This window comes from Prunus persica, chromosome G7 (genome assembly GCF_000346465.2).
Source record: "Prunus persica cultivar Lovell chromosome G7, Prunus_persica_NCBIv2, whole genome shotgun sequence".
In the NCBI taxonomy this organism is placed as follows: Eukaryota; Viridiplantae; Streptophyta; class Magnoliopsida; order Rosales; family Rosaceae; genus Prunus; species Prunus persica.
The window spans coordinates 11,166,179-11,236,878 of NC_034015.1; the positions used below are offsets into that span (position 1 = coordinate 11,166,179).

General features: G+C 35.9%; 10 protein-coding genes across 16 annotated transcripts; 3 read left to right on the plus strand and 7 right to left on the minus strand.

The window, feature by feature from the left end:
* On the plus strand, positions 3,931–6,450 carry LOC18771507. The gene is made up of 3 exons (XM_007203857.2): positions 3,931–4,117; positions 4,338–4,451; positions 4,548–6,450. The coding sequence occupies exons 2-3, from the start codon at positions 4,430–4,432 to the stop codon at positions 6,278–6,280; spliced, it is 1,755 nt and encodes a 584-aa protein (XP_007203919.2). The 5' UTR covers positions 3,931–4,117; positions 4,338–4,429; the 3' UTR covers positions 6,281–6,450.
* LOC18770947 (protein IRX15-LIKE) lies at positions 17,413–18,060 on the plus strand. The gene has a single exon (XM_007204245.2). It carries the CDS (start codon positions 17,485–17,487, stop codon positions 18,058–18,060), a length of 576 nt encoding a protein of 191 aa, XP_007204307.1. The 5' UTR covers positions 17,413–17,484.
* On the plus strand, positions 20,563–24,614 carry LOC18771323. Its single transcript, XM_007203746.2, has 3 exons — positions 20,563–20,895; positions 21,480–21,596; positions 21,692–24,614. The coding sequence occupies exons 2-3, from the start codon at positions 21,572–21,574 to the stop codon at positions 23,428–23,430; spliced, it is 1,764 nt and encodes a 587-aa protein (XP_007203808.1). The 5' UTR covers positions 20,563–20,895; positions 21,480–21,571; the 3' UTR covers positions 23,431–24,614.
* LOC18770838 lies at positions 25,257–29,734 on the minus strand. Of its 6 annotated transcripts, none has more exons than XR_002272525.1 (5): positions 29,123–29,734; positions 28,944–29,019; positions 27,085–28,118; positions 26,195–26,974; positions 25,257–26,102 (listed from the first exon to the last, which is right to left on the minus strand). XR_002272525.1 is itself a non-coding variant. In XM_020568468.1 (2 exons), the coding sequence occupies exon 2, from the start codon at positions 28,073–28,075 to the stop codon at positions 27,662–27,664; it is 414 nt and encodes a 137-aa protein (XP_020424057.1). In that variant the 5' UTR covers positions 28,076–28,118; positions 29,123–29,717; the 3' UTR covers positions 27,365–27,661. The 6 variants fall into 6 exon arrangements, 1 of the variants encoding a protein (XP_020424057.1); XR_002272527.1 differs by having other exon boundaries at positions 25,257–25,695; positions 26,904–26,974; positions 29,123–29,729; XR_002272526.1 differs by having other exon boundaries at positions 26,904–26,974; positions 29,123–29,729.
* On the minus strand, positions 32,762–35,566 carry LOC18769775 (transcription termination factor MTEF18, mitochondrial). The gene has a single exon (XM_007203041.2). The coding sequence runs from the start codon at positions 34,587–34,589 to the stop codon at positions 32,790–32,792; it is 1,800 nt and encodes a 599-aa protein (XP_007203103.2). The 5' UTR covers positions 34,590–35,566; the 3' UTR covers positions 32,762–32,789.
* LOC18770136 (transcription termination factor MTEF18, mitochondrial) lies at positions 36,303–39,543 on the minus strand. The gene is made up of 2 exons (XM_007204368.2): positions 38,932–39,543; positions 36,303–38,849 (listed from the first exon to the last, which is right to left on the minus strand). The coding sequence occupies exon 2, from the start codon at positions 38,829–38,831 to the stop codon at positions 37,059–37,061; it is 1,773 nt and encodes a 590-aa protein (XP_007204430.2). The 5' UTR covers positions 38,832–38,849; positions 38,932–39,543; the 3' UTR covers positions 36,303–37,058.
* On the minus strand, positions 45,374–47,616 carry LOC109950490 (transcription termination factor MTEF18, mitochondrial-like). Its single transcript, XM_020569515.1, has one exon. The coding sequence runs from the start codon at positions 47,160–47,162 to the stop codon at positions 45,396–45,398; it is 1,767 nt and encodes a 588-aa protein (XP_020425104.1). The 5' UTR covers positions 47,163–47,616; the 3' UTR covers positions 45,374–45,395.
* On the minus strand, positions 48,153–53,403 carry LOC18771442 (UBP1-associated protein 2C). The gene is made up of 7 exons (XM_020569422.1): positions 52,975–53,403; positions 52,611–52,731; positions 52,285–52,428; positions 50,034–50,230; positions 49,841–49,916; positions 48,558–48,847; positions 48,153–48,449 (listed from the first exon to the last, which is right to left on the minus strand). The coding sequence occupies exons 1-6, from the start codon at positions 53,109–53,111 to the stop codon at positions 48,581–48,583; spliced, it is 942 nt and encodes a 313-aa protein (XP_020425011.1). The 5' UTR covers positions 53,112–53,403; the 3' UTR covers positions 48,153–48,449; positions 48,558–48,580.
* Positions 58,414–59,486, minus strand: LOC18771307 (myb family transcription factor PHL5). The gene is made up of 3 exons (XM_007202986.2): positions 59,378–59,486; positions 59,165–59,234; positions 58,414–58,883 (listed from the first exon to the last, which is right to left on the minus strand). Exons 1-3 carry the CDS (start codon positions 59,383–59,385, stop codon positions 58,671–58,673), a joined length of 291 nt encoding a protein of 96 aa, XP_007203048.2. The 5' UTR covers positions 59,386–59,486; the 3' UTR covers positions 58,414–58,670.
* LOC18770081 (myb family transcription factor PHL5) lies at positions 64,156–66,912 on the minus strand. 2 transcript variants are annotated; one of them, XM_020567720.1, is made up of 7 exons: positions 66,100–66,912; positions 65,768–65,987; positions 65,606–65,682; positions 65,457–65,496; positions 65,181–65,235; positions 64,946–65,051; positions 64,156–64,729 (listed from the first exon to the last, which is right to left on the minus strand). In XM_020567720.1, the coding sequence occupies exons 1-7, from the start codon at positions 66,688–66,690 to the stop codon at positions 64,517–64,519; spliced, it is 1,302 nt and encodes a 433-aa protein (XP_020423309.1). In that variant the 5' UTR covers positions 66,691–66,912; the 3' UTR covers positions 64,156–64,516. The 2 variants fall into 2 exon arrangements, with proteins under 2 accessions (XP_020423309.1, XP_020423310.1); XM_020567721.1 differs by having other exon boundaries at positions 64,946–65,015; positions 66,100–66,909.

Here is a 70,700-nt window from a genome sequence, read left to right on the forward strand (position 1 = left end):
GAGCCATTGATGCAGTAGAAGAAAACTGAGAAGACTGCCTACATATGCCAAGGTTAATTTGCTTAAAAGGAAATACAGCTTCATCATGAAGAACATGCCTTGAGATTACACATTTTGCAGTAATTTGATTGTAGCAAATAACTCCTTTGTAACCAAGTGAATATCCCAAGAACATGCATTGAGTGGTTTGCAATTGTAACTTATGCACATTATAATGTCTTAGATACGGATATACCGCAGTACCAAATATTCTCAAAGAAGCAAGATCAGGATGATGACCAAATAAACGAAAATAAGGAGACTAATTATGTAAAACAGAGCTTGGCATTCGATTTATAAGATACACAGTATGAGCAGTAGAATGAAACCAAAATTGACCTGGCAAGGCTGCTGTAGTTAACAGGGTAATGGTTGTTTCAATAATATGCCTATTCTTTCGCTCTGCCAGTCCATTTTGCTGAGGAGTATACGGGCAAGACAAACGACTCATAATTCCCTTGGAAGCCAAAAAATCTGTAAAAACCTTGCTAAGAAACTCACCACCATCGTCACTCTGAAAACACTTAATAGCAACACTGAATTGATTTTGTGTCAAAGCATGAAACTATAGGAATTTGGAGAAAACTTCTGATTTATTGAAAAGGGGATAAACCCACAAATATCCAGTACATTCATCAAGGAAGGAAACAAAATATCTGTAACCCTCAACAGATTTGTAATGGGAAGGACCCCATATGTCACTATGAACGATATGAAAAGGAATTTTAGACCTACTATGTCTAACAGGAAATGGAAGCCGATGCATCTTCCCTTGAAGACAAGCTGAACACAAGGGATTCAAATTGGAAGAATCATTTGCACATTGCAAACCAGACGCTTTAAGCATTGATTGCACCACTTCGTTCGTTGGATGGCCAAGTATGTGATGCCAAATGGACGACTTAACATGTTCACCAAGCAAAGCCACTTTCTTGGATAGGCAATGAGAGGATACAGCAGAGGGAATATGATACAACCCGTTGTTACTCCGGCCTTTTAGAAGGATTGTCTTGGTGACTCGATCCTGTATCACAAAACCAGAAGCATCAAAGCTGATAACACAATTATTATCTTTGCACAGTTGATGCACATACAAGATATTAGCAGATAACTGTGGAACGTGAAATACTGATGGCATTTTAAGAGAAGTAGAAGCACAGGCAATGGCAGTAGTACCTATGTGTTTAATTTTCAAACATTCTCCATTACCAACAATCACTTGCTCTGTAGATTCACAAGGAGCAACATGAGTTAAGGAGGAAATATCAGACACCATGTGATGAGAAGCCCCACTATCTGCAATCCAGACTTGATCAGGCATATAGGAAGTTTGGGCAGTCATAGCAGAAAGGTTAGAAGGAGGAGCTTGACCCTGATAGACATAGTTGGATCTATGGAAACAATCCAAGGCTCCATGACCCTTCTTACCACAGATTTGACATTCAATAACCTGAGATCCATGCCTAGAAGAGCTTGCCTCACAGCGAAAAATAACAATTAGCAACCGTGTGACCCCTTTTGCTGCATATCTGACATTCAGGAACAACTGCAAATTTCTGAGAAAAATTGGAACCAAATCGATTTCCTGAGAAAGATGAAGGAGAGGCTCTGCTTTGAAATCTGCCTCTCCCAGAGCCAGAATGATTAGTGAAACCAGAAAAACCTTCACGCTGACTATTGGCAATACCGTGATGCTGATGATCGTTAAAACGACTAAAACCACCATTGTTACCAAGAACAGGTCTTGAACCAGAATTGCGATCCAATGAAGGCATAACAGAATGATCATAGGACCCCATATAGGCAACTGGTAAAGAAGATGGAGTAGGCAATAAACCCATACCAGAATTAGAAGGGCCCATAGCATTCACAGAAGCATATGACGAAGACGACGGAGTGACGAACATCGCAGAGTGAGGAACCAATCGAGCTTCTGTGGTTTGCTCTACAGCCAGCAATGAGCGCGAAAATCCTTCAAAGAAATTGGAGAATCCCGTGCAATCAAAACCATCTTGATCATGTCATATTCTTGAGGGAGGCCATTAAGAGTAGCAATCATAAAGTCATCGTCAGACACCTTAACCCCAGCTTGAACTAATTGGTCACGGACCATTTTCAGACTCAAGAGAAAGCGCTCGATCGAATCTCCACCCTTCTGGGCCGTCTGTAATTCAATCTTCAAATGATTGATTCGTGCCCTAGAAATCGACGCATAACGATTGGAAAGACTTAACCAGGCGTCACGAGCAGTCTTGGTGCCAATAACATACTCAATGGCCTCATCAGAGAGAGTGGCAATGAGCAAACTGAGTAAAGCCTTATCAGTGAGAATCCATTCCTTGTAAGCAGCAGTAACTTCAGATGTAACACCCTCCTCATCAACAATAGCAAAGCGAGGAGGAGCAACTTCAGTTCCGTCAAAATGCCCAAATAGATCATAGCCCTGAAGAACGGATTCCAATTGAAAACTCCACTTGAGAAAATTATCGTCCCTGAGACGAAGAGTAATCATCCCAAGCAAACCGTCAATTTTGACTGAAGAGAAAGAAGAAGAAGTCGCCATTGATGAACAGAAATTAGAGAAAAGACAGAAAAGAGGAAGGAACAATAGAGACAGAGCAAGAGAAAAGCACAGCGAGGAGACAATTCAGAAAAATCAGAAGCGGATCGAAAGTGTCAAGCCACAATGGGCTCTGATACCATCTTAACAAGAAGAAGAGGATGAGATTTAGGGATTCCAAGAGAAGAAGGAAGAGAGAAAGCAAGAAGGAAGAGAGCCTTGTAAACCTGTATTTCTGATTAGATTGTAAATGAAAATGGTAAAAGCACAGCTTTAGTACAGTGCACATCTCCTAATATTACACTAACAAACTTAACAAATACAAATCTCTCACTAACAGACTTAACAGAGAGTACGTGAGCTGCACATGATGACTTAACAATTTCTTAACTAAAACACATGGTTAACAGTTACCTCCTCTTTAATAATATATTGACACTATTCTCTTTAAAAATTAATATATCCACCTACAAACAAAATGTGTACAAACGGTACCACTTTCTTTAACTCATGGTTCTATATAATGTTTTAATATATTAATATAGCATATATTTTATGTAATTAATAATATTAAAGAGTCAAAAGGCCCAGTGGCCCACAGGTTTAGTATTTATAAATATATTTATGCAAGTTTTTGGCCCTGGTTCAGTCAACTCCTTATCCCTCCCAAGGAAAGAACTTGGCTATTGGATTTTTGTCAAATTTAAACTATCTTGACCTCAATTCTTCTTCTTTTGGGTATCTCTCCTCATTCGAAATACATTCCAAAATTTTGAATTGGCTTTCTCATCTCTCTTCCCTAAGATACCTCACTCTCCATGGAGTGAATCTTAGCAGCACATGATTTATAAACTTAGCTTTCCAATCTTAGTAGTGATATTTTTGAATGGTTGGGATTTGTGTTTTCAAGTATTTTGGTGCAAGAGGTGAATATGGCTGTTTTATTTGAAGGAAAATAGTTTCCTCCTTTTAAGGAAATGTGGGCGTCATATTTTCTAGTTTCTAAATATTTTTGCTTGAGAGGGTGAGAGGGGAGTAATACATTGGGTTGTCTCAAGATTGTCTCTTACGTGAATCGAACTGGATACACTTTTCCTTTTGATCAATTTTTCCACCATTGTGTCACCCAATGAGCATTTTATAAATTTTTATAGCTAAATACTTATATATATATATATATATATATAATTTTAAATAATATTTTCTGTTTCAAGGTCACGTTAACTATGGCCAACTAAGCCCCTTTGCCGTTTGACTGTTGACTCATTTATATCAATATCATTATAAACGATTGCAAACATTGTCCGCTTGACAGAAGAATTTCAAGATTTTTATTTTATTTGCAAATTTATTTAATTTCTACCTCCTAGTTTTGAGTGATAGCTTTTGGCGTCAATACATCCACTTCTACTCTCTCTCTCACTCTCTCACACTTTTAGCTCTGAAGGCAAGGCTCGACTTAGAGAGCATCAATCGCTCACCGGGCAGAATTCACAGTTGATCTTTAATTATAGTAAGGTACGTTACGCATTGAAACACTAGCCTCCAGAATCAAATTGCCCATTTGGCTATCTATTTTTTGAATCAAAATAAAATATTATTAAAAAAAATCAAAATGGATCCTTAAGATTTCATTTCATATTCTTGACGGACTTGGAATTGACAAAAGGGCTTTTGATAAAATAAATCAAAAATCTATTCGGAGCTTATCTCAGAATTTGGTGGCTTTTTTTGGCAGAGAATTTGGTGGCTTTGCTAAGAATTATTTGGGGATCTGCCAATTTGGTGGTGCGGCTAGCAGTTGGGCCGAAGGTGCGGAGGCTTGGCAGAATGGGTGTGCGTCAATATCGAAGTAATATATATTCTGAATACCAATACTAATATATATTCTGGTTAGGTCAATGGCTGTCAAAATTTATCATAACAAGTTTAAATTTGTTGATGACAGGGATATTGATTTTTCAGAAGCAACACTTGAATCACTCGCATCTCTTGACGGAAGTGCAGAGGAAACATGATGGTCCCCCGGTTATCTGCGATGGGTGCGGTGACCCCGTGCTTGGGCCTAGCTACACTTGCAACATTTGCAAGCAACATGATGGGAGTGGCTTCAATCTCCATAAATCATGCGCCGAGCTACCGAGTGAGATCCACCACCCGATCCACCGCGAGCACGGACTTACTCTTGACATTGACGGGGAAAAGAGTTGCAGTGCATGTCATAAAGGTTGCCGTTTCAGTTACAGTTGTTTTCATTGTAAGTTCAACGTTGACCTCCAATGTGCTTCCAAGTGGCGCAACATTCGTGACTGCGACCACAAATTCACCCAACTTAGGAGCCCAGCGCAATTACCTTGTGAAGCCTGCGGCAAAGAGAGTTTTAGTACTGGTACTGCCGATAGATATAGCACCGCCTTGTACCTCTGCAGCATCTGCCAGCTCCTGGTCCATAAAGATTGTTCTTGGTTACCAAACCGCGTCAAAACGGCCCAGCACCGACACCTCCTAAAGCTCACCTGGTGGTTTGAAGATACTTTCCCGAAAATCCAAAATTTCTGTGACCTCTGTCATGAACACATGGGCAAAAGCCGCGCAGTTTATTATTGTCTACATGAACGTTGCAGTTATGTCGTCCATAATATGTGCGCAACAAAACATGGTCAGGCGGTTCAAGATAGTGATGATGATGATGATGATGATGATGATAGAATAATCAACAACCAAATTGAGCTGCAAATCAATCACTTCAGCCATCCACATATCTTAGCCCTCATCAATAGTGATCGTCAAGATAATGGTGATGATGATGATAGAATAATCACTTGTAATGGCTGCATGCGACCCATCACCAAAATTGATGCCTTTTATAGCTGTACAGAACAAGAGTCGTCGTGCTCTTTCTTTCTACATACAGCTTGTGCACAGTTACCTAAAATGATTCGTGTCCCATTTTTCCTTGACCAGTTTGAACTCCATCCAAGGGCTCATTCGATTAGTGGGGTGTTCCACTGTGTCATGTGCAGGACATTTGGCCAAGGCTTCGTATATTCTGAAGCACGTGGTTATTATAATTTTGACCTTCACTGCACTATTCTATGGAAGCAGAAGGCTCTTAAACATGAGGCTCATGTTCACACCCTCCGTCTCAACATAACAACTGAAAACACTTATATATGTAGGGGTTGCGGCACTTCTGGAAATTGGTTTTGGTTCAGTTGTAGGAGATGCGACTTCCATCTCTGTTTTTCATGTGTTAAATTACCCCCGACAGCAAGGCACAGGTACGACAATCATCCTCTCAAGCTCACCTATGACAGTGTTAAAAACGAATTAGATGAATATTATTGTGAAATATGCGAAGGCAAACGAGATCCCAAACTCTGGTTCTACTCCTGCTCGGATTGTGACTTTGATTGTCATCCTCATTGCATTCTCGGGAGGTATCCGCAAGTCAAGTTAGGAGATAGTTACAAGCATCCGGCTCACCCACACCTTGTCACCCTTGTTGACAAGAGAAGGAGTGAAATTCCTTTCCATAAGAGAGAGCGGATCCTTCCTTGTGACAAGTGTAGTAAACCGTGCGAAGGATTGGTGTTTGAATGTTCTGAGTGTAATATAAATCTTCACAGAGAATGTGACGAGGATGACGATGACGAAGATGACAGACAAATATTACACTAGAAAAGTGGAAGTGTTAATGTCTGATTTTTCAAATTAATTGATTCTAGTTTCATATTTTGTACTTAACAGTCTTAGTGTTTAAACTAAGATATAAAATTGTTAGTTACCGATATATATGTAGGAGTTTATTGTATGCGAATTATTCCTAAACCAATTGAGCACTTAAACCACACCTTAACTCAGAAAGACAATTAAACAAAATAATGATTAGAGATAAGACCTACTTGAATTTGCGATAATCTGTTGGATAGAGAATGGTTATGGTAAGATGAAAGATGCTTCAAGCTGTGTATGAATACACTACCTTTCAGACTTTATTTGCCCTCACTGCTTGTGTGCAAGGAGATTAAGCAAATAAGTCATGTGGATACAATGAAGCCCAGCTTTAAACTATATGTTGTCAATGTTTTTCACAACCAAAGACAACCCCAAACACACTCAAGAATGTGACAAGGATATTCAAGAATATCTAGAGGCTAATGTGCAGATTATAGTCTCTAGAAGGTTTTACTTTGTAAAATATGATGGAGAAGAGTAATGATGGCAATAGGATTGAATGTAAGTAAGTTTTGCAGAGAATTCTTCTCTATTTATATAGTTATATGTGTCCTTTCTGAATTCGTGTAACTCTTAATTCAGAAACTATGTTTCTCTTGGATTGCACCTCTTAATCAAGATGTACCACTTAAATGAGAACTCATCTCTTCATGTAAGAATGTGTCTTTACGTTTGAATTGTGTATATGAAGTGTTTTATAATGTTCATATATGTAATTCAAACACTTAGGCGCCAAGAGCTACATCTAAACACTCAAAAGCTACTTCAAAATTGCACCCCAAACACGCTACGATCGGTTGTTTTTTCTTTGGGCCACTGGTTGTTTTATACAGAGACGAAGTCTGTAGCTTCGTGCCAAAATCGACCGGTCGCTTTTCACAGCTTCTTAATATTTTTGAGAAATCTTCAACAAGCCCCTTTGTCGTTTATAACGATTGCAAACATTGTTCACTTCTACTCTCTCTCTCTCATTATAAATGAGAAGAATTTCAAGTTTTTAATTTTATTTGCAAATTTATTTAATTTCTAGGTCCTAGTTTTGAGTGATAGCTTCTAGTGTCAAAACAGCCACTTCTACTCTCTCTCTATCTCTCTCTCTCTCGCTCTCACTTTGAGCTCTGAAGGCAGGCAGGGCTCGACTTTAGAGAGCATCAATCGCTCACCGTGAAGAATTCATAGTTGATCTTTAATTATAATAAGGTTCGTTACGCGTAGATATTTTATATTGTAAGGTTAAATAATAACAATCAGTAATGCATATTTATTTTTTAATGAGTAATCCTTTTTTCTTTTTTTTAAAAAATATTTTTTATTTTATTTTATTGAAAGAGTAATCTGACCATATTTTACTGAAGTGACCAGATTATGTGGGAGTTTAAAATTTGAAGGCGGACTTGTGTAATTCTCTTCCAAGAAGAAAATTTGATACTTTGTTGAAACGTTGTATCTTCGGGTCATGAAACATATAAGCAACCTCCTCCTCCATTGTTCCAAAATCCAAATGCCCCATTTTTCCCTCCAGAATCCAATTGCCCATTTGGCTATCTATTTTATGAATTAAAATAAAGAGTACTGCTAAATGAACCTTAAAATTAACTAAGTACACTCTACTACCAAAGTATTTATTGAATTACTAATTTACCCTAATATAAAATGACTAAAAAGAATATATTGAATTGTGAAACAAATAATTTTAATAAGTACACTATATTCAACCTTCCCTGTCTAAATGCTCAAAAATGAATCTTAAAATCAAGGGAAGATGATATGATATTTATTGAGCTTTTACAAAATCGCCCTCATCAATCCTCTCCTCTCCTCTCTAGCCACATTAAGGAATGGTTTTTTTTTTCTGTTGCTTTTCGTTTTTACAACTAATATTCAATCTTGCAGGAAGGATGCTTACTTATCTAGGATGCCTGTTTCTATTATAAACTCATGGTGTAAAGTTATAAACCCAGGGCACTGAGAATTGAGGCCGAGTGTCGCCCTTGGCTGTACTCCTTCATTTATAATGGATCTGGTAGATACAGTAATAGAAGCCGCACCACTAGCAACAACCATGTCAACCCCAAAGACTGGCTTAGAAGAAGTTGATCCCGACCCTGCGAGATATGCCATCAAAATTTTCTTAGAAGAAGGATTGGTGATTGAATGTTCTGAGTGTAATATAAATTTCCACAGAAAATGTGATAATGACGAAGATGACGAGGATGGATGAGGACAGTGACGACGACAATGAAAATAACGACGACAACGACGACTAATATTACACTGGAAAAGTGCAAATTTTAATGTCTAATTTTTCAAATGAATTTATTCTGGTTTCATATTTTGTACTTACAGTATAAGTTTTTAAACAGGGATATAAAATAAAATTGTTAGTTACCGATATATGGTCATGTGCAAGTTAAATATCGCAAACTTCCTACAAAACTGTTGAAAATAGTAGGGTTCTCCTTTTCAGCTCCATCTTCATATTTGGACAAGTTCACTCCACGTTCCAGAGGTGTGGATAGAAATGACGAAATTCTAACTTCTAAAGGTGATAGTCCAGGTAAGAAGTAACTATGTTCCATACAGATCAAAGGCACAACTATGTTCACTTGGCTTTGCATAAGATCAAACCCAAACTGAACACAACGTAGGATCCTGATTACATTGGACGAAAGCGAAACTGGTCCGATAAGTTCGACTATGCAAAAGCTTTAGGCTCTCTTTGAGGTTCTGCTTTCTAGAGCCTGTGCATGGAAATTGTTTGAGTTGACTGTTTGGAAACTTCTCAGAGTCAAGACAAAGAAGAAAGAAGAATAAGAAAAAGAAAGTGCCCTGTGACTGTTCAAATTTATTATAATTATGTTAGATATAAGAGAGAGAGAGAGAGAGAGAGAGAGAGAGAGAGAGAGAGAGAGAGAGAGAGAGAGCATTCTTCCTTGTCAGTTGTGTGGTAAACCTTGAGAAGGATTGATGTTTGGATGTTCCATAAGATATAACATACTAAACATGAAAAATCACAAGTGATGTGTATCATAGCATCCATAGAGAGTTATTCTTTTTGGAACTTTTTTTTTCTGTCTTTAATTTATCCGACTTTTGCAAACATTTCTATTCACTCTTAGGTATGTCATATACCATCCTTGGAATCCTGATTAGATGCTTCTCAACCAATGAATTATTGCATTTATATAATTGATTCACCAAAGATAAGTATGCAATGGAAGGTATGTAGTTTGCTTTGGCTCTAGGATTTGATGATGTAATATTGGACATGGATGCCAAGGAGGTGAACATAAGCTCTTTCTTCTGGTGACAAAAGTTAATTATGAAGCGGACGGTGCGCTCGTGAAAGAACTGAGGTCGGCATTTTCGTTCTTTTAGGTTTGACTGTCCTTGGGAATACCTCCAATAGAATAGAGTAACTCATTCTCTTGCGTAGTTTGCGTTAAGTTGCACAAATTATATAACATGGATTTGATGAGCCTATGTTGGCTGCCCCTTCTCTTGATGATGACGTTTCATTTTTATGCTTTATGAATGATTTTTTTCTTTCTCCCAAAAAGAAAAAGGAAAAATAAACAAGTTGATCCATCTAAATATATTACTGTGAGTGTATGAGTGTAAAAAGTACAAGAATATTACTTTTATTTTTCCAAAAAGAATAAAATAGTCACATCGAAACCTTGATATAATAAAATCGAACATATATTGAATGTAGCACCGAGGGGCTCAGAAGCCCTAGGCAATTTATGACCCGAACTTGCCCAGGTAACATTCTTTAAAAAGGAACCCTTTTTTTTTTTCTTTTTTTTTTTTTTATATTAAAAAAAAAATTTGAAAAAAGGATAGAGTATAGCAAAGAACGACTTCTTGTTGAGTTCAAGAATTTTCGGAGCCAGAAGCCGTAATGATCACAGCCATCCTCTTCACTCCTTGATCTTCTTTAAATTGCAATCATTCTCTTTGGTTCTTGTGCCTGTGATGAGCTTCTTTCTAGAAGAAGAGGAATACAAAATGATTTAGACAAAATTACAGAAACTTTTTTTTTTTTTTTTTTTTCAACATCCCATTACCTTCAAAAGCAAGAAAGCATCAGGGATCTATACTGAGAGAGCGAGATTGCTTACTCTGTTTCTTGTTGCTGTAACAGCTATTTCTACATCTTTCTCTTCGGATCCTTTGATTTGCCGATCCATGCTGATACATGATATTTCATTTGGCTTTATTTTGTGATTGCTTAGTGACCAGAAAAACCTAAGACCAGCTGCTTACTTAGTGATACAGAGAGAGATGGTTGAGCAGCAAATTGAACATGTCCCTTCATGAGCATCCGTTGATGTTCAAGGAAGAGTAGTAGGAGAAGGATTGTCCCTTGGTTTTTTGCTTCGCGTGTGAGGACCCAGTGCTTGGCCCAAGCTACACTTGCAACCAATGCCGCCCTGTCTTCGTTCTCCACAAATCTTGTGCAGATGAACTGTTGATGTGAGTCCCTAATTAATCAATGAGAGTTATTTCCTTGATTAATTAAGGGATTTACTTTCCTATTTTATTTAGTTGACAAATCTTTGTATAATTAGGAGATACTATCTTAATTGATTACTATATTCATTTTCTTGTAAAGCACTCATGTAAACTCCTATATATAAGGAGAAGAATATAATTCAACCTAATACATTCAAATTATATTCATATTTTAGCATGGTATCAGAGCAATCGATCCTAGGTTGTCTCTAAACCCTTATCTCAAATTTCTCATATTCTAATCCAAAACCCTAAATCAAATTCCTCATATTTTTCCCCAAATCCAAATCCCTCAAATCTAAAGTCCTCAAATCCTCATATCCAAATCCCTAAACACATACCCTCAAATCTAAAGTCCAAGACATATTTCCTTTGAGAGAGAAATATGCCTCGTTGTAATCGGGCCACCTCAATCCCAAAGAAATAATTGAGTCCACCAAGATTCTTCATCTTATATTCAATAGCCAAATAGTCTTGTAGCTGAGATATTTCATGTTTATCATTCGCAGTAATAATCATGTCGTCAACATAGATTATTAAAGCTGTTACCTTTTCTTTCTGATATTTCAAGAATAAAATATGATTTGAGTTACTCTGTCTGAAACCATTGTTTCTCATTGTCATGGTGAACAGTCCAAACCATGCAAGTGGTGATTGTTTCAATCCATATGTAACACCCCGACCCCAAATTTTCCCTTATTTAATTATTTAATTATTTAAGGATATTTTAGTCATATTTTTAACCAGAGAGAGTTTGGGACCGCGACTTGTATTTTTGGATAGGTCGTACTGAGACGAGTTCATAGACACGTAGTGGGCTCGAATCGGAGTTGTAACGAGAGAGATATGGTCAAAAGAAGTCCAGTGGCACAATCGTAAATATTTCAAAATGGGATTTTTTATAAAAATCAGATTTTCTCTCTCTCTCTCTCTCTCTCTCTCTCTCTCTCTCTCCCTGCGCGCGCAGAACAGCCTCCCCCTGTTACTGTTCACAGCGGCGGTTTTTGGGCCGCCGCCGCCGCATCCGGCCACCACTCGGGGTGGCACCGGTCCCAAAAGAACCGTGCCATCCTCCTCTTTCCATCCCGACCGATCTCAGCCACTGGAACCACCTGTGCTCGCCGGAAAATGCAAAAATCCGACCGATTTTAACCCAAAATTCAAGGAGCTCGATCTCCCTCCTCCGGCCACCAAATCCGACGAGCAAGGTATGGTTTCTCACCTATTTTTCATGCTCTAGCTGCCTGTTGGATAGGATTAGATCGATTCTTAGCGTAGACAACTCGATTTTCGAATTAAAAATCGACCGAACTTCGGCCGCCGTGATCGGCCATTTTCGGCCACTTTTTGGGGTAGGTTCAAGAACAAAAGTGGCTCCAAATAGGGTGTTATACCTAGGGTAGGAGTTTGGAGCCGTGGTTTTGAGATTTTCCGGCGAAGCGTTATCGCTTTGGGCACCCACGCGCTGCCGGCGCGTGCGGCGGCGCGTGGGCACAGAAGAAAAGTAGCGATGTGTTCCGATGAGATCCTTAGGTTGTCACGAGTGCGTAGGATTTCGCGGATCTCAATTCGGACGTCGTTTGACTATCGAACGGATAATCGCATATTGCGCGTTATCCGGGTTCGATAGGTTGGGACCGTCGGATGGTCCCAAATTTAATATATGTTAATCTAGGTATTTATAGGATCGTGTAAGAATTCACGGGTCGTGAATCGGAGCCCCGGATGTTCCGAATAATAATTTTAAGTTTATATTTTATATTAACCGTCAGATCGTGCGATCGTGAGCAATCCGACCGTCCGATCTGAACCAAACTCGCAGGACAAGTGTCCTGTACCTGGTAGAACCCATAGAGACTCTCGGATTGGAAATTGGAGGTCGTGGGTTCTGTAAGTCCGGTTGACCAGGGTTAGAGTAGTTTGACCCTTGGTTGACCGTGAGCCACCCGGAGTAATCTCACCTCTCCAGGGGAGATTATCGGGTGCTAGACTATTGTGGAGGGTTACAAAATATTAGAATTAATTTATATAATTATAATTATATATGGTTGTACAAGGGTACAACAGAGTCTAGAATGTCAGTTGGGAGTGCTATACGCACTACTTTAGGTACCTCCCCGGATTTTGGATTCACTACAAGTACCACCAAGTGAAAGTTAGGTCCCGCGTGGCGTAGGTTATCCGGCGTTGGGACAGGCCCCATACGTGGCGTTGGTTGTACCGACGTATGGGGAGCTATGTAATATGATGTTCAGGTCTCACGTGGCGTAGGTTATCCGGCGTTGAGACAGGCCCCATACGTGGCGTTGGTTGTACCGGCGTATGGGGAGATATTGTGATATTGTGTTGAGGTCGTACGTGGCGTAGGTTATCCGGCGTGTCGACAGACCCCATACGTGGCGTTGGTTGTACCGGCGTATGGGGAGATTTGTGATATGATATTGAGGTCCCACGTGGCGTAGGTTATCCGGCGTTGGGACAGGCCCCATACGTGGCGTTGGTTGTACCGGCGTATGGGGAGATATTATGATAGTATGGCATGGTCGCACGTGGCGTAGGTTATCCGGCGTGTTGACAGGCCCCATACGTGGCGTTGGTTGTACCGGCGTATGGGGAGATTATATGAAATACAGAGAAATGAAATAAGGCATCGCCCAAGTGTGGAATTGAGTTTTAGGGAAGAACTACGTGTGGCTTGATCCCTCAAGGAGGGTACGTAGGCAGCCTAAGACTATTAGGTGCAGCTGCAGACTAAATATTAGTCATATTTGGTATTTGAATTGTTTGGTAATCGGTTAAGAATTATTGGAAGGCCGAAGGCCATTTGTGTGAATTGCATGAAAATATATTGTGCATGCTGCCCGTTGGTGATATTAAATGCGTTTTTATGCAGGTTGAAATTTTAGAAAATGTCTAATTTATAGGGGAGACTCTGCCGAAATTTCGGCAGGAAGTCTCGGTCTTTAGTGATTGGGTCTGACATCGGAGTGATGTCAGGAATTCCAAAGGGTTCGTCTCGGGTTTTGAGAAAATTCGGGGCGGGTCCTTAAACCATACACCGCCTTTCGTAATTTGCATACTGTTCCAGTATGAGTAGTATTATATCCAGGAGGAATGTCCATATACACCTCCTCCGTGAATTCTCCATGTAGGAAGGCATTCTTTACATCAAACTAGTGTAGTGACCAGTTTAAATTAGCTGCGAGGGATAGTAAGACTATGACCGTGTTCAATTTTACAATTAGTGCAAAGGTTTCTTCATAATCTATACCATAAGTCTGTGTGTACCCTTTCGCCACAAGTCTTGCCTTATATCGCTCGATAGATCCGTCAGCGTTGTGTTTTATGGTAAACACCCATCTACATCCGATAGTCTTTTTTTCTCGGGGTAAACTTTCTAGTGTCTAAGTCTGATTCTTCTTAAGAGCTTTCATCTCTTTCTTTATATCTTGAACCCACTTAGGATCTTTAAATGCTTCAACAACCTTGGTTGGGATATGAATAGAAAACAACTGATGCACAAAGGCCTTGAGTGGTTCAGACAACTTCTCAGTAGATACATGATTCGCAATTGAATACTTTGATGTCTAGCCAATATCAGGTGAATAACGAATTGATGGCTTTCCATGATTCTTCCTTAAAGGTAATTGGTTTCTTATAGATTTATCCTCTAAATTCACAAGTGTAGTAGGAGTAGTTACCTCAAGGATATTCTCAGGAGATTAGTCTATTGGTACTGTTGAGTTAGAGGGGGTCTTCATCTTGTTGTTTTGTATTGTCTGTAGGTGTGAGACTCATATAAGAAACATCTTTACAACGATCAGGTGGGTCAGGCGATTGATCGCTATGAATGAGCGATTGATCGCTTTCGGGAGAGAGTAATATCGTGCTCCAGACTCGGGACGATCGATCATTTCTGTATACATGAGAATTTCTTCATTTTCCAAGTTACTCCAATTCTGCTCTTCGCTTCGTATCTCCCCCCGAAGCGTAGAATTGGATGATGGGTCATGAAAGAACATATCAAATTCCAGAAAGGTCACATCTAAGTGACATAGGTACGTCGGTAGGAGGGTGATAACAGCGGTAGCTTTTCTGATGAGTGGCATAACCCACGAAAACACAACGAAGTGCACAGGAATCAAGTTTGCTAAGTTGATTTTTGTGGAGGTGAACAAAGGCCACACATCCAAAGATTCGAGGTGTGAGTGTTGGCGAGTCCTTACTTAGTTAGGATTTTGGTTCCTTACTTAGTTAGAATGTTGGTTACTTACCAATTATTAGTTAGTCCTATTGTAATAGAGATTTATTTCCTATTGTAATTTAGATATATTTCCTACTTTATTTAGGGTTAACACATCTTTGTACTAGTATAAATACCTTCATATTGGAAAAGAATAATAATATGAGCGTATATGAGCATAATTGAATATTTGCTCTACTTTGTTTGACATGGTATCAGAGCCAGGTTCCGATCTAGGGACATGTGCTTGCGTTCTCCTTGTAATTCAAGTGCTCTCTTCCCCTCCTCTTCGGGGGGGGAAGGGAGTGAAAAAGATCTATTTCTCATTCCCATGAAGATATTGCCTATTTCTTCATTCCGACGGCCCCTTCTCTTCAGGAGGAGAGGGGGAGTGAAGAGAAGTTGTCTCTGCAATAATGAAAGTATTTGTCATTGTTATGACATTAAATTTAATAAAATGGCAATTACAAATAATTAACCTCGTTGCCAAGATTTTCGCCGTTTCAAATATTATCCCTCTCGTTTGCCAATGCATCTCTCCATTTTCCTAAATCTTTATTCAAAATTTCCATCTACTAGCCAAGGTCATTTCCGTACGAGCCCAACTCGATCTTTCACAAAATGCAGCATGAATTTTTCTCCACATATGAGATAACTTCATCTCATTGCTCATGATTGGACATTGACCATCTTGGACCCTACACTCGCACAACAAAACCTTTTCCATGGTTGTCCACGACCATCTGGAAGAGGCCATTTGTATTTTTACACAAATGAAATTTAGTAGTAGAAAATTTGGTGTGGAAAGTGAATAATGTTGGAAGGAGAAGAATTTATATGAGGATTTGGTGTGGAAAGTGAAGAATATTGGCAGGTATTTTATAGAAAAAAAATTCAGAATTTTTTAGTTTTTTTTTTATAAAAAAATTCAAAATTTTTTTAAAAACAAATTGGCAGCTGTTGGATTGGAGGAGAAATATTGGATCAGACACCCCAGGAAGCGCCACATGGCTTCTATCCTTTGGGGGAAGCAGGTTTAATGCCAGCCTGGTGTCAGTGGTGATGTCATCAACCTTTGGGCAATAGCACGGGCTTAATTTTCCTTTGGGCTTGCCCGGGTTGGTGGCCCTCACCTGTTGCCTTGGCTGTCGAGCCTGGGGCCCACTCCTGCCCTGTCTGGTCGACAACACTGGAAATGCTCTAAGGATAAAGGCCACATGGCCATTAAATGGCATCCCTTTGTTGGTTAAGATCAAAATTAACTTTGATGATTCAATCCGAAACAAGAATCCACTAGGTTCGTCATACGTGATAGTGATCGCCATAGCTTACTTGCAAGTGCGAATAAGATTGCTGAGACTACTACAATGTTGCAGAGAGCATTGCTTTTTGGGATGGGCTTGCCCATGGCCACAACCGTGGATGGCGAAAACTTATTGTTGAAGGTGATTGTAAACTTATCATGGACAATGCCCTAAAGAAGGTTTCGACTCCTTGGAGTATTCAAAAAACTATTCAGGATATTTGGAAGCTTAGATCATTTGGAGAATCCATTCTCTTTCAACATGTTGAGTCACGAAAAGAATTTGGGAAAAAAAAGTGATTATCTTATGGCTAAAGAAAAAACGAATTTGAGATTGCGTAGCATTTTCCGTTAGATTATTCTCAAGTTAAGTATGCATAACTCCAAAAGGTAATATATAGGATTCTTCAAATTTGTATTTTCTTAAGACAAAAATCTAGTAATGATTGCTGAATTATACCCTTACTTATAGTTTCGTCCCTATATTTTTATTGATTTGGTTGAAATTATCTATTTATGGCACTTTCTTCTACTTCTAAAAAGGGCGATAGATTGTGATGTGGGAACAATTTAATAGAAACTGCTATGGAATCTCAGTTTTAGTTTGGATATTACATTCTTGAGTAGAGTAGAGTTTTGGAATATGGGTTTGGTAAAGTTTATTTAAAAGCACGAAAAGCATCTTACCCTCAACAAGAAGGAGCCAAAGAAAGAAAGGGATCTTTGTTTCTTTATTGAGATGTTCAGGGTTTCTTCTCCTCTCTAGCTATCTTTGTTTCCTATAATCATTTTATTAGTCTCTGAACTTAGATTCGATTTACATTTGAGTACCTCAATTCCCAAGATGGTACCCGTGGTCTTTCAACTTCATTTTCGTTATGATTAACAGTCCTGCCGTCAATTTTGTTAACTTTTTCTGTTAAATACAGGGGTGAAATGATATTTTTATATTAAAACCAAAAAAATAATTAATTAATTATATCTTTAAAATTGTAAAAGAACATCAAATAAAAAACCAACAAAAAAAATAAATAAATCATCGTCCCTCTCTCTTTCTCTGTTTGATCTCTCAACCCAATTGAGATGAAGAACATCAGCAATACAAAGTTGATCATTCTCTATCCCTACATCCAGAAACAAGGAACATCCAACCACCTCTGGCTTCTAGCCTTCATGTCCATCTTCACACTCGCCTTCCTTCTCACAATCATTTACACAAACGGCTTGTACGCATACTCATCAACCACAACAATCACCATCTCCGCCGCCACAATAACCACCACAACAACCGCCTCCACCGCCGTCCCCTTGCTCCCCACCACCGTCATCAACACCCTCCTCTACTACACCCCCAAATCCAACGACACATTCAAAATGTCGTACGCCGACATCAAGCCCATCTCGGACGCCCTCCGGAAATGCTCAACCCCCTGCAATTTCCTCATCTTCGGCCTCACCCACGAGACCCTCCTCTGGAAGGCCCTCAACAACAACGGCTGCACCGTCTTCATCGACGAAAATCGCTACTTCGCCGCCTACACATGGAGGAGAAACACCTGGAAATTGACGCGTACGACGTGCAGTACACAACAAAATCGAAAGAGCTCAACGAGCTGGTGGCGGTGGCAAAAGAGCAAATACGGAACGAGTGCAGGCTGATGCAGAAAAAAAATTTCATCGTCCACACACACCCCACCAACCACCCCCCCCCCCCCAACCAAAATCTCCTCGTCCCCGACCCCATTCCAAATCAAAACCTGTTATTGTATCAAAAACCAATTTTTCATAATCTTGAGTTCTTCTTATCTGTATGCATAATTCATCTTGCATTTAAATCAAATCAAAACTTATACTAAAAGAGAGGCGAAGATGGAGATGGAGAGGGGTTGGGAAAGAATGGGTGAGGTCATGGTTGGGTTGGTTGGGGAAGGGAAGAGAGATGGTGACAGATTTTTTTTTTTTTTTTTTTGGTCAACAGGTGACAGATTTTTTTGTTTTCAATTTTCACTTTAAATTTATTTGTTTGATATCATTTAACTTTTTTTTTATTAATATTTGAAAAAGAAATTATTACTTTTTTGTCCACGTGGAAGTTCACTTTTTTTTAATAAAAAATATTTTATTTATATTTTAATCAATTTAAAATGTAAAAAAATATTAAAAAAATTATTTTACCCCTGTATTTAACAGAAAAGTTAACAAAATTGACGATAGGACTATTTGTCTTAACAAAATGAAGTTGAAGGACCACGGGAACCATTTTGAAAATTGAGGTACTTAAATACAAATCGAGTCTAAATTCAGGGACTAATAAAACGATTATATATATATAGCAACAAGTAGCCAGACACATGCACATACATATCTCTTTCCATCTTTTACTTTGAGCTAGCTACCTCATCAATTCAGACATGATGTCAACTTCCTGAACAACATCCATTTCTGATCCATCCACAATCTACAATTCTTGCTTAATTAAGGTACGAATGAAAAGAACTTTACTTCATACTCAATTCATCCTTAATTTAGGGCCCCAATTTTAAGTAGCTAGGTCTCCAAATTACAATTTTATTATATATTATATATTTGTTTTAACTTGCTCTTATCCATCTCCAAACTTTATGTTATGTATAGAGATGTTCGCCTAATCCTCTAAATCTTAGTCTCTTTTTTGTACTAGTTACCTCCTCTTTAATAATATATTGATGCTATTCTTTAAAAAAAATAATATATCCACCTCCAAACAAAATGTGTACCAACGACACCGCTTTCTTTAACTCATGGTTCTATATAATGTTTTAATATATTAATATAACATATTTTATGTGATTAATAATATTAAAGAGTCAAAAGGCCCAGTGTCCTACAGATTTAGTATTTATAAATATATTTAAACTATCTTGATCTCAATTCTTCTTCTTTTGGGTATCTCTCCTCATTCGAAATACGTTCCAAAATTTTGAATTGGCTTTCTCATCTCTCTTCCCTAAGATACCTCACTCTCGATGGAGTGAATCTTAGCAGCACATGATTTATAAACTTAGCTTTTCCAATCTTAGTAGTGATATTTTTGAGGGAATATCTATATTGGAAGGAGAAGAATTTAAATGAAGATTTGGCGTGGAAAGTGAAGAATATTGGTAGGTATTTATAAATAAAAAAATTTAGAATTTTTTGGTATTTTTTTAAAAAAATTTCAATTTTTTTTTTTAAAACACAAAAATTGGCAGTTGTTAGATTGGAGGAAAAATATTGGATCAGACACCCCAGGAAGCTCCACATGGCTTCTATCCATTGTGGGAAAGCAAGTTTGACATCAACCTAGCGTCAGCGGTCGAGTCATCAGCCTTCGGGCAATAGCACGGGCTCGATTTGCCTTTGGGCTTGCCCAAGTTGGTGGGCCCCACCTATTGCTCAGGCTGCAATTGCGCATTGGGAGTGCTTCTCGAGCCTAAGGACCCCTTATGCCCGGTTTGCCCTGCATCACTGAAAATGCTCTAAGGATAAAGGCCCCGTGGCCATTAAATGGCATCCCTTTGTTAGTTGGATCAAAATTAACTTTGATGACTCAATCCGAAACAAGAATCCATTGGGTTCGTCATACATGATAGTGATCGCCATATCTTACTTGCAAATGCAAATAAGATTGTTGAGACTATTATCAATGTAGCAGAGAGCATTGCTTTTTGGGATGGGCTTGCCCATGGCCACAATCGTGGATGGTGAAAATTTATTGTTGAAGGTTGAAGGTTTCGGCTCCTGGAGTATTCAAAAAACTATTCAGGATATTTGGAAGCTTAGATCTTTCAACATATTCAGTCACGAAAAGAATTTGGAAAAAAAAAAAAAAACAACATGATTCTCTTATGGCTAAAGAAAAAACGAATGTGAGATTGCGTAGCATTTTTTATTAGATTATTCTCAAGTTAAGTTTGCATAACTCCAAACTAAGGTAATATGTGGGATTCTTTAAATTTGTATTTTCTTAAGACAAAAATTTAGTAATGGTCGCTGAATTATACCCTTACTTACAGTTTCGTCCCTATATTTTAATTAATTTGTTGAAATTATCTGTTTATGACACTTTCTTCTACTTCTAAAAAGGGCGATAGGTTGTGACGTGAGAACAATTCAATAGAAACTGCTACGGAATCTCAGTTTTAGTTTGGATATTACATTCTTGAAGTAGAGTAGAGTTTTGGAATATGGGTTTGGTTATTTAAAAGCACGAAAGCATCTGACCCTGAGCAAGGAGCCAAAGAAAGAAAGGGGTCTTTGTTTCTTTATTGAGATGTTCAGGGTTTCTTCTCCTCTCTAGCTATCTTTGTTTCCTATACATATATAGCAACAAGTAGCGAGACACATTCATGCACACACATGTCTCTCTCCATCTTTTACTTTGAGCTAGCTATCAATTCGGACATGGTGTCGACTTCCTGAACAACATCTATTTCTGATCCATCCACAATCTACGATTCTTGTTAATTAATTAAGGTATGAATGAAAAGAACTTTACTCCATACTCAATTCGTTCTTAATTTAGGGCCCCAATTTTAAGTAGCTGGGTCTCCAAATTATAATTTTATTATATATTATATATTTGTTTCAATTTGCCCTTATCCACTTATGTGTAGGATGTTCGCCTAATCCTTTAAATTTTAGTCTTTTTTTTTTGTACTAATTATCTCCTCTTCAATAATATATTAATGCTATTCTCTTCCCAAAAAAATAATACATCCACCTCCAAACAAAATGTATACCAACGGCACAGCTTTCTTTAACTCATGATTCTATATAATGTTTTAATATATTAATATAGCATATATTTTATTTAATTAATAATACTAAAGAGTCAAAAGGCCCAGTGGCCTTCAGGTTTTAAATATTTTTTACGTTTCGCGTTGAAACACTAGCAGTAGATATTTGAATTTGTAAGGTTAAATAATAACAATCAGTAATGCTATTTGACCATATTTAAATAATAACAATCAGTAATGCATTTTTTTTTTATTAATGATAAAATAAATCAAAAAGCTATTCGGAGTTTATCTCAAAATTTGGTTGCTTTTTTTTGTCAGAGAATTTGGTGGCTTTATTAAGAATTATTTGGGGATCTGCCAATTTGGTGGTGCGGCTAGCAGTTGGGCCGAAGGTGCGGAGGCGTGGAGGCATGGCTCTGAGTCCGATTAATCCAGGTAGAGATACTGAAAAAAAAAATAGTAATATATATTCTGGTCAGGTCAATGGCTGTCAAAATTTATAACAACAAGTTTAAATGTGTTGATGACAGGGAGAAGGATTGATCAGAATCAACATTTGAATCACGAGCATCCCATGATGGAAGTGCAGAGGAAGAATGATGGTCAACTTATTTTCTGCGATGGGTGCGGTGACCCAGTGCTTGGGCCTAGCTACACTTGCAACATTTGTTACGAACAGCGTAGAAGTAGCTTCGATCTCCATAAATCATGCGCCGAGCTACCGGGTGAGATCCACCACCCGATCCACCGCAAGCACCCACTTACTCTTGACACAAGCGACAGGGAAAAGAGTTGCAGTGCATGTCATCAAGATTGCATCTCGAGGTTCAGTTACAGTTGTTTCCAATGTGAGTTCAACATTGACCTCCAATGTGCTTCCAATTGGCGCAACATTCTTGACTTTCATGACCACAAATTCACCCTTCATAGGAAGCCAGCGAAATTAACTTGTGAAGCCTGCGGCGAAGAAAGTGTTAGTACTAATATTTACAGTACTAGATTTATTTACAGTAAATATGGCACCGCCATGTACCTCTGCAGCATCTGCCAGCTCCTGGTCCATGGATGTTGTTCTAGGTTACCAACCCACATCAAAACGGCCCAGCACCAACACCGCCTAAAGCTCACCTGGTCGTTTGAAGATACTTTCCCGAAAATCCAAAATTTCTGTGACCTCTGTTATAGAAACATGGACAAAAGCCGCGCAGTTTATTATTGTGAACATGAATATTGCAGTTATGTCGCCCACAATGACTGCGCAACACGACGTTATGAGGCAGTTGAAGATAGTGCTGCTGCTGATGATGATGATAGAATAATCAGCAACCAAATTGAGTTGCAAATCAATCACTTCAGCCATCCACATGTCTTAGCCCTCATCAATAGTGATCATCAAGATAATGGTGGTGATGATGATGATGATGATAGAATAATCACTTGTAATGGCTGCATGCGACCCATCACCAAAGTGGATGCCTTTTATAGCTGTACAAAACAAGAGTCGTCGTGCTCTTTCTTTCTACATACAGCTTGTGCACAGTCACCTAAAAAGATGCATTTGGCAACTATCATTGGCCAGGACTTGGAACTCCATCCAAGGACTCATTCGATTGGTGGGGTGTTCAAGTGTCTTCTTTGTTATACGTTTGGCCAAGGCTTCGTATACCTTTATGAGATTAATTCAATTTTCGGCATTGACCTTCAGTGCGCTATTCTATGGAAGCAGAAGTCTCTTAAACATGAGGCTCATTTTCACACCCTCCAGTTTAACAAAAACAATGAAAGCACTTATAAATGTAGGGGTTGTGGCACTTCTAAAATTTTGCATTGGTTCAGTTGTAGGAGATGCGACTTCCATCTCTGTTTTTCATGTGTTAAATTACCACCTACAGCAAGGCACAAGTACGACAACCATCCTCTCAAGCTCACCTATAACAGTGTTGAAAACGAGTTAGATGAATATTATTGTGAAATATGCGAAGGCAAACGAGATCCCGGACTCTGGTTCTACTCCTGCTCGGATTGTGACTTCGATTGTCATCCTCATTGCATTCTCGGGAGGTATCCGCAAGTCAAGTTAGGAGATAGTTACAAGCATCCGACTCACCCACACCTTGTCACCCTTGTTGACAAGAGAAAGAGTGAAATTCCTTCCGATAAGAGAGAGCGGATTCTTCCTTGTAAGAAGTGTAGTCAACCTTGCGAACGATTGGTGTTTGAATGTTCTAAGTGTAAAATAAATTTCCACATAAAATGTTATATTATGTGAAAATTTTAATGTCTGATTTTTCAAATTAATTTATTCTCGTTTCATATTTTGTACTTGCAGTCTTTAAGTTTTAAACTCTTGTTAGTTACCGATATGGTCATGTGCATGTTAAATATCGCAAACTTCCTACAAAACTCTTGAAAATAGTTGGGTTCTCTATTTCAGCTCCATCTTCATACTTGGAGAGCTACACTCCTCTTTCCAGAGGTGTGGGCAGAAATGACGAAATTCAACCTTCCAGAGGTGTGGTAAGAAGTAACTATGTTCTGTATACGATCGAGGGCACAACTATGTTCAATTGGCTTTGCATAAGATCAAACCCAAACTGAACACAACGTAGGATCCTGATTACATTCAACGAAAGCGAAACTGGTTCGATAAGTTCGACTATGCAAAAGCTTGAGGCTCTCTTTGAGGTTCTGTGCAAGACACTGACATGCTTCAAGAAAATCGATTTGTCTTGCATTTTCCATTGGATTAAATCTCAAGCAAGGTAATATGCAAACTAAAAGTTACACAACTACGTATGTATGTGGATATTTTATTTTATTTTAATCAAATATGTATGTGGATATGAATAATATGAATATCTCCACACTAAACAGAATTAACAGAGTAAACAGACAGAACCAAAGAAAACATCCCCTGCTAAATACACATATTCTTTTAAAAAAAATATACCTTTTTTTTTTTTAAAGAAAAAGAAAAGGATAAACTCACTTGTGGTTGGGTTCAAGAATCTTTGTTGTCATAAGCAGCGTGTGTGTGAGCTTCTTTGTAGAAGAAGACGAAGACACAACAATTTGAACATAATTACTATAAAAATTCAAAATCCCATTACCTACAAAAGCAAGAAAGCATCAGGCATGTTTTATTGAGAGAGTGAGCTTCCTTCCTTTCTGTATGTCTCTCTTTCTTGTTGCTATAACAGCTACTTCTACATTTCTCTCTCTTCACAGCCATTGATTTGCTGATCCATGCAGAATTCGCAGTTCATCCTTTCCTATTTTTTAAATATATTTTATACAAAAAATACTGTGGAGGGTGGATTCTAACACATGATGTCGGTTACAAGGATAACTGCTCTTAATCACTTGAGCTATAAGTCTTTTGCCATTCCTGATTCATCCTTAATTTAGGTAACCTACGGAAACACTCTTGTGATATATATATATATATATATATATATATATATACACACACACACACATTTCAGTGACGAGCATCCATTGATGTTCCAGGAAGAGTAGAAGGACGGTCCCTTGGTTTTTTTTGCTTAGCGTGTGAGGACCCAGTGCTTGGCCCAAGCTACACTTACAAACAATGTCTTCTTTTTTTTTCTTTTTTTTCTTTTTTCTTTTTGTGTGCAAACAATGCCTATTTGAATCTATTTTAAGTTTGTTTGGTGTGTACATAATCTCGGCCATCTCTGTCTAAAGTTTGACTCAGGTCAGAAGTACATGCATGTAACTAATGGTGGTCTCACATGAACGATTCTACACACTTGGAACGCAAAAACCTCTGATCTCGTTTCTCATAATTTCAACAAAATAATGGAAAATTGGGTAAAAGAGGTATTGAGGACATTTTCGCCAACTCTTTAATAAAAGGGAGAAGGTGAATTTGAACCCAAAAAATAAAAACAAAAGGAACGCAAGGGAGCTGCAAAATGTCCTCTATGACCAAAAATCAAAACGAAACGACTAAGTTTCTTAGAAACCGATGTGGCGTTTGCCAAAGAGTCTCTAATCCCCAAGTTAGACTTTGAGAAATTCAGGAGTTCAAGTTATGTGACTTCAACTCATGTAACTCAAATAGTTGAAGGCTTTTGGATATATCATATACGTGTCTTGTCTTATCATAAACTATCAATTGTCATGGATACATGATTTATTTATGGTAAATTTCGAAGTAACATATGTTAGAGAAGAAATATGTGCCGGCAGGTTTCACAAGTTAACTTCGGATGTCATTTGAGGCTATTAATTGGATTCAAACGACTCTAATGTTTTGTTAGGTGAAGTTAATGTCTCTAGTTTGATTCCACATTATTTCAAGTTAATTGGACTGATAAAGAAATTACGATAATTTTTTAAGTGAACCTCGTTGATGGAAGCATGTTTGGCAGATTTGTAGTTGATTTTGCGGACTATATAATTATACTAGAAAAAAAAATGTTAAACATGGATATCTTCTTGTATGCACAATCTTGGTCACCACCTCTTCGCCTCAAGCCATCAGCATCAACTGATGAAAGCCAAGTCACTGGTGAATGCCAAAGGTATGGTTAGCAACTAGACAAAGACTAAACAAAAGCTTTGGGCTGCGACATGTCTCCTAAAATTTAAGTTCTATATTGCATAAGAATATATTGCTAAAAGAAACTGATGTCAAATCCCACAAACTCTGTATAACTGAGATGTATCATCTCTAGCAAGGCTCAGATATAAGTTCCCGGCATCTCCTTACTCTTGGTGACCTTGAATGAAGAAAAAAATATGACCCATGAATTCTAAAACGGATTGGACGAAGAAACACTCTCAGAAAAGAAGGCTGTCAAAAGCGACACTCCTTATTTCACCCTGTATTCTGATCTGCAAGCTATATGGCACACAATGTGGCGCTTTTAACGTGTGCTACCATATGCCATTCAATTATACTAGCTGCAAAAACTACACATACAAAAGGAAATTATACAACAGTGCTAAACTTTAGTATTTAACATGTTTGTAATCCAAGACACTGGTTTTCACTAGACTCCTACCCGAAGGGCATTTCATTGTTTGTCCTTCTAGGCACTTCAACAGCCACAATGTATACCCTTCTCGTGGGATAATGGTAGTGTTCTGGTTGCACTAAACCATCTAAAGGATTCTTCACAATAACCACTGCATGGTATTTCAGAAGTTTAGTCGAAGTGACAAAATGCTTCTAAGTTCTCAATGTGATAGTCCAAGTAAGGAATAATTTTGTTTCGTATAGATTGGAGGCACACGTATGTTCAATTGGCTTGTGTAAGATCAAACCTAAACTGCACATAACATAGGATCCTAAATACACTCGATACAACTGAACATAACATAGGATCCTGAATACACTCGACAAAAGTGAAATTGCTCAGATGCCAATTTGTTACCTAAGCTTCAGCTTTATTTGGATTACCAAAACAGGTGCACACATGATATCGTGTTTAGATCCCTCTGCATGTGCAGAGTACTTGATCATTCAGGCACCTAACCCAATCTATTCCACAAATAGGAACCAAAAAGGGGATGCATATAGATTTCTGTTTTGAAAATGTTTGTTTTCCATATTTGTCAGAACATCAGGAGAATGACTATCAATCACGCTTACCTATATATTTTAATCATTCAGCCATGTAAATGAAATCCATGACTCTAGCACTGGCAACTTAATAACTTAAAGAGTTAGTATTGTAAACTAAAAATGAAATCCGTCACCGTTGAACTCACCTGGTTTTCCCTTGTTGAGTATTTGAGTCTCCTCAATTATCATCTGCTAGAAGAGCCAACACCAAACACATCTGTTCACATGTTCATAAGAAGTAATTAGTCTCTGATCTAATCCATTTGCTGTTAGAGAATTCAAGATTATACCATGGAAACCACAACAAGGGCCATATCTTTAGCTCACATGTTCAAGTAAAGCCCAACAAAATCCAGTGAACACTTGTAATCCATTGTGAAGGCCATTATCTTTATTCAAGACTTCAGGTGTATGGGTCTATTTCCAGGTATAAAAGCCGTCAGTTTCATTTTGTGAGCTGCCTGAATTGAAGCACCAGTGTATTCTGCTGGAGGAATTTGGATAATTTGAAAGCATATATACTCCCTCCCTAGCTATTTTCCTTTTCAGGAAAGAGAAATGAATATCCCCAAATCTATTTTCCTTTTCAGGAAAGAGAAATGAAGAATGAAAAATGAAGGCAACCTCATCTAAGTTCAAGTACAATGAATGCTGTTGGAGAAAATTTTGTAGGGCTAACGAAAATGTCTGTGGCTAGTAATAGAAGCAAATAGCATGGCACAAGCGAATATTTCAAAACCTCACAATCAAAATCATCCATTCGCAAAAGAAAGAAGAAATGTAAAACATATAATGAAGGCAATATAAGGAATGATAGGTGAACCAACAAAGCCCTTCTCCATGCTTCTGATTTATCCGTTGACGGCAAAGAAGGTGCGCAACTATCACAACAGCAAAACTGAACTCATTTGCACTGAACACCAGCTTCAGCAGCTCGGTGAGGCTTGTTTTTCCGCCTACTCCCATTTTGTCGGAATCCAACGGACTTTGTCGAGTCATCAAGACTTGATTTTGTTTCAACGTTTTTGTCCTCTTTGACTGATTTTATATTTTCTTTGACCTGAGCAGACCTCTTCCTTTTCCTTCCATTCTCTATGGCAGATTGGTTTTTCATGTCTTTGCTAGAAACATAAATTTTTGCTTCCTCAACATCTTCTGTCTTCTGAGCTTCTTCTCCTTCTCCAATATCTTCCTTCAATGGTTTATGTGGCCTTCCTCTTCTCCTGTTTGGTGGAATCCTCTCCTCTTCACCACTTCCAGGATCCTCACGAACAGCAATAATGCTTTGTTTCTTCCCTTTACCTCTACCTCTACCCATAGGAAATAAACCTGGTGAAGAAAATTCCAAACTAGAAAAATTTCTGCAAATACAAACAAATAATTTTATAAGCAAAACTCAAAATGAGTAACAGACTAAACTCCGCTAATCAACATGCAAAGTTTATAATACAGAATACCAGTATTAAGGTATCCACAAGCAGAAGAGGATTAAAGCAAATCCATATCAGCCTCCAATGACACAATTATTAATGAAACCAGTTTATATATATATATATTTGAGCTAAAACTGAGACCTTTAAGGAACAGGAAAATCCTAAGCCTTACCTCAAAAAGGTACTACATAGTACAAACAAAATCAGAAAGTTAAAGTCAATCATGACTGCCTCTTTAATTCCTTACACTATCTTTGGTTTATGAGAAATCCAATTGAGAAGAAAGAAAAATGCAGGCTCGAACCCTTCACCCCTATCATTTCAAATACCCAAAAACAAAAATGCATCTTTGATGCTCCCAACAGATTCTATTATCTAGTGGCTCTGACTTAACTAAATGAAGCATTAATCAAGCCAGTCCAGAGAGTTTGAAAGGAAAATAAATGGAAACACTAGAAAACGGTAATGAAGTATCACAAACCAGCTATACCCTTTGTAAACTATATTCAACCTGAACAAGGTATTATTAAAATTTGCAGATAAACAAGAAAGGGCAATCACTTTTGGATCAAACACCATTCTGGCTTCACTTTCAACAATCCAAATCAGTAATTTCAAGTTTGGCTGCTAAAACTTTGCAAGACAGATTACATAAAATATGTTCAATTTGAAACTTACGACTTAAGATGTTTCCAGATTATGAAGCACTAACTCAACCCAAACACGATAATTAGTCTCGTTGAAGTTACTCACTTTGATTTTTCAGGTCCCAAACAGAGAGAAATCCAGGATTGACAAAAGCAATTTATTTTCTTTGTCTACCATTAATCTTCACAGAACAAAAAACAGAAGCACTCATATTAGAAAACCAAAGCGTGACAAAGTACATATGCAACATAGAGAAGAGCGAAGCAAAGAAGAATGAAGCTGACCTGAAAGCAAATATCCACTTTCTGCATCTTATTGGCAAAACCCATTTCTCGCAATCTGATTAGACCAATCAAGAAACTAACAAAAACCCAAGAACCAAATAGGCAGCTTTCTATTACTGGCTTTTCCAACAGTGAAGTATCAGAAGCCAAAAGAAATTGAAAACTAGGATCTGAATAACAAGTAAAGAAGACCCAGATCAGAGAATCATGTCATCAAAGAGAAACGTTAGCACAAATATTATTGGAGCCTGAACAGATTAATCAAAAGCAATACTGAGCTTTTGAGAGGTTAGCTAAAGAGAGGAGGCAGAGAGAAAGAACTTGAATAGAGGAAGCGAGGAGAAGAAACTGGTGAGAAAGTAGTATGTGAGTTTTTTGTTTTTTGTTTTTTGTCTTTGTTTTTTTTGTTTTTGTCCTGCTCTCCACAGTCCGAGGGTCATATGTTGCGAAAATGCAAGTATGTGTTAAATAATGATCAGTATTATATACCTAGCATTAATGTTTTTTTTTTTCCTCGTCAAATTGCATTAATGCTTAGGTCACGATGGAATCCAGTTGAATCCAACGTGTATATCCTTTTTTTTATAAAAAATAAATAAAAATTCACACAACGAGATTTACGAAATTATCAGTTTTTTTTTTTTAAGTGCTGTTATTTTCATCATTCATTCTATTTCTGCACCCACACCCATTATATAAATTTGAAAAAACAAAACCTCATTTTTTAACCAACCATTATTCCCAAAATACCTTTTAAATTTTAATTCATTTTAAAATGTTAAAAATATTCATATATTAAAATTAACGCTATTCCTAAACTCTTCACCTTCCCCTCATTTAATCTCTCTCATCCCCATCAACCGTCTCTTTTTCGATTCCTCTTTCCCCATTTCTGGTTTGATCTCCAAAGACGGCGCTTCACCGGGGACATATTGTTGATCGAGAAATTTTCAGGAACCAACCCATATGTATTCTTTTAACTGAAAATCCACCTCTAAATTCCTTTACTTTTTTCTCTTTGAGTACAAGCATAGCTTGCATCAACCTTATAGGGGGAAATCATTTGTTGGATTTTTTATTTTCCTTAGTCCAACAACAAAAAATAAAAGCACTCTGCTACTTTCTAGGTTTTTCCAAAAAAAATTATTTTATTTTATTTTTAATCTTTGATTTCGAGTTTCTACTCACATCATAATACAAATTTGAATAAAAAGATTGCTATTACCAATCTGCTCCATTAATTTATAGCAGCTGCTAAATGTTTCTTCAACAATGGGCGAATAATATAGTGAAGAGAGGGTCGAAGGGGAAGAAGAAGAAGAAGGGTAAAGGGTTTGCCAATTATTTGGGAGGAGAGAGAGTGGGAGCAGTTGAAGATTTATTCACAAAGTTAATAAAAATATTTATTAATGACATATTGCTCTAGATGTCATAACATTATTAGTCGTAGTTTTTTTCCCTAAGTCCTTATAAGTCATTTTACAAGGTAAATTTGTCTTTAAAACTTTGAAAATAAGGTAGGTGGAGAAATAAAATAAGGGGTGAAAATAGCAGTACTCTAAAAAAAAATATCACACAACGTTATAGCCTTTTTTCGTCAAGGATGGTCATTCTGGTTCATTTTGCACTTTCAATTTTATCTTTGTCATTGAATTTTGTCAATGGGATCAGCAGACATAGGCTTAAGAGCATTTCTAACCGATACGTCAAAAAGTGTCACATAGACATTTAACGGCTAGAAATAACATCTCACATCACTATTACCGAATTGTCAAAGCTCATGTGGAATGAAGGTTGGAGGTTCAACCGTTACCTTTGACGTCCCAAAAACAAGATGTCAAATAAATATTTTATTATTTTTTAAAGACAGTCGGCTGTTACTTTCATTTTTTATTTTTCATTTTTATTTTTTATCTTGAATGATTTGATTGTTACAATAATTATTTATTTGACATATCAGATGGAGCGTAAAACTGTGTAAATGTCAAATTGCCACAACAGCCATTAAATTTAAATTTGATGTTTGGTATTTGATAACCAAGTCGGTTATAGAGCAGATGTGCTCCCCACTAACAATTTAAAATTTCAAAACTCGTAAGAGATTTTTTTTTTTTTTTTCTGGGAAAAAAACCATTATTTACTTTGTATTGTATACACAGTGACCAAAAATGTGTTTTACTTAAAAAAATATATATTAAGCTAATGACTTTGAGGAGTAGTAAACTCGAGAAAACAAGGCACCTCATTTTAACACTAAGAAGGGCTTAACGATATGGATGAAGCAACCTCACCCACGGGTAGAAATACTTGAGTTATCTTCTAGCTAAAGGTATGAGCGGAAGCGTTTCTGGTAGCGTCAGTAACATTTCTAAAAGGCCATGACCATCTCCATGGTGTATGCCGGTTGCTGCTAGGCTTGGAAGCTATATTTTCCTTTTTAGGTAACCAAAAACTACGAAATTTTGTAACAAGAAGAAATGGAACTAAAGCCTCAAGTTGGGTCGGGTAGAACATCTATATCAGAGTGACGGCTAGCGCAAATTGTTCTTTAATCCAATAAGAAATGGAACAAAATAGAGATAGCACATAACATAAGCTTCTCGACCTTAAGAACAGTGAATCTGTTAATGAACATGCTTTAGAATGCTTCAAGGCTTCAACAAACTCCATTGAGCAATAATCCAACTACCGGCACAGCCAGTTCGAAAATCATGTACACCATCTCAATAACAATTACTTCCGGGCATTCAATAAAATTTAGAAACGAATGAAAAAGGTGAAAGTATAAACTCTCAACCAAGCTAACAGTTTTCTCTCAGCATAGGCCATTTCCTTCATTCATGCAGAGACTACAGCAAGCATGAGCCACCATTGCAGATCATTGCTCTACCTTTTCATCTGTTTTTAGCAACTCGTGGCCAAGAGTTTCAAATCTGTAAAACAAAAGATGGGAAGTACTTTGACAGATAATAGGTCAAATTTCATTCAAACCATGCACGCTATTTCTTATTACCCCAAGCATTCTCCTTATGCAGCAACATGAAATAACAATAACTCAGGTAAAGCACTGCAACTTTTATGAGACTAAAACCAGATTCCTGTTGACCTATGGTAACAGAAGTCAAACTGATGACATAAGTTTTCAGGGTCATCTCATGATGATAAGCTATTTTAAGCTGAACAACTATTGTATGCGGAAGTGCAATCGGCTGTGGTAAAGTGGCGATATACTCAGTCAGTCATAACTAACAAGATCTTGCTCATCGGAACAACAAGAGTGAAACAAAAAAGAAAACTGCATTAGATTATAGAAAAAAAATCATTAAATGACTTTCACCATTATAAACAGAGACTGATTTCTCTCAGAAAAAAAATATAAAAAAGCAAAACAGAGACTGATTTAGCATCTATATAGAACATGGACAGTCAATTGCTCAAAACGGGAAATGCATACATACACGAACACACACTCACAAGGTACAATAACCTGGTGCTAAATAAACTTTGCTTGTATATATTCATATATGTCATCTTGCCTGTAAATGCTCAAAAGAAAATTCTCAGCATGTAAAATAAACATGGAAAAAGTATTTTAGTATCAACTTAAGAAAACCAGCAATGCAGATAAAAAACAAAACAAAACGAAACAGTAAAAGCAATGTATACTTTAGTACTTGGATTTGGAATAAATTTCGTTCTCCAGATCCTGCCAAACTTGAGGACCACTAGGATGACGATTTACATAATATTTTATAAAATATGTATCTGAGCAAGAAATAATAGTGTTCAAGGAAAGCCCAGGATCAGCTGTTCCGTGATCTTTGAGCCAATTGTACATGAATATCCTATGCTGGACCCTTTCAATTTTATGGGAAAGATATCTTGGGAAGGTCAACAAGGATGACAGGGGATAACCCAATTGATTTACAATAAAATCAATCTTCAATTCAATGACATCCTTCGTCTGGTTAAGAATTTGAGGGCTTACTTTAATCATTTCACAGACATCCTCCTGACTCAAACCAGCTTTCACAATGCAGTCAAATCTTTCTTGAAGCTCCCCTCCCTTTCCTCGAAGCGCTTTTTTCATTTTGTTTGAGTTGTCTACAAATCCTATATCTAACAAGAACTTAGTCCTTTGTGTCTTTGATATACGGTTTTCTCCTGAGCTTGGAAATGGATCAACTCTTTTGCCCAAAACCCAATTCTTCAATTCTTGTGGGTTCTCCTGGATGTATCTACACAATCGTGTCTTCCCAGTGTTCAAGATATTGAGTAAGCTGTTAGCTTTTTTCAAAGAAATCGAGCCCAGTAGCAGGGGATGGGAATGGACAATCTTCCCAATCTCTGAAACCTTCATCTCAATCTCATTCAGGAACAAAATGCACTGTCTCAAATTTGAAATGAATTTCACAACTGGAATCTGTGGAAATTGTAGAAACATTGAACATAACTGGCTCTTTGTGGATCCAAATTTCAGTAACAATCCAATTAGTGAAATTGTCCTTCCCCCTGAACCCTCAAATAAAATATATGGGTGCTGGCCAATCAATTCACCCAAATGCTCATTGCTGCAACCCATCTCACTAAACAACCTTAGTACTTCAAGCATCTGGCTCCAATTATAAGAACTATCTGCCGATAAATTCCCCTCAATCCAATTGGTTTCAAATCCAATACTCTTCAAGTTTTCTAATGCCTTAACAAATTCCACATTTACATCCCCAATTAAAAGATAAGGACTAGCAACAAGAAACTTAATCAAAGTAGGTTGGCTAAGACCGAGTTTTTCATAAGCTTTAAGTTTTGATAGCAAAACCTCAAAATCATATTGAAAGACTTCTGTCGCTTCCTTGTAAATCTTTCCTATCTTATTGCGTGCAATCCCATAATGACATAGAACAGTATAATTGTGAACCAACAACTTATCATCAGACAAAAACATCAAACTACGTTGAAGAAGAGGAAAATACTCAGAAGGTTTCAAACCCAAGCTTTCAAAGAAAGGCTCAAATTCGTTAATAGGGTGGTACCTCAAGAACCGGGAAATTTCTCGCCCAATTTCTTTTTTATTATTCTTTTTCATGAGAATATCTTTTTCACTATCAACCCGTTTCAAAAGTTTGTCCAGAAAATGCGGCGAGTTTTTACTCATATTCTCTGCATCCATGAACTGTAACCCTCTTGTACCATGCAAATAATCCAGCAATGCAGCTTCCGCTTCTTTTTTAATGGAACTAGATATTCGACCAGCATTTTTTTCATCACCAGTCGAGGACTTATCCAAATTTTCTGAATCTTTATCTTCAGAAGCCCTTTTTGTTCTGTAAAGTCTAGGGCTTTCGGCATTGGAGAAAGACCCAATTGGCTGAAATGGGGTTGCTGATGATCTAAGGTGGTTCTCATAAAAACTTAAAGAAACCCATTTGAGAATAGATGCCACTCTGAGTTTCTGCAAATGGGTCATGACCAGTTTGAAGAGAATCCAAAAATCCCTAGATTCAGCTTAAAAGAAATGAATATGAAGTCTTTCGATGAAATATTACCTTGCAATTTTGAGCAACACTTAGGCATGAGCTCACTCCTCAAGAAAGATTTAGAGCTTCAGCAGCAGGAGCTTTTGGTACTGATGCTTATTGAGTGGTTGCCTTTCCAGGGGGTTTTGGTTGCAGAACTCTCATCGCCAGAAGGGTTTAAGAGTTTTTGTTTTTTTTCTTGTTTAGGTCAATAGGGTTTTATCACTTAACGTAGAAGGACATTTGTTTGGTTAATCTCGGCCTACTCCATTTCCGTTCTTTCTATCATTTTATTTTGGGCCAAATTATAATTTTAGGAAGTTAGGTCCAGGTTAGTTGTGGGTATATTTTGTAGGCCCAGTCAAAAAAGGCAGGTCAATTAGTAGAAAATAGAAGATAAATTAATCATGAAGGGATATATATTAGGGTGTTCATTTTTTAATACAAGTAATATTGGGGGAGGCGAAACCGAACCTCAGTCCACGGATGTAGGGGTAATAGGATGTTTTAGGAACATGTCATGGTGAATGCTTTGCATACACTCTGTTACATGGTTTTTCTTTTTTTCTTTTTAAATCAAAATTTTTTCTAATACAAATAATAATCTAAATTACACGAATCTACGGTGAGAATGATTCGATCTTGGATAAAAGGGGTGAGCGTATTGCCTCACCAAGTGCCCCTTGTGAAGTCAAAGGAAAACAGCAAAGAAATGAGCCTCCGAAAAAGGCAAACAAACTGCAACAGCCCCATTGCCGTGGAGTGTTCATAATCTTTAAACATTAAAGTCCCTGAAGGCAGGGTGAGATGCTGCCGACAAGACGAGCTGTTAGGCTCCGTTTGGTTCATGAGAAAGGAGACTTGGGAATGGGAAATCAATTGATTTCCCATGTTTGGTAAGTCTAAGTATGAGCAATCGTTGCCCAACTCATGGTAAAGTAAGGGGAAAAGTGAAGTCATCCTCCCAACTTGGGTTTTGTTTTCCCTCCTCATAGCAAAGTTTGGGGAAATGAGCTAACATTAAATACATATTTTTTATGACCATTTTATCCCCAATAACAATTTAGAATTACAATATATAATTAAATGCATTCTTTTTTTATTTGATTTAATATGGGTATAATTGAAAATTTATACAAACTTTTTTTTCCATTCCTACTCAAAACAAACATGGGAAAGGAAATAAAGTGATATTTCCCGATTACTTTCCTAGCATTACCAAACGTGGGAAAGGAATCTTCTATTCCCATTCCTTGGGGAATGACATGGGAAATGATTTCCCCTCAGATTCATTCCATGAACCAAACAGGACCTTGGCATTTATGTAGAAACCACCACGATCTCATTCTACCTAGGAAATCAAAGCATGAGCCAAATATGTGGTTTCACCCTTTCCTCTGTTTTCTATCAGTTTCCTGAGAAGAATTTTTCTTTGGCAAATCATGGCCAAGGATTTCAAAATTACTACAAAAGAAAGATGAAACTTTAACATATAATATCTGAAATTTAACTAACGCTCATTGCACCAACGATTTTCCTGATGCAGCAACATCAAATTTGAATGCCCTTGGTAAAATCACTGCAGTCTTTTATAACACTGAAAGTTCAAATCAGAAAATCAAACTCTGATAATAGATGTCAAAAAGGGAGTACAGGATTTCAGGTTTGTGAGGTTAAAACAGTTTTACTGAGTATGTGAAAGTACAATTTGCTATATGCAAAGTGGAGATGCACCAAAATTAACAAAACTAAGAAAAATCTGCACATAAATTAAAACTCAAATGTCAGTATGTGAAAAACGAAGAGAAGAATTGGATTATAATAGTGATGATATTACTAAATCATTTCATCACTGCAAAATGCAAACATGATGGAATCATTGAATCCCCAGCATGTATCAAGCATTCTTAACACCACATATACAAAATCCCCAGCATATACACTTATTGCCAATTGCTTTTGGGTCAGCTTCTCCAGCTTTAACATTGTACCCCAATGATAATTTATCTGCGAGGCCTAGTTTGACCAAACGTGCTCCATGTCACGATATTATTGAAACACATTTTTGTTTCACTGGGATCACACTTGAGGGGGTTCTTGAGAACAGAGCATAGGACTTGTATCTAAATACATAAAATCCTCTAACTTTACCCATTGTTTCTGTTGGACGCAACTTTAACATTTAACATTATGCTTAACGGATGGTCAATCCTAAATATATACACAACACACACTTCAAACAACCTGGTCTTAATTCTATTTTGCCTGTGCTTGTTCTTATGTGCCATATCACCTGAAAACTGTTAATGCTCAATAAAAATCTCAGCATGTAAAAGAAAAAGGACCAAGTATATTGGTACCAACTTGGGATCACCCAGCAATGCAGAACCTTACCAGGAGAAGAACACAATATTTTAATACTAGGAATAAAATTTACTCTTGAAATCCTTCCAAACTTGAGGACCAGTAGGATGATGATTTACATATACCTTCAAAAATTTAGCATCTGACATTGCAACAATAGTGCTCAAAGCAGGCCTAGGGCCTACCACTCCTTGACCTTCGAGCCAATTGTACATGAATACCCTAAACTTGACCCTTTCAGTTCTATAGGAAAGATATGATGGAAAGGACGCCAAAGATGATATGGGGTAACCCAAATGATTTACAAGAAAATCAATCTTCTTTTCTATCACACCCTTTTTCAGGTTAAGTATTTGCGGGGATACTTCAATCATTTTACAGACATCCTTGCGATCCAAACCAGCATTCACAATGCAATCAAATCTTTCTTTAAGCTCGGTTCCTTTGCCTCGAAATACCTTTAGTGCTGCTGTCATTTTGTTTGAGTTCTCTACAAAACCTTTGTCTAACAAGAACTCAAGCTTCTGTGCCTTTGATATTTGGTCCTCTTCGGCTGCTGGAAGTGGCTCAACTCTTCTACCCAAAACCAAATTCTTCAATTCTTCTGGGTTCTCCTGTATGTACCTAGACAGGCGCTTCTTTCCGACGTTCAATCCAGTAAGTAAGGTGTTGGTTTTTTTTATAGCAATTGAACCCAGTAACAGGGGGTGAGAACGGATAATCTTCCCGATCTCTGCAACCTCCATCTCAATCTTATTAAAGACCAAAAAGCAATTCCTCAAATTCAAAACAAATTTCATAACTTGAATTTTTGGAAACTGCAGAAACATTGAATATATCTGGCTCATAGTGAATCCAAATTTCAATAAGAATCCAATTAGTGAAAATGTTGTTCTCCCTGATCCCTCAAATAAAATATCTGGGTGCTGACCAATTAGTACACCCAACTGCTCATCACTGCAACCCTTCTCACTAAACCAATGTAGAACTTCAAGCATCCGGCTCCAATTATAAGAATGTTCTTCCAACAAATTCTCCTCAATCCAACAGGTTTCAAATCCAGAACTCTTCAATATTTCCAATACCTCAACAAATGCAGCATTCACATCCCCAATTAAAAGATAAGGACTAGCAACAATAAACTTAATCAAAGCAGATTGGCTGATACCTAGTTCTTCATAAGCCTGAAGTTTTGATGGCAAAACCTCAAAATCATATTGAAAGACTTCTATTGCCTCTTTATAAATCTTTCCTATCTTATTGCGTGCAATCCCATAACGACACAAAACAGTATAATTATGAAGCAACAAACCATCATCAGTCAAGAACATCAAACTACGAGGAAGATAAGGAACATACTCAGAAGGTTTTAAGCCCAAGCTCTCAAAGAAAGGTTCAAACTCATTAATAGGGTGATACCTCAAGTGCCGGGCAATTGACCACCCAACTTCATCTTCATTTTCATTATCCACCCTTCTCAACAGCTTCTCAAGAAAATGTGGCGAGTTTTTACTCATATTTTCTGCATCCATGAACTGCAAGCCTCTAGTACAATGCAAATAATCCAACAACGCAGCCTGTGCTTCTTTTATAATAACTCGAGAAATTCGAGCAGCATTTTCTCCATTGGACGTCAGAGTGTTCTCCAAGTTTACAGAATTTTCAGTTTCAAGACCTCTTCTTGAACTGTAAAGCCTAAGGGTTTGGACATTGGGGAAAATTGGCTTAAGTGGGGTTCTTGATAATCTAAGGTGGTTTTCAGCAAAACTAGAAGAAACCCATTTCAAAACAGATGCTGTTGTGAGTTTTTGCAAACGGGTCATGAGCATTTCGATGAGATTCCAAGCCTAGTAATTATTAGAAGTTAGAACCCAAAAGGTATTCTCTGCTGAATAGAAATGAACATGAAGTCTAGGGAGAAAATATTACCTCAGAGATTTTGATGGATATGCGGCAACGCCTCTCTACTGAACAAGACTCGGAGCTTCCTCTGTAAATTTATCTCATACTGCTGCTGCCTTCTGGTTGAGGGTCTGCCTTACGATATTTTTGTTGCCGAACGGTTCTGTCTCCGACTCTTTTTTTCTTTTGCTCCAAAGTCTCAGTCTCCGACTTCGCAATTTTAGGGATTTTAGAAATAAGGGACACCATTCAAAATTGGTCTGCCAGGAGGAGGAGGTTATATTAGAATTTTTTTTTTTGGGGGGAGTGATACAAGTTGGGGAGGGATGAACTACCTCTGCAGCAGAATAAATATTTTTAATCACTTCAAATATAAGCCCTGCATATTAGAATGTGAATTGACACTCAAAAAATGTCCTACTCTTAGTTTTTTTTCTTTTATATATATATTATTATTTTTATTTATTTTTTGAGGATCTTTCCTATTGAAAGGGACAATAGCATATTAAACACACACACAACACAAATGCTAGGACTCGAATCCAAAATCTTACATGAGAGCGTAAATACTCCAAACCACTACAATAATGAATCCTTTGTTATTTTAAAAGATAATAACAAGAAGCTTTTATCTCAAGAGTTAATTAATGTTTTGCCCCTTGAACTTATACCTCGCTTTCAATTAATCTTTCTTTTTTTTTATAAAGAAAATTAAGGATATGAACTTTTGTTTTTCTTCAATTTTCCCTCAACGTCCAAATTTTCAACATTTCATCTAATTTTCAATTAAATCATTTTAAAAAATTGAAGAAAAAGTGGAAAATTGACAACAATAAAAAACATAAGAAAAAGACACTAAAGGAAAGAGATCCTGAGAACCCAGCTCCCAACCACTCTACTTCAAAATTAGAGGGCATGTTTACAGCACTTTCTTTTGGCTCTTTTTCTGGGGGTGGTTCAACTTTCTTTGCGGTTGAAATCTGCTTTTTCTCAGTGGTGTTTGGCCAAGTCAAATCCACTTAAAACACAGAAGGTTTGATTGGGGAAGGTAAAGCCATTTTCTTTCGTTCATATGGACCTTTGGTTGACAGTAGCGGCCCTCTAATTTTGAAGTAAATTGGTACCAGCATTCTGTACTGTTTTAGAGTGTTTACACACACCCATTGCATATATTCTCAGGTAACTCTGGTTCATAATTAAACATGAGGAAGAGGGTGGGGGTGGGTTGCAGTAAGATAGTTTTATTCGGAGTCAACTAGAGGGAGAGGGTGGGGGTGGGTTGCAGGTGGGGATGGGGTGTTCAGGTATTTTGTGGGGTAGAGAAAAAACAGAGGAGAGGGGAGTTGTGGTTGGGGAGGAAGGGAGAATAGAGAGAGGCGACAGGGGGGGTGGGAAAAAATGCAATTTTCAATTTTTAATGTTTGGTAGGAAAGAATCTTGATTTTTAATGGTTTATTTTAAAATATATACAATTTTGTATAATGATTTTTTTATTTTTAAGCCACCCTTAAAAATGAAAAGACTAAAATACCTTTAATTATGGATGAAAAATTGGATGATATTAAAATCAGATGACAAATTATAAATTTTGAAAAATTCAGGTGACATTTCTCTTTTAAAAAATTTTAAGGTGACAAATTGAAACTAAGGTATAAGTTTAAGTGACATTTCTACAAATATCACTAAAAAGTAATGGCAAGGAATTTACAGCTTAAGTAGTTAAGGGCGATATTAGCCATGTACTTACTTAACATCATGTGTTTTAATTTCCTTTCCTCTAATATCGCTTTTATAAAAATAAAAAATAAATAAATAAAGATATGTTGTAAATGCATGAGTTGGTGGATGACCACCATACCTCTTAGTATTCCACCGTTGGATTTTATGTAACCTATGCACTAAGTATTTGTAATTAGTGTTTGTAACCTATAGGTATATTGTAAATGATGGTATTCAATCTCCTATCTTGTAAGCCTATAAATAGGTGGTTCTACCAAAGATTAAGACAAGAATAAACATGGTGAAACTTTACCTTTATATCACTTCTCTCTACATTTTCTCCCTTTAGTTTTATAACACGTTATCAGCACGACATTGCTCTTGGTATGTTTTCTTTCTCTGAATTTTCTTTCTTCTTATATGAGCTAGAGTCATCACATGGTATAGAGTTTCTTTGTATTCACCATCAGACTTCATCATGCTTGTTTAAGAAAAAAATTTCTTATTCTTATTACACATGAATATAATGCCATGTTTTTGTTTTTATTTGTTTGTTTATTTAATTTTAAGTATAATCTTAATTATTATGATGAGTTTGAATTATACAAAAGATCAGGGGCCTGAAGTTCCGTGATCCTCATCATATAACTAGATTAGGACATAGAGTCCTTTTGATTGAATCAGAACCTGAAGTTCTTTGATTCCAAATAATTGAGGGCGTGAAGTTCCGCGAATTTAAAGAGCACATAAGGACATGAAACTCCTCGATTTTATATTAATCAAAATCAGAATTTCATGAGGCCTACATATGTCAAGAACTCGAACCAGAAGTTTCGAGTGCATATACATCGATTTGAGTATGAAGTCCAAAGCACAACTATTAATTCAATTTATTTAGATCTACATATTCGAACCCGAAGTTTCGAATATAGATTGATATGAACCTAAAGTTCATAGTTTTTCATGGATCTTAATACTACATATGAACCTAAAGTTCATTACTTATTTGTGCCCATATGAACCTGAATTGGTTGGAAATCCAATTCTTAAACTTGTAGTTTTATCTACATATTGAATCCACATTAATATTGGATTATCTTGGAATTTCATAGTCTTTAATTTATTTATTTTATTCATTGTTTATACCACTTTACTCATTTTATTTTATTTATGTTGTGTTATTAGTTAATTTCGTTTTACAAAGGTAATGTTTTGTATTACCGCCCCAATATTGACGGCCATAGGCGTCTATTGGAGAAACTTCCTACTTTCTTTTGTGGGTAGGAAGTTTATGATGTCATGAACCAAAAGTTCATGAGGCCTCAATATTACACAACTATTAAAGTAATTGAAGATTATGATGTCATGAACCAGAAGTTCATTGACCGGATAACTTTTATGTTGTGACATGACTCTCTTGGCAATCCATGTTCCTCAATGATACATAAGATTTTTATAAATTTGTAAGGACATCGTTTAAAGACTCAAAATATTGTCTTGTCTAACAAATATCATTACAAAGAAAGCTCACAAATAAAAGCTGTCATAAGATCATCCCAGTTAAAAATTGACTTTGAGCCCTAATTCAAGGGGATATTTGTGAGCCTATACAACATTTAATTATGAATCACTTCACCAGTTTTACTGAATGCGCCTACTAAAATGGTCACATATTTGATAATGACTGTGAGTTTATTTTCCTAAATTTTGAGACAATTTTCACGCCGTTAGGGGGAGAAATGGCAGTTTCTGAAGAACGTCGTGAAATAGTGTTGAATCAATCCACTTTTGTCTCATCAAGATAATGCATATATAAGTTGTACATATGCTAACATGGATTGATATTCTCGTATCACAATCCATTAACATGAGGACTATATATAATGCATGCCTGAAGCATGATAGAAATATAGGTTCTAAAGACTTAACTCCTCAGAAATGGAGATTATTTGAAAAATTCAAGCCCTATAAAAAATAATGCTCTATAGGAGGTTATGATCCACATATTCTAAATAATTCATTGTAAAAGAGATGTTTGTCCCATAAGTGACAACATAAGCCCCTGAAGAGGCATTGGTACCCCAAAGCAATGAGATGATTATAAATTATACATGCACATGCACATAAAAATTGTGGGATCACAAATCGATGATACATTTGGTTTATTAGTAGCTACTACAATCATCAAGGGCTATGATTATATTAAATCACGTTTCACGAATGTCGACAAGTTAAGTCATTGGCCAAAAATGGAAATAGGCAATTCCATTTATCACTAAATAAGAAGAGTTGCATATTGAACCTATAACTCAAACACCAAATTACAAATGTTCAGTATGAAGGTTACGAATTGGTGTTTGTGAAGTGAAATAAGATCACTAATATGACATAAGGTTTCCTGGGAGAGACATGTGGTTTTTAGTCTCCAATCTCATCGTAAATGTATCAACATTTCTATAAGTGCGGTTGTTACTTTAACGCAAAACTTATAGCATGTGTTAAATGCATATTTATTAAGACTATATGGTACATAGAAATCATTCAAAGCTTATGAAATATTTAAGATATATCGGATGAAGCAACCTCTTGAAGGATATAAAGTACCACAATATTCTTAATTAAGAGTTAACACTAAGAGTTTGAGTATTTTGAATTCAAATTTGATATTGTTGTAACAGATTCTAACTATTAAATTAGTTGTTGATGCTCCTAAATATTTCAATCATTTGAAAAGTGAAAAGCAGGTCGAATAACGTGATAGATGATCATGTATGAAGACAATGTTGCTTGTATTGCTCAAATCAGAGAATGAGATATATTAATCAGAGGGAGATATTAATCAGGGGGAGTATCCCAATTCTACTACATACAGGACATATGCTTGTTGTACTCTTTTTCCCTTCGACTAGGTTTTTGTCCTACTGGGTTTTTCCTAGCAAGGTTTTAACGAGGCAACATAAACGCATTCAACACCATATCAATGATCTAGAAGAAAGTTTCACTCTTTTTCCTTTCGCTTTGGTTTTGTCCCACTGGGTTTTCCAAGCAAGGTTTTTAATGAGGGAACTATGTCATTGTATGGTAGACATCCAAGGGGGAGTGTTGTAAATGCATGAGTTGGTGGATGACCACCATACCTCTTAGTATTCCACCGTTGGATTTTATGTAACCTATGTACTAAGTATTTGTAATTAGTGCTTGTAACCTATAGGTATATTGTAAATGATGGTATTCAATCTCCTATCTTGTAAGCCTATAAATAGGTGGTTCTACCAAAGATTAAGACAAGAATAAACATGGTGAAACTTTATCTTTATATCACTTTTCTCTATATTTTCTCCCTTTAGTTTTATAACAAGATAAATAATGAGTGCACAAGATAAAGGAAAAAAAAAACGAAGAGTAGTGCAAATTTTCTTCGCGATTTGTTTATATTTACATCCAAACAAGTTTTTAGTGAACTATTTTATAATGCTCGTGTAACAGATACACGAGAAGATTGTGAGTGAAAATGCTTAGCCACTCATCTAAATAGCCATGGCATGCAGTAAAATGTTTTGTAGTGTAGCACTACCCATTTCCTTACTACTTTTTTATTAACTCGGAAAATATAAAATGTCTTTTGCATACATGGACTTGTTATGCATATAGCAGTGATGCAAAACCTTCCAATTCTAATTCCATGTAAATCTGTTTACATTTTCATTTCAATAAAGAAAAGCACCTCATTTCAACATTTTTTTTCTTTCTAAATTTTGGTTTGATTACTTTCTGTCAGATAAATTTACATAGCCATTCCATGATTCTACATTCCAACCAAATATGAGAGAGAGAGAGAGAGAGAGAGAGAGAGAGAGCAAACAAGAAGGAACAAAACTGAGTGTACAGTTCAGTTCTGTATTTTCAGTCATTCTGGATCAAGTTTAGAAGAGGAGCAGTGGAGGAGTTTTTCTCATTAGCCAGATGAGGTAGAGGCAACCTAAACCAAGATGATGATAAACATAGCAACAACACACCAAGTACAATTCTTCTACAGCGCTTGATTTGTAACACGAATGATGGCGCGATGTAAAACGGCTTCGAGCTATGGCATCAACAAAGAACAACTCCTCCAGCTTCACACACAACTATTAGGTTGCCAATTCATCATTCCGGGCAAGGAAAGATTGAATGTGTATATAAGCCTTCAAGTTTTTGAACTTTAGCAATATTGTATGGTTGCCCTTAAACACACTAATCATTGTATAAGTGGGTCATTTTCAAATTTAAGGATGAATGTGAGATGCATGTTATAGTTTAGGAGAGATTAGTAAATTAGAAATAAAATATACCATTTCAAATAATCAAATGCATATGCAACCTTCACTAACATAGAAAACTATATTCTGAAAGTGTCATTATAAAATTTCTAGTAAGAAACCAATCACTTCAAACACAATATTCATATCTAACCTAGAGTTGATTATCGTTATAAACAAAAGATCCTAATCATGATTATCACCTTCATCCATGCTTCAGTCTTCTTTTGTTGATTTGTCACTCAAATTTAGTTAAGACTTTTTGAATTGTTTTGGTTTTAAGTAGATTGGATTGTTAGTTTTATGCAGACCTCCATAAATAAAATCATTCTATCATTCTATCAGTTTTCAGATTCCTTCTCAATTTCTTTTAGCAATTCAATCCCAAGAGCTTCAATAAGAAAAAACTAACATGCTAGCATCAACTTGGTGACAATAAACACTGCTGAACCTTCAGGAGAATCAATGAACATTTTATTGCTTTGAATAAATTTTTCTCTTCAAATCCTCCCAAACTTGAGGACCACTAGGATGATGATTAACAAACTTCCTCAGAAAATATATATCTGAGCAAGAAACAACAGTGCTCAAGGCATACGTAGGATCTGTTCCATGATCTTTGAGCCAATTGTACATAAGTACCCTATGCTGGACCCTTTTAGTTCCATAGGTAAGATATTTTGGGAAGATGAGTAAAGTTGATAAGGGATAACACAAATGATTTACAAGAAAATTAATCTTCATTTCAATAACATCCTTTGACTGGCTAAGAATTCGAGGTGATACTTTAACCATTTGGCAGACTTCCTCAGGATCGAAACCAGCTTCCACAATACAATCAAATCTTTCCTGAAGCTCAAATCCGTTGCCTTGAAATTCGTTTAGAGCTTCTTTCATTTTGTTTGAGTTCTCCACAACTCCTATGTCTAACAAGAATTTAGCCTTCTCTGTCTTTGATCTAAGGTTGTTTCCCCAGTCTAATGGCCTAAGTCTTCTGCCCAAAACCCAGTGCTTCAATTCTTGCGGGTTCTCCTGGATGTATCTACACAAGCTCTTCTTCCCAATGTTTAAGTGAAGAAGTAAGGTGTTAGTTTTCTTCAAAGCACACGAACCCAGTAGCAGGGGGTGAGAACGGATGATCTTCCCAATCCCTGCAACCTCCATTCCGATCTCATTCAGGAAAAAGAAACATTTCCTCAAATTCAAACCAAATTTCATAACTTCAATTCGGGGAAACTGCAGAAACAGTGAAGATACCTGGCTCATTCTGAATCCAAACTTCAGCAAGAACCCAATTATTGAAAATGTCCTTTCCCCTGAAGCCTCAAATAAAATATCTGGGTGCTGGCCAATTAATTCACCCAGCCGTCTGTCGCTGCAACCCATCTTACTAAGAAAACTTAGAACTTCAAGCATCCGGCTCCAATTATAAGAATTTTTTTCCGATAAGTTCCTCTGAATCCAACTGATTTCGAATCCAAGACTCTTAAGTTTTCCCAATAAATTTAAAAATGAAGCATTTGCATCCCCAATTAAAAGATAAGGACTAGCAACAACAAACTTAATCAAAGCTGATTGGCTGAGACCTAGTTCTTCATAAGCTTGAAGCTTTGATAACAAAACCCCAACATTGTATTGAAAGACTTCAGTGGCTTCCGTATAAATCTTTCCTATCTTATTACGTGCAATCCCGTAATGACATAAAACACCATAATTATGAAGCAGCAAATTGTCATCGATCAAAAATATCAATTTTTGAGGAAGAAGAGGAACATACTCGGGAGGTTTCAAACCCAAGCTCTCAAAGAAAGGTTCAAATTCATTAATAGGGTGGTAGCGCAAGAACCGGGCAATCGTCTGCCCAATTTTCTTTTCATTATCCGCACTTTCTATAAGCTTCTTGAGAAAATGTGGAGAGTTTTTACTCATATTCTCTGCATCCAGAAACTGTAAGCTTCTAGTACAATACAAATAATCCAATAATGCAGCTTGTGCTTCTTTTTTGACAGCACGAGAAATTCGACCAGAAATTTTGCCATTACCAGTCGAAGTTCTATCCACGTTTTCACAACTTTCAGTTACAGGAGACCTTTTAGTTTTGTAAAACCTAAGGGCTTGGCCATTGGGGAAAGATCCAATTGGCTGAATTGGGGTTCTTGCTGATCTAAGGTGGTTTTCATCAAAATTTGAAGAAACCCATTTGAGAACAGATGCTGTTCTTAATTTGTGCAAATGGGTCATAACCAGTTTGATGAGAATTCAAGCCTAGTGATTATCTTGGGCCAAGATTCAGCTGAATATAAATGAAAGTTGAAGTCTTTTGGGAAGAAACATAGTACCTTGGGACAATGGGATAAAGATGAAAATATGCGGGCAGATGAGCTCGCTACCTCCCGCTACACAGAAAGATTTAGAGCTTCAGCTGCAGAGTTTGCCGCATTGCTGCTGATTGAGAGGCTGATTCAATTCTTGGCATGATCTGCGAAGCAATTCAGCTTCACTCAAAATGAATTCCCCGATTGGTTCTCTTATCATATTGCATATCGCCGGCGCTGGGAATGATGTTTGAAGGCCACTCGTCCATCCAATTCAGATGTAGGAGCCAAACAAAAAAGAAAGAATACGAGCAGATATTGAGCGAGCTCGTCTAAAAACCACAGTTTGACACTTTCTCAAAAATAATTCATTAAAAATCTATTATAAAAAATAAAAAATTATGCTCACATGTCATACTGTCATTGGTAGGAATATAAGAGCTTCTATTTACAAAGGAATGAGAAAGACACGATAGGAAAGCTCATACTCACAAAGCAATAAGGAAAGTATTTTCCTCGAGCCAGTGTCCAAATTAAAAGAGTAGGGACAAGAAAATAAATATAAAAAGTGTTATTTCTAAATTTATATTCTGACTGGGTTTATATCATGAAAAAAAGTGTGTTACTTTATATGCAATTGATTATGAAAGTAGAACTAAATTACCAAATTAGCTTTAAACTTTTTTTAGAACTCTAAATTAATTTTAACATTTAACTCTACAAAAACAGCAGCAGAATTGACATTTTGTACATTTTTCGTTTACAAAAATAGTTTTTTTCTTTATTCAAATGAATGATTTAAGTAAATTCAGCATCCAACATAGGTTGAGCATTTACTAATTTTCATATCGTAAGGTAGTGACCCTTGTTTCAAGTTCTCCCATTTGTGTTCTCATGGAAATGTATAGTTCATCTCTTCTCAAAACAGTGTCAACAAATTCGGCCTGAATAAGAAAGTTTGCACATATGGATTGACAGATACATTTTAAACTACAGTATAGTATCTCATTTAACTATGTCTCCCCATCCCCATATGGAAAACATTATTCCAATTATAACATTAGTAAAAAGTAAACTATACCTACTGACAAATTAAAGATTTTCAACTATTCTGGCCTAATATTACAACAAGAAGCAAAATTTCTAGTAAGACATCTCCCTCACAGAAACATAGCTTCTATGCCATCTACGACTCCCAGCACACATTAGAGGCCTGCAAAACCAAGCATGTCAAGTAGAGAGAGAAATATAATCAGAATTGGCCATAATCGTAATAAAATCATGGTAAAAATGAAAGAAGGCAAGGGAACTTGAATATTACCACATCCTGAAAACTGTCATCAGTCATTGTTTGCCAATGTAATATGGATAGGGAATTTGTGATTGTGCCTGGTATGGAGCTGTGGGAGGACTTGGGTAAGAAGAATCAGGGTATGCTGCTACAGTTTGAGGATAACCGTAGCCAACAGGGGTTGCACCTGCATGTGCTTTTCCAGGCTGGGGATATCCAGCCGCTAGAGGTAAGGCCATCGGAACCATTGCTGGGGGTAGCTGTGCTTGTACTGTTCTGCCCTTGTGGGAATCAGCCAGCTTCACAATGATATTCCTCCCCTGCAACCAAACATAAACTTTAGACAATTGCTTCCATGTGCTAATAGGAATTTGTTTGCCAGAGACTACGGATCTAACCACAACGGCAGATACATAGAAGCTGCACTAAGCTATGTTACCTCAAGAAAAACAAATGAATCTGAAAAATCAGGTTTCTTTCTTCTTCTTTTTTTATAGGAAAAATATCACAATTAATTCATAATAAATGCCCAAGCAAGATGAATTAACAAAAGGAAATGCCCCTAAAATTCTTAGACAAATAAGCCCATAAAGTCATAAAAATCTGCTCGTATCCGAATCCCTTTCCTCCCTATTTTCTTCACATGCTCTATTCTGCTAGAATTATTTTAGAAATAATAAAGAAACAGTCAAACTACAAGGGATATACGGCAGTTCGTTCCTCAACTTGAGTTCAGACAACTCAGAAGGCATTTCTCGGAGCTGGAACCCCAACCATACACCATGTGGTCACCACCTCAAGAAAATTACAACACAACTAGGACTATCCAAGGCAAACCACCACGTTAAGAAAAAAAAAAGTTACATAAAATTTGCAAATTCAAAAAGACATAAAAGCTAGAAGCGAACATTATCTAGCAGATAATTAATCAATTTTTAAAGCATGCACTGACAATTTCACTTAAGCAACCTCTTCCCAGTCATATCCCAATCACAGTCCCATTGCCCAATTTCATTTAGTGATCATTTGCTATAATTGAAGCAACATGAACAATGATCCCTAAGGATAATGAGGTAAAAATACGTCTCAGAAAACATGGACAAAAACATTGAAAATCATTCTCATATAGTATTTGAAATTAAATTCCAGGAAAATAAATTCAATTTGTTTCTAAAATCATACAAATATTTGCGCGCCTAACAACAGAAAACTATTTTGGGCATAAACGCACTCAGGATTATTATCGAAGGATCATGCATTTAGGAAGCTAAATTAAATGCTACCAATTGACATAAGGCTTATCATTCACTAACCCCAAGGGTCTTTTGCGGATCGTCTATGGCCTTCTTTGCGGCCTCCACTGTCCTGTATGTAACAAAGCCAAACCCACTACAAAGGAAAGAAAAACACAATCATTGCACAGTTGCCAGCAAACATATTGTGGAAAGGATACAGATAGAGAATATAAGTTTTTCGACATAATGTATGAGGAAAGTTTAATTATACCGTGACTCATTTGTATCTTTGTCATATGCAACTGAACCCTCTTCTATATCACCATGCCTGCCAAAAAAGTGGAGCAGCATCTCACTTGTGACATTTGGTGACAAGCCCCCAATGTAGAGTTTCCTCTGGGTAAGATCAAGGGTAGCACTTGTCCCACTTAACCCCTCACACGCTAGATTACAAACAGCCAGGCGACCCTGAGGAAAATAAAAAAATTAAGTAACTGAAAGAATATAGAAGTGAAAATAAAACCCTGTCATGGTTCACAAAAGGAGTCAGAGCTATTAATTGGCTAAGCTAGGCCTAGTAGGCTGCCCAGGCAAAGATTTTTATTAATGTTTAAAAGAAAATTACATGTTAAAGACTGAATTACGAGGGGGAGAATATAAATGAATATATATATATATATACAGTCCCCTTCTATTGAGGGATCCCTCAAATAATTTTATTTGAGGGACGCCCTTTAGGGTACCCTACTATTTTTTTCCCAATGATCCAAACCACCTATTTTTTAGGTCTTCATTCATAGATCATTCTTACAAAAAATTAGACAAATCGGAAACCGTTTCGACATCCAATTGTGTCTTACAAAATCAATGAACACGGTGCTTCAAGAAAATACTAAAATTTCAATAACTCAATTGAGTGGTCTAATGATATCTGATTCAAGTGATTTTTTGTAGAGATGATCTTTGAATGAGTATCTACAAAATAGACGGTTTGGATTAGTGAAATACAATCCGGAGTGGGGCCTACAAGGGGTATCCCTCAAATAAGCTTATTTGAGAGATCCCTCAATGGAAGCTCTCTGTATATATATATATATATATATATATATATATATATGTGTGTGTGTGCGTGTGTGTGTGTGTGTGTGTGTGTGTGATACAATGTTACCTGGTACAGGGAACAATACAGTACATGGAAAGGAAAAGGGTACATGGTTCACTAGTCTAGTTTCTTTGGTATGAATTCGTTGGGGTAGGCATAGTCAGTGATGTAATTTGGGTTGTTGTGAATTATTCTAAATTTTATATTTACATAATAGATACGTTATATTATAAGTTTAAAAATAGCATTCATTGAATTAATTATGCACCTTTCCCTTGATTATTCATTGAATTCTGATGTAGTATTAGTACTTAATCTCTCTCCCATGCTAACAGAAACTTTATATTAAAATTATTCAAAAATATCATTCATTGAATTAATGATGCAACTAAATGAATATATCAAGAGGTTGACTTAAATGACTACATTTCCTTTTATTCATGGGTTCGGACCTACCACCTACATATCAGCAAATCTATTACACCTTACAATCATCTAGAATGTTAGTTTCTATGATTTGGGCCGTGAACACACCGCAATTGGGAACGATCAAACCAGTTCGTAGTTCGGGGGGGTGAGGGGAGTGAATTAGGTAACACTACCTTTTCTTTATTGAAACTACAATGCTTTTATTTTATAGGAATCTCTCCCCTTAAAAATATCTCCTAGCCATCTCTCATTTGTTATTAGTTATAATATTGCCTCTATAACTAAAGTTGACTTCCCATTCAATTTTCTTAAGAACATATATGTAATTACCCTATAAAGAATTTTGTTAACTAGCATTTAGTTAACTAACCTTATAGGCCAAAATAATTTAAAAGTTCTAGTAGTTTCCTTAATCATGTTAACCATAAAAACCAAAATAAGCCAATATCCTCTAATAAAGGCCGAAAAGTAACAATTAAAAGGGGTTTGTGTTGCAACTACAAAATAACTTTACTTCAGTTCTTTTTCTCTTTAACAGTTTACATTCTTGCTCTTTCAAATAGAAAAAAAACTACTAATATTTGACAGATAGCCAACCTCACACATATAACCTTTTGCAATAGAAATACATAATTCAGATAATACCATTAAATTTCATTTCCTTTTCCTCATAAGATTATGCTCCACAGCTCAAATGAAAACAACTCTGAGTTTCAGGACAAAAATGGAATAATAGGCTTTCCAACCAAGTTACCCTTATGTTTCTAGTTCACTATTAGGGTAGCTTGGTTGGAAATCCTACTGTACACAACATGAGAATACACAGTCAACACGTCCTTACTCAAATGAACACGATCCTACTTTATCTACATGGTAAAATCTAGAGAAAGCAAAAAACCAAATTCTATTTTTAATGGGTATGCTGATCATTCACAGATGGACAAATTGAACGAACGAATGAAATTAGACTCGCAATATGGTAAATGCTTACATCAATCAACTTGCTAGGTGCTCTGAGCGCATGCTGAGTTGACTCCATATACTTGTAAGTAATAAAACCATAGCCGCGTGATTTCCCGCTTGCTTTGTCATAGATGACAGCCCCTTCCTCAATTTCTCCATGCTCACTAAATGCCTGAACAACAAAAACAGAAAAGACCCTTCAATGAATGTTCAGCAAAATACAACAAGGCTTCATGGTCATATCATATATACGTATATATACATTCTTTTGACAAATTGGGTGTCTTTAAGTCAATATGATATGCAGTTGTGAGACAAGCATGACATGCAAAGCACAACGAGCAATGCACTCACAGCACGCAAGGTATCTGATGAGGTATTCCAAGCCAACCCACGAACAAAAAGCTTTCGATGAACAGGATCTGCACTAGCAACACCCTTAATTTCTTCTGCAATTGAAGGATATTGGCAACCTCTATATGCCCCTCAACATGCAACCAAACACCACATGCACAGAGTCAATCACACAGCCACACAATTCTCTTAGGGACCCCTTGTACACCATACAAAGCATTCTCACATGCAAAATGGAGCTCAATATTCAAATTCAATGACCCATTATTGAAATATCAAGACAAAAGGGATCAAATTTAGAAAACACATAGAAATTATTGAAAACCCAATTCAAAAAAATCACAAATTAAAATGTTTAACGCACAGTTTAGCGAGGAGATCGACGAGCTGGGGTTTAGCAAGGGGGTCAAGCAAGGAGCGCAAGTGGTCTTCTGAATATGTTGAGATTTCTTCACCGTTGCCCGAAGCCTCTTCTATCTTTCTCTTCTTTACGTCTTCCATTTGCTTACTGTTCTCTTCTCTCTCTCTCTCTCTCTCTCTCTCTCTCTCTCTCTCTCTCGCGACAACAGAGCAGTGCGTGCGGTTTGTTCTGTTTTGTTTTCCTCGTTAGGGCATGTGGTGGGTCTTCTTCTTCCTAAATTTTGCTCTATGTATGTGATGGGAATTCTAATATGGGCCGAACCAGCCCAATCCAAACCGACCCTTAAATCCAGTTCGGATTTTGCTTTGTTTTTCGAATTCCAGCACCTAAAGTCTAGTTCGATTCTCTGCTCACACTGCTTGTTTCGAAGAACAAAATTATATTTTAATATTACTGGAAAAGAGATTCGAACTTGGTGTAAGACGGCAAATTCACTGTCATGACCAACTGAATATATAGAAAAATATTTGACTTTTTGTTTATTACTAAAAGGCAGGTGAGGAAAAAATAATAGGAAATGGAGAACAATTTAACCTAATATATATACCTTCAATCTCTCCCATCCCATGCTATAAGAATACTCACGGTACATGAATTCAAGAATCGTATTAACCAACGTAATTTTATGTTCTAGAAATAATTTTGCTTTAATACATTAAAAAGCCTAGAAAATTAAAGTAAGTCCTTACAAAATAACCAAGTGATTACCAATAAGTAATAGCGGACTCAAGAATTTTTATTGAGGTGGGCTATACCTAGACAAAGAGATAAATGTAGAAAACGATAGAAACACATTAAATAAAAATAAAAAGGAAACGCGGGGAAAAAAAAAGAAACAGAGAGAGAATAAGAGAAGGAAAGAAAGAAAGAAGAAAAAGAAAAGAGAGAGAGTGTGTGAGTGATTGAGGAAAATCTGACAGCTACCTACCCAAGAAGTTGTCAAAGTCATGCTTGAGTCTGGTTCGTTGATTGATAGCTCTCAAAAGTTGCATCACACGGGCTCCAAATTCAATCCAATGGTTGAGAGTATATTTAATTTACAGAGAGATAAGCTTATTTCTACATAGAGAAATGGGCTAATATTTGATTTATCTAGATTGGGAGTACAATTAAGCTTAGTCTTTAAAATCAGCACTTGGCTGGAGTGTGAATCCGTTATTGCCAATAGGGGTGGGCACAATTTCGGATTAACACAACCGTACCTTCTAATTCGATAATATGAGGGTTGGGTTGGCCTAATAATAAGTGATTCATGGGTTTATAAAATTATAAATCACTTTATACGGGTTGAGTTACAAGTTTAAACCAAAACTTAACAATGAGCTTAATTTTGAGTTAACTCAACTAAACCGCCCAACTCAATCACAAAAAAGTTGGGTTTGGTTGTATTGGCCTAATAATGAGCTGGTTCTAAGAAATCATAAACCACTATATATCTGATTGAGTTATGAGTTGAGACCAAAACTGACCCAACCTAACCCATACCCACCCCTAGTTACCAATAATTGCTGTAAATTAATGCATCATTTTCAATATAATACTGACATTTGTCAATAAAAGGTAGTAATTTCACATCTTTGTCCCAAAAATTACTCGTCATTTGGCTCTCACACGTGGGACATAAATGGTACACCAGCAATTTCAATTGTTATGGAAACACACTACTTCACTTTTATATCCATTGTGGTAGTGTACTAGCCAAAGCCTTATATCACCAGCTTCAAAATGTTAGAGAGAAGATAATTGGCTCGATGATTTACCATAAATAAGGTACAAACTCCTTAACTTTGTTAAGAACATGTGCTTCTAGTGAGCCATGTATGGTCAGGGTAGCACCCATATGGTTTATATGGCCTATGGTAGTACTTTGACCCATTTTTTCTTTGGGAATTTTGGGGTAAGCGCTTTTTTTTTTTTCCTTGTGTCATATTTTTTTTCTTGGTGTTTCTTTTGTCAAATCCTCATGAACAGTCTTGTTATTGAAAAAAATTCAGTTTTTTTTTTTTATAAATTTTTTAAGGCGGGTGTGTGGAGCAGTTGCATAATAAAGACATGTTACAGTACAAACTTGCAAGTTTGAATACATGAAAAGCATGAAAACATTATGGTAAAAATAAGCCATTGTTGCAATAACAAGAGTCTTTCTATATCTATAGACTATAGGATTGTAGCCTTGGCATGATGCAGTAGCTTGTAAGGTTCTGTGACTGGAACTTTGCTGGGAATTAGAACCCTATTGAGGACTTATGTGTGAGAATGAGCATTGAACAATTTGCTTTCTTGGGCTGACTTATCTTGAATGGAAAGTTGAGTGTTTCCAGAGCCTTCAGAAGCTGAAACTTGAGTATCACAAAGACTATTTGATGGGCCATCTTCATTGCATGGAATGTCCAAGTTCTGAGTTTTCAACAAGTTACTACTTGTTTTTTGTTGCAGATCAAACACTTCTTGAGTTGCTTCCTTTGTTCTTCGATTTGACACTGTAAATTCCTCTGAATCTGTAAAGCACAAGTGAAAATGACTTTCCTTGTTTTTATGAAATTCTGTAATATGGAAGTCCATCAAGTTCATAGATTTATTTTTTCTGATTTCTATTGGCCCTGACAATTGCTAGACTGATTTGGTTTATGTTTGTCATTCATAAACAGAAATCTTGACCTAAAAAACAACTCTAATTAATGCAGAGTTAAAATAAAAAGGTGGTAACAAGAGGTAACAAGAATTTCGAATATATAAAAGTCGTGCAATGGATCTCTTGTATGTACCTCCAACTGTTCATGAAGACGTCTATGGGCATCTAGTTGCAGTTGGAGCGCCTCCGTGATTGGCATGCCACTGCCAGAAAAGTTCACAGCAGAAGGAAGTGAAAAAAAGAATATCAAACTCAATGTCAAATCTAAAAAGAAAAAGTTGTTCATTTAGAATCATTATTGATGAACTGAGAACCAGAATAACAATCAGGGTAAACCGAGAGCTTACGTTTCCGTATCGATCTGGAGATTCAACATTCAAAGTTATGTGCATTTGCAACATTCAAAATGTTGGTTAATGATTCTATATATACTAGGGCTGTCATTTAGCTCCTTAACATTTCTACAGCCAATATGTGCATTTGCAATTTCAATTGTTGTGTAATTCCTCTTCTTTATTTTCATATCCGTTGTGATAGTGTATCACTCAAAGCCTTATTTTCTATGAAACACTGCCTTCAAAATGTTAGCAAGATTAATCGGATCGATGATTTACAAAAAATAAAGTACAGCTCATTAATTTTGTTAAGAACATGTGCTGCTTCTAGTGAGCATTGTAGGGTCAGGGTAGCACCCAAATTGTTTCTACGGCCTACAGAGATCTTGTGGTGGGGAAACAAATTTTTTTTTCCCTGCCTTGTGCCATACTTTTTGTGTTCAATTTTTCTTCAAATCCTCGTATGTGATCAATTTTGTTTTTTTGAAAACATTCAATTTTTTCTTTTTTAAGGTGGGTGAGTAGAGAAAATTGGAGATGTCGTCAGTAACATAAGAAACAAAAAATTTGCTACTTGCCATCGAAGTTTTCTCAATTTAATTCTAGTTTATTGAACATTTACTAATTTTGTTAATTCACTCTTTGTTTGAATCCTTTAAATTCTTTCAGGTGTGACTTTGATGGCCTAGGCTCGTTTGGGATTGCTTCTCTAATAAGCACTTTTGCTCATACGTACTTCTAACAAAATCGCTTTTATAATAAAGATGTTGAAATTTTCATAAAAAATCAAAGTGCTTCATGAAAAAGCACTTGGGAGTGCTTCTTGAAGAAGCACATGACAAGTGCTTCTCCAAAAAAATTACCTATAAGCACTTCTAGACTTTTATGTCAAACACTGTTAGAAAAACTTTTAGTTGTCAGAAAGCGCTTTTAGCCCTTTCAGAAGCACTTTCAAACTGGCAGTGTAACTTCAATGGCCTTATGTTCCACAAAAACTAGAAAGCAGTTGAGAACTTATATGCCAATAATCAGTATTAATTAGCCTAATTTTGTTCTATTTTTCTAATTTTATGTTGGGACGATCTTGTGGAAGTAGTAGAAGCAAATTAATGAAAGATTTGTAGTATATGATAATGTATTTTCTATTAGTGCTCTCAATGAAAGTGCTTCAAGTTCAGATTTCTCTTTGTTTTCCTGCAGCAGAAGAAAAGGACTAGATTAGAACTAATGATAAAGCAAGCTGATCAAATCTGGATAAAATTAACCAAACCTTGTAGTGTAGTGAAATCAGTTGTATAGAAATGCAAGCTGCAGTTCTACCTTTTTAGCTTTCACGAAGATTTTATTTTATTTTATTTTATTTTGGGTAAAAGTTACTCTATTCACCAAAGAGTGTGAAGAATTACAAAAGATGAAAAGCCCATAATAAATACAGCCCATCACCAACAAATAAAGTACATGAACCCAAACAATAAAGATACAAACCACGTGAAGGCCCAAATAAACAAATAAAGCTTAGAAAACATTAGACAAAAAAACCTTAGATCCGTGTTATACATACAGAACACTTCTATTGAAGGATACCTTTTAGATTTCTCAACGATTTTTTTTTTTTTTCAATGATCCAAAAATCTATTTTTTAAGTTAACATTCATATATCATCCTTGCAAAAAAATTAGATAAATTGGAAACCGTTTCGATATCCAATTGTGTCTTACAAAATTAATGAACACAATGCTTCAAGAAAGTACTAAAATTTCAATAATTCAATTGAGTGATCAAATGATATCAAATTCAAGTGAATTTTTGTAGATATGATCTTTGAATGAGTATTTACAAAATAGATGGTTTGGATTAGTGAAATACAATATAGAATGGGCCCTACAAAAGTGTCTCTCAAATAAGCTAATTTGAGGGAACCCTCAATAGAAACTCTATGTGTATATATATAACCTTAGATCTAGAAAATAGCAACACCCACCGGCACCACATAGCACATCATCGGCGCCACCATTGCAGATTCACCTCCACCACCACCACCAAGGAAGAGCAACTGATAACAAGATGTACTAAAAATTTGAACAGAAAATGGGGGTGAGCAAGCCACCGGGGCAGGCAGGAGCAACCTTTGTATGTTTGGAAAATTTGAAAGATAAAAAGAAAATTCTTCTGAAGTTTTTTTATCTACCGTAGGAAGGAAAAAAAACAGTACATAAAATTAATCCTGCTCATTCCATTTTGAAATCCTGCCTGATCCTTAGGTGGAAGTCCAAAATCACAGTGCAGTATTGGAAGCATAATCTTGTTGAGTCTTTTGTCATATCAAAAGCTCGAAGTATGACAAATCGAATTTCACACCAGCAAAAAAATTTCACAATACGAGATTTAAGTATGATTACATGGAAAGCATGAGAATTTGAGGGTAACAATAAGCCATTGTTACAATACTGCCACACAATAAGCTTTATGAAAATAACAAGAGTCATGTCATTCTATAGGATCATATCCTTTTTAATTGATCTCATCTTCTTGTTCTCCTTTTCTTTCTTACCCAGTATAGTAGCATTTGAGGTGTTCTTGATTCTGTTAAGGGACTGAGCTTTGTTGGTTTGGGACTTTTTAACCAAATGAGCACTTATGTCTGAGATGCCTGAAAATTTTACTTTTTTGGACTAACTTATCTTGGATGGGAAATTGCTATTCCCAGAATCTTCAGGGCTTGAGACCTGAATGGCATTTAGACTATCTGATGGGGCATCTTCATGGCATGTGATGTCCAAGTTCTGAGTCTTAAACAGGTCATTACTTGTTTTTTGTTGCAGATCAAACATCTTCTTGAGCTGCTTCCCTTGTTCTTCAATTCGCAGCTGTAAATTTCGTTGAATCTGTTCGTCGAAATAAATAAATGAAATTGAAATATTAGACTAAAGTATTTTCTTTGTTTTTATGAAATTCTATAATATGGAAGTCCATCAAGTTCATAGATTTATTTTTTCTGATTTCTATTGGCCCTGACAATTGCTAGACTGATTTGGTTTATGTTTGTCATTCATAAGCAGAAATCTTGACCTAAAAAAAAACTCTAATTAATGCAGAGTTAAAATAAAAAGGTGGTAACAAGAATTTCGAATATATAAACGTCGTGCAATGGATCTCTTGTATGTACCTCTAATTGTTCATGAAGACGTCTCTGGGCATCTAGCTGCAGTTGGAGCGCCTCCTTGATATGCAAGCCACTACCAGAAAAGTTCACATCAAAAGGAAAGGAAAGAAGAATATCAAACTGAATGTCAAATCTAAAATGAAAAGTTGTTCATTTAGAATTATATATTGATGAACTGAGAACCAGAATAACAATCAGGGTAAACCGATAGCTTACGTTTCCATGTCGATCCGGGATTCAACATCAAAGTTGTTCTTTTCTTAGATCTCAACCAAGGATGAAACAAGCTAATATAATTAACAGACCTTGTAGTTGGTAAGTTCTCAAAGTGTAAGAGATTTCCTAGATTGTAACAAGAATGAAAGGTTTAAATAATTCCTTTGGATTAGTGTTTTCAATATGTACATGTTGACCTTATTGGAGACATCGCAAGATGTCATTCTCACCAACAAGGAGATCAACGATGAGGCTGGATCCCATTGCCATTTGCATATGGTTAAAGCTTTAAACCATTTCTAGAATCACATTTTTAGTATAATAATAAGCACTGTAATTTTTATGTTCTATAAATAATTTTGCTTGAATAAATTAAAAAACCTAGAAAAATAAGTTCTTATTTACCAATACACATAATATATATATATATATATATGTGAAGAATTGGAAAATATTTCTAGGGGTGACATTTAGCTCCTTAACATTTCTAAAGCCAATATGTGCATTTGCAATTTCAATTGTACTGTAATCCCTCTTCTTTATTTTTATATCCATTTTGATAGTGTATCTACTATCAAAATATTTGCAAGATTAATCGGATCAATGATTTACCAAAAATAAAGTACAGCTCATTAATTTTGTTAAGAACATGTGCTGCTTCTAGTGAGCATTGTAGGGTCAGGGTAGCACACAAATGGTTTCTACGGCCTACAGAGATCTTGTGGGGAAACAAATTTTTATTTTTATTTATTTTTTCTGTCTTGTGCCATACTTTTTTTCTTGAATTTTTCTTCAAATCCTCGTACGTGATCAATTTTGTTTTTTGAAAGCATTCAATTTTTCTTTTTTAATGTGGGTGAGTAGAGAAAATTGGAGATGTCGTCAACAACATGAGAAACAAAAAATTTGCTGCCTGCCATCGAAGTTTACTCAATTTAGTTCTAGTTCATTGAACATTTACTAATTTTGTTAATTCACTTTGTTTGAATCCTTTAAATTCTTTCAGGTGTGACTTTGATGGCCTAGGCTTGTTTGGGATTGCTTCTCTAAGAAGCACTTTTGCTCATACATACTTTTAACAAAATCGCTTTTATTATAAAGATGTTGAAATTTTCATAAAAAATCAAAGTGCTTCCTGAAAAAGCACTTGGGAGTGCTTCTTGAAGAATCACATGACAGGTGCTTCTCCAAAAAATACTTCTATTGCCGAGAAGCACTTCTAGACTTTTATGCCAAACACTGTCAGAAACACTTTGAGTTGTCAGAAAGCGCTTTTAACCCTTTTAGAAGCACTTCCAAACTGGCAAGTGTAACTTCAATGGCCTTATGTTCCACAAAAACTAGAAGCAAGGAAGCAGTTGAGAACTTAAATGTGGTGCTTATCCAATTTACACCAATGCCCCTCAATGAAAAATATATATATATATATATGATGTGAAAACGGCATAATTATAGAGTGCTTAAGACTATATAAACAAAAACTGGGTTTGTTCTATTCATCATGTATATCGTGAATGCAACATGGTAGCAGATAAACTAGCTGAATTGGGTTCATATCTTGAGTTGGGTCTGTCCACTTTCCATGACCCTCCTGACAGTATTAGGTCCTTTCTTAGTGAGGATTTACTTAGAGTCTGTAGACTTCGTGCTATTGTTTAATTTCTTTGTTGGGCGTTAGCCTTGTTTTTTCACCCAAAAAAAAAAAAAGAATTTCTAGATCAATTATTAGTGTTTTTTTTTTCCAATACAAACAATACTCTAAATTAATCTAATCTATGGGGTGAGAGAAATTCGAACTTGAGTGCAAGGAGGACGAGCTTACTATCCTAATCAAATTGTCTAACCCACATATGCCAATAATCAGTATTAATTAGCCTAATTTTGTTCTATTTTTCTAATTTTATTTTGTAGTATATGATATTGTATTTTCTATTAGTGCTCTCTAATATGAATGAAAGTCCTTCGAATTCAGATTTCTCTTTTTTTTTTCCTGCAGCAGAAGAAAAGGACTAGATTAGAACTAATGATAAAGCAAGCTGATCAAATCTGGATAAAATTAACCAAACCTTGTACTGTAGTGAAATCAGTTGTATAGAAATGCAAGCTGCGGTTCTAGCTTTTTAGCTTTCGTGAAGAATTTTTTTTGTTTTGTTGTTTTTATTTTTATTTTTTTTATGGTGAAAGTTACTCTAGAATTACATGAAAAGTCCATAATAAATACAGCCAATCACCAGCAAATAAAGTACATAAACCCAACATAAAGATACAAACCACGTGAAGGCCCAAATAAACAAATAAAGCTTAGAAAACATTAGACGAAAAAACTTATCTGTTTTATATATATAGCCCACTTCTATTGAGGGATTTTTCAAATAATTTTATTTGAGGGACACTCTTTTTTTCAATGATCCAAACAACTAATTTTTAAGTTTACACTCATAGATCATCCTTGCAAAAAAATTAGACAAATTGGAAACTATTTCGATATCTAATTGTGTCATACAAAATTAATGAACACGATGCTTCAAGAAAGTACTAAAATTTCAATAATTCAATTGAGTGATCAAATAATATCGAATTCAAGTGATTTTTTGTAGAGATGATCTTTGAATGAGTATCTACAAAATAGACGGTTTGGATTAGTAAAATATTATACGAAATGGGCCCTACAAATGTGTCCCTCAAATAAGCTAATTTGAGAGATCCCTTAATAGAAGCTCTCTGTGTATATATATGTATAACCTTAGATCTAGAAAATAGCAACACCCGCCGGCACCACATAGCACATCATCGGTGCCACCAGAACAAAAAATGGGGGTAAGCAAGCCACAGGGCAGGCAGGAGCAACCTCTGTACGTTTGGAAAATTAGAAAGATAAAAAGAAAATTCTTTGAAAGTTTTCTTATTTACCATAGGAAGAAAAAAAAAAGTACATAAAATTAATCCTGCTCATTCCATTTTGAAATCCTGCCTTATACCTAGGTGGACCGTGGAAGTCCAATATCTGATGTGACCATGCACTCTTGTGTACAGTATTAGAAGCATAATCTTGTTGAGTTTTTTGTCATATTAGGGGTCGTTTGGTACACAGTATTGGCTTGGACTGGCTTGGACTGGCTTGGACTAAATTTAGTACTATGTTTGTTTCATTTAATTCTAGTCTTAGATGGGATTGCTAATACCGGGCCCACCAAAAACACCTCATTAAGAGGGGACTACTAAGCCCATGTAGAAAGGGAGGATTAGCTAGCCCTATGTTCACCAATGTACAAGATGCATATATTATATTGTAATACTAATAACATATATTACTATTATTATTATTATTATTATTATTATTATTATTATTATTATTATTATTATTATAATGTACATATATACATATATATACACATATACATGTATATATATAAACACATATATACATATAGATATATATATATATAAATACATATAGATATATACACATATATTATTATTATAATATACTCATATACACATACATATTAATATTATAATAATAGCATACATGTATACATGTATATATGTAATATATATTATATTATATATTAATGTACATATATACACGTATATATATAAACACATATATACATATATAATATATAAATACATATAGATATATACACGTATATTATTATTATAATATACCCATATACACATACATATTAATATTATAATAATAACATACATGAATATATGTAATATATATAAGTATATATACATATATGTGTATATATATTATACCCATGTATGTATTATAATATACATATACACACGTATATACAAATATACATTATATATTTATACTATATGTATATATATTATAATATACATATATATATGTATTATACCCATATATATTATAATATATAGATACACCTATATACACATATATTATATACATGTATATACATATATTATATATGTATGTATATATACATATACATTATATATATTATAAAATACATATGTATATATAATATATGTATAATACCCATATATATATATATATATATATATTATTATTATTATTATTATAACATACCCATATATATATATATTATATATTACAATACAGTCCCCTTCTATTGAGGGATTCCTTTATTTGAGGGACGACATTTAGGGTACCCTATAATTTTTTTCCCAATGATCCAAACCATCTATTTTTTAGGTCTTCATTCATAGATCATCCTAACAAAAAATTAGACAAATCGGAAACCGTTTCGACATCCAATTGTGTCTTACAAAATCAATGAATAGGGTACTTCAAGAAAATGCTAAAATTTCAATAACTTAATTGAGTGGTCAAATAATATCGGATTCAAGTGATTTTTTGTAGGGATGATCTTTGAATGAGTATCTACAAAATAGACGGTTTGGATTAGTGAAATACAATCCGGAGTGGGGCCTACAAGGGGTGTCCCTCAAATAAGCTTATTTGAGGGATCCCTCAATGGAAGCTCTCTGTATTATAATATACATACATATATATAAATATATGTATATGTATTATACCCATGTATATTATAATATACATATATACACCTATATATATTATATGTATGTATATATACATATATATTTTATATATTATAAAATACATATATACATATATATAGATATTTTTGAAAAAATAAAAAAATTCTAGTCCTAGTCCAAGCATACACCAAACGTAGGATAAGTGTTATCCAACTTAGACCAAGCCAAGTCAAGCCAAGCCAGTCCCTAAGCATAGTCCATGCCAAGACAGTCCTGTGTACCAAACGAGCCCTTAAAGGCTAGAAGTATGACAAATTGAATTCCACACCAGCAAAAAAATTTCACATTACAAAATTTAAGTATGATTACATGGAAAGCATGAGAACTTGAGGGAAACAATAAGCCGTTGTTACAATACTGCCACACAATAAGCTTTATGAAAATAACAAGAGTCATTCTATAGGATCATATCCTTTTATAATTGATCTCATCTTCTTGTTCTCCTTTGCTTTCTTACCCAGTATAGTAGCATTTGAGGTGTTCTTGATTCTGTTAAGGGACAAGGCTTTGTTGGTTTGGGACTTTTTAACCAAATGAGCACTTATGTCTGAGAATGCCTGAAAATTTTACTATTTTGGACTAACTTATCTTGGATGGGAAATTGCTATTCCCAGAATCTTCAGGGCTTGAGACCTGAATGGCATTTAGACTATCTGACGGGGCATCTTCATGGCATGTGATGTCCAAGTTCTGAGTCTTAAACAGGTCATTACTTGTTTTTTGTTGCAGATCAAACATCTTCTTGAGCTGCTTCCCTTGTTCTTCAATTCGCAGCTGTAAATTTCGCTGAATCTGTTTGTTGAAATAAATAAATGAAATTGAAATATTAGACTGCAGTATTTTCTATTAGTCCTCTGCAATATGAAAGTCCTTCAAGTTCTGAGAATTCTTATAACTGACTTGGCTAATGTTGCCATTTACAAACCAGTTTACAGAGTTATTGGCCTCAACAAGGATTCTAATGCAGAGTAAAATAACATGTGGTCGCAAGAAATTTAATAGTTGCACCTCTAACTGTTCATGAAGACGCCTCTGGACATCTAGTTGCAGTTGCAGCGCCTCTTTGATTTGCAAGCCACTGCCAGAAAAGTTGACATTATTGGGTTGTAAGAGGCTGGTGCACATAGCAGTAAAGAGAAAAACATCAAACAGAATTCCAGTTCTAAAAGGAAGAAGTGTTCATATAGAATCATATTGATGAACTGAGAATCAGAGCAACAATCAGGGTAAACTGATGGGTTACGTTTTCATATCAAGCTGGGGTTCGACATTCAAAGTTGTTCTTTTCTCAGATTTTCCTGCAACAGAAGAACAGTACTAGATTAGGAGATAAAAACAAGCCAATCCAATCTGGATAAACTTTACCAAACCTTATATTTTGTAACAAGAAGGAAAAATCATGTCCATAAGGAACCAATACATGATTTCAACGCTTGTAAACAAAGTAATGAGACCTTAAAAAGTTTTAGCTGCTAAGGGCAGAATTGTTAAACATAATTGAACAATAGTCAGGGTTTACCTTCAGCAGTGTCTGGCAGATATTTTGCGATTCGATATTTCTACAAGAACAATAAAACGGAAAGGGGAAAAAATGAATCAGACTCCAGGAGAGGAAGAAACAAGAACAAGAATGAAAAAGTTGAAGAAATTGCATTTAGTAGTGAATACCTGCAGATGACTTTTAACATGAAAGATGGTTAATCCATCCAAGCACATCATCTTCAGTATTGCCTTAGGTGTTGCTTCTACAATATGAATCAACAGATAAATCGACATACATAAATTCTTATTTGTATAGTAATTTAAAAAAGCTCATGTTGAGTTATTTACTGTCAGCGCCCCCAAGGCGATTTACACATTCAACGAACTTCTCGTGAAGATCTTGATTCCATCGAATTCGTGTTTTACTCGAGAGCACGGGGCTAGTTGAAGGAGAATCACCATAGGTAGTGGAAACATTTCCAGAGGAAATTCTTGGAGATTGCTTTCCTTGCTGAGGAAAGAAGCTCAGCTGTGTAACCGGAGAAGTGCTGAATGAATTACAACCACCCTGTGCACAAGAAACTAGCCCATATGCATATCTTAATGGAGTGGTAGGGCACTGAAAAATCAATGCATAAAAACAGCAATAAAAGATGAATTATAGAATAGAATATACATACTGCTTGATCCTGATTTTCTTTAGGAGGAAGTGACAAGGAGGGTCTCCTAACTGAGGCAGTACTCTCTCCCTGCAACTTATTTTGTTGATGTTCAAAGAGGTTATTGCTTGGCAAAGGGATTTGATTAGGCTTCTCTGAGGATTTCTGGTATTGATGATAGCTGCTGGGTTGAGATTTCACAATTGACTGCAGGGTGTTTCTGATGTCTAAATTTGGATCAGCTTGCTCTGATGAATCCATGGAGCTGTAGCTTTCATTGTAAGTTTGGCCTGAAGGGAACTGTAAATTACCAACCTGAGAGTGATACTGTGAAAATCCCATACAGCGCTCGGTGGCATAAAAAGCAGAAGCCGGCGATTCGAAGCGGCTCATAATGCTGGAGGGTGACCTAGGAAGCCCATGACTTTGAAGCTGTGACATGTTTGGCTGATCCTCGGTTGGCTGCTGAACCCAAATTCCCATGTTCCAAGCCTGTTGTTGGAGATCAAAAATTTGAGAAGACTGGCTACCAAGTTCAAAATTGAAATCACTGATTAGTCCATGGCTCTGTTGAATAATTCTTTCTTGGCAATCAATCTTCTGCGCATTCATTTACAAAAGAAAGAAACTGAACCACAAGATTCACAACACCTCAACAAGAAGAGCAAGTAGAAATAGTAGTACAAGTTGTGCTCAATGCTCTTGCCCAACATCTGAAACCCTATCAAATTTCATTCTTTCAGACAAAGAAACAGCAATGTTGAATGCAGATTTATGGAAAACAAATACCCTCATTTATTCCACAAGACTTCATTGGCAAGCTTTGAATATATATATATATATATATATATATATATATATATACAGAAATACTATGCAGTCCTTTTAACTATTCTAAAAAGGATAGGCATGAGCAATGCTTATTGATAATAACTAAGCACAAATACATTGAGAAAAAAACAACTGCCCACATTATAAAATAAAAAAAATTATGTGCATAAACCCTGTCCCAATAGGAAGGGCTTAGAATCAACATGCTACTGTGTCTCAATCACCAGAAGAATATAAAAAACCACAAAATCCAATTGGATAACGAGTTACAGAAGACAAAGCTAATGATTCCCAATATGTTACCATTTTATCGTTAAGATTTGGAATTGGAGAATAATATTAAGGCGGCATCTCTGTCTACATAATTATATTTGAGAGATACTGGCATAAATTCACATAACAGTAACAGATCTATGGTTATTCCTTCTATGGATACGGATGAAATGAAAGTCACTTTTTTAGCCACCCCAGAAAAAAGAGGAAATAAATAAAATTAGTCTATATTTTTTTTTAAATACAAGCAATAGTCTAAACTACAAGGGGAGGATTGAGATTTTCATATTGGGCCAGCTAATTTATGATGAAGATCAGCTTTTTATCTCACACACACGCTACTAAGGTGTCATGATAATTCGAATATGAGATAATTGATCTACAAGTTAAGGCATTTTTCCACTAAGTTAGACCCCGTTGACAAAATAAATCCATATTTTATCTCAAAAGAAATGTAAATAATCCTATGTTCCTCTGACCAAGAAAATGAAAAGATCCCAATTAATTGCATCATGTAGAGTTGGTGTCTGAAATTACTAGAAAAGTTCATGTACGGGCTAGATTAGTCTAAAACTAGAAGCACATTGGAATTTTGCTAAAATAAAGATTCCCAAACGTGTTTACAACATCGTGCATGAATAAAAGGAACCAATTATAGACCAAGAAAAAAGAAAAAAAAGAATATAAGGAACCAATTATAGCCAAAACAGCTACAAGAAAAGTCAATGTCAGTCACCAGTCTTTTTCTGTGCCTAGAGGTGTGAATTGGATTAGAAAATATCAAATAATAAAATTAGAATTAGAAATGGATAAATTCTAACTATTTTTAAGGGTTTGATTCATTCTAATGTAACAAACCCCTTGATGTGGATAATATTTTTGTTATATTAGAATGGATCAAATTCTTAATTTATTTTTATTTGGTAAGTATTACGAGGTGTGCCCACATTTGAAAGATGGGATTAATCCCTACTTGGGGTTCGACTAAACCCTTAATCTATTTTGATCCTATATAATTCATTCATTTATATATTTCTTATATATTAGAATTTTTATGATGAGAATATCTCATATTAGTGGTTAACTTTCTCCAACAATCTCCATCTTCATGAGACTCGTAATCCTTCAAATGTCATCTCACAATCCAAATTTGCTAACTCAACCTTAATCGTAAGAAACCATGCTTGGACTATGATGCCAATTTATTGCTCACCAATAAAAAACAAAAAAAAAAACGAAAAACAAGCCAAGTGATGTCCACCGATTATTCTTTGTGCAAAATTACTTTTGTAATCTCTTATCCAGATATTGTTGCATTGTCACTAACCCACTTCAAATTCTTTTCACCCTCCTGCTAGACCTTAATATTCTCAATCTAAAATGGAAGCACTCTGTATTAATCCACTCATATTATTATAGCATGAGTAATTATAAATTAATATTATACTATAGGTTCATGATATATGAACCATATCGTGTACCAATATTATAACACGTGAATTGGTAATATTATGTAAAAGTGTGTCGTTCACGCCTTAAAATTTCTCATGAAGAGTCTTATTAGACATTGTCACTCCATTTATCACAGTACACATCATAATATATAAATCACTTTGTAGCGCTTAGAGCATCTCCAACAGCTTTTTCGATAGTTTTGGAATTCTAAAATAGGTGAGCCACATTAAAAATATTAAAAAAACTCTCTCCAACAGCCTCTTCAACCTCAATCATCAAAGTTGCAACTTCTTTCTCTCTTTTCAAGACTGGTAAATTGACTTTGACTCTTCAAACATTTAATTTTACTTTGTAAAAACAAAAACTACCTTGAAAATGTTAAAAACATGCTTTTTCTTTTTTTTTCCTTTTCATATAATAAATACATTGACATTTTTCACATGTTTTCATATTTTTCATTCTTTTCCGTGATAATGCATTAATTAAATTGAAGAGCCTGTTGGAGCAAAAATTATTCAAGTAACAAATAAGACTTTTCAAATTTTTATGTAAGTCAACAAACTTTAATTTGAAGAGTGTTATTTGCTACTACTATTGAAGATGCTTTTATAGCATAAATTACAGGTAGGTGCTTAATTATAAGGGTTCTTTATTTTACCAACTAATATTTGACACTTCATTACAAAATAGTGATACCATAAAGTTACTCTTCTAGTAGTCAAATATATATATATATATATATTTAAAATCAAGGATGCCAATGTCTTGGAAGAATGAGAATCTAACATTTGAGTGTAGGGAGCAAAAAAGTTATATGGGGTAGTTTCTGTCACGTAACAGGATTGAGTGGTAAAACTATCTAGATAAAAGATGACGTGGTGAAATTGCAAATTTAGACGAACTAGAGTGTTTACTCAATCGATGCTGGTAGACCTATCCTATACTAGCAGTCAAATTTTTCAACAGACGAACAAGATAAACCAAACATATCAACCAGATTAACTGCCGCATTTCATCAAAGTTATTAAGTTCTTTCAGCATCCAGATTAGGATGACCAATTTTAATTGTTTACATATATTAGTAATTAAAACCAGCTGTGATTACAATATATTTTGTTTTAAAAAAAATGGTAAAGTCATTATCAAGAACAAACACATACTAGAGGGAATCAAATGCGTCTTAGTGTTGATTGTACTGATATTATTACAAGTCGGAAAGCCAGATTCCTGGCTGATATATTTCAGCGTCTTGATTATGACTCATGACTCTGGGGCGTACGTTAAAAGTGTTTAAACTTTGTATTTCTGATTTTTTTATTTTCTCCAATAGAAAATTTCAATACGTAAATTCTAACATTACAACTAAGATCAACGAGTTTAAAGAGGCAAAAAAGAGGTGATGGGAGAAGGATTGAATTGAAGAATTACCAAAAAACAAGTAATGGGGAACTCATATCTGAACATGACTTATACAACCATATGGAAGAAAATAGGAGACATGAGTAGGGAAAGCAGAGGCAGGCGCTTCTTCTTCCTCCTCCCCCTCAATCGACCTATTTCTTTGGGACATGGACAGAGTTTTTTTTTTTTCTCCTTTAGAACTGGGTTTTTTTTTCCTTTGTTATTGTGGCTTTTTTTTTTGTGTGAATATATACAAGGGATAGTCTAAACTCAAAGGGAGAGGGGTATTTCCTACACACACTACCAAAGTGTCATAAGGGTTTGAACCTGAGACTATTGGTCTACAAGTCTTTTCCACTAGGCTAGACCCTCTTAGTTTATTGCCATTATTTATTGTCTTGCTCTTAAATATATAGTAAGGCCCCGTTTGGTTCATGGGAAATGAGACTTGGGGATGAGAAATCAATTGTTTTCCCATCTTTAGTAAGTCCAGGCATGGGAAATCGTTGCCTTGCGCATGGGAAATCGTTGCCATCCTCCCCCCTTGGATTTTGTTTTCCTCCTCGTGGGAAAGTTTGGGAAAATGAGCCAACATTAAATGCACATTTTTCATGACCATATTGTCTCCATTAACAATTTAGAATTACAATATACCATTAAAT

What these genes read in the sequence shown, in the direction of transcription:
- LOC18769775 (XM_007203041.2), bottom strand. Translation starts at nt 34,589, where the DNA reads ATGACCCATTTGCAGAAACTCAGAGTGGCATCTATTCTCAAATGGGTT.
- LOC18771307 (XM_007202986.2), bottom strand. An exon ending in GTCTTCATGAACAATTAGAG is followed by an intron (nt 58,884 to 59,164) that starts GTACATACAAGA and finishes TTCGACGAACAG; the next exon opens with ATTCAACGAAATTTACAGCT.
- LOC18770081 (XM_020567720.1), bottom strand. Translation starts at nt 66,690, where the DNA reads ATGAATGCGCAGAAGATTGATTGCCAAGAAAGAATTATTCAACAGAGC. An exon ending in AAGAAAATCAGGATCAAGCA is followed by an intron (nt 65,988 to 66,099) that starts GTATGTATATTC and finishes TCTTGTGCACAG; the next exon opens with GGTGGTTGTAATTCATTCAG. An exon ending in TCTGCCAGACACTGCTGAAG is followed by an intron (nt 65,236 to 65,456) that starts GTAAACCCTGAC and finishes CTTCTGTTGCAG; the next exon opens with GAAAATCTGAGAAAAGAACA.
- LOC18770947 (XM_007204245.2), top strand. Translation starts at nt 17,485, where the DNA reads ATGAAGAACATCAGCAATACAAAGTTGATCATTCTCTATCCCTACATC.
- LOC18771442 (XM_020569422.1), bottom strand. Translation starts at nt 53,111, where the DNA reads ATGGAAGACGTAAAGAAGAGAAAGATAGAAGAGGCTTCGGGCAACGGT. An exon ending in AAAGATACAAATGAGTCACG is followed by an intron (nt 49,917 to 50,033) that starts GTATAATTAAAC and finishes TTTCCTTTGTAG; the next exon opens with TGGGTTTGGCTTTGTTACAT. An exon ending in ATCCGCAAAAGACCCTTGGG is followed by an intron (nt 48,848 to 49,840) that starts GTTAGTGAATGA and finishes GTTTGGTTGCAG; the next exon opens with GGGAGGAATATCATTGTGAA.
- LOC109950490 (XM_020569515.1), bottom strand. Translation starts at nt 47,162, where the DNA reads ATGACCCATTTGCACAAATTAAGAACAGCATCTGTTCTCAAATGGGTT.
- LOC18770136 (XM_007204368.2), bottom strand. Translation starts at nt 38,831, where the DNA reads ATGCTCATGACCCGTTTGCAAAAACTCACAACAGCATCTGTTTTGAAA.
- LOC18770838 (XM_020568468.1), bottom strand. Translation starts at nt 28,075, where the DNA reads ATGGGTAGAGGTAGAGGTAAAGGGAAGAAACAAAGCATTATTGCTGTT.
- LOC18771323 (XM_007203746.2), top strand. Translation starts at nt 21,572, where the DNA reads ATGGCTCTGAGTCCGATTAATCCAG. An exon ending in TCTGAGTCCGATTAATCCAG is followed by an intron (nt 21,597 to 21,691) that starts GTAGAGATACTG and finishes TGTTGATGACAG; the next exon opens with GGAGAAGGATTGATCAGAAT.
- LOC18771507 (XM_007203857.2), top strand. Translation starts at nt 4,430, where the DNA reads ATGGGTGTGCGTCAATATCGAA. An exon ending in GGGTGTGCGTCAATATCGAA is followed by an intron (nt 4,452 to 4,547) that starts GTAATATATATT and finishes TGTTGATGACAG; the next exon opens with GGATATTGATTTTTCAGAAG.